Consider the following 72,089-nt stretch of genomic DNA (forward strand, 5'->3'; position numbering starts at 1 on the left):
TGACCAAAACGACCGAAATCAGTTACGCTATGGCACGACGTCTGTCGGGCGTCGCGGTGTTGGGCGAAGAGAATGGAAGCCTCGGTCACTCCAGTGATGGTCGGCGTAGGTCTCACAGCGGCGGCGGAAGACAGATCTAGGGCAGAGGAGTTTGGGGTCGTGAGGGCACCCCGGCTGAAGGGAAGGGATCGGCTGAGGGAAGGGTCATCGATTGCCCATGGAAGAAGATGCGAAGAAAACTAGGGCACAGTGAGGTCTGTCGGTGGCGCAGCAGCAACTCACGTAGAGGGAGAGGCTCGGTTTCAGGCGATCTCCACGATAAGGGGCGACAGATAGAGGAGGGAAATCGACAGAGGCGAGGCTTCCCTTGGCTACCGATTTTTATCTGCGAGGGAGAGGAAACCATCGTGTGAGGTGCCGGTTACGTAAGGGAACGGACGGCGTCGGGGACGACTCAGGTATGCGGGAGAAAGGGGAGAAAAATAAAAGAAAAAGAAAAGAAAATGAAAAGGAAAATTCAACTTTTCCTCGTTTAAATTGAGGTAGCGTAAACAGGCTTTCCCGGGGCCCAATATTTGATCCCCTTAAACTCATCATATGAGATCCAAAAAATTTCTAGAAAATTTCTAAAAATTCTGAAAAATTATCTTATGGTTATTCACTCTTTTTTGGTATTTTACATTCTCCCCCACTAATAAAAATTTTGTCCCTAAATTTCGTTATTTACCATCAGTAAGTACTAGAAATAAATAGAAAGTATAAATGCTGAACGAAAAATAACCCACATACCTCAAGTAAAAAGGTGGGGGTATCGAGCTCGAAACGTATCCTCAAGCTCCCAGGTAGCCTCCTCGTCAAAATGATGTTGTCATCCGACTTTAACCAGGACTGATAGTCTTGTTCCGCAGCTGACACTCTTTCTGGTCCAGAATCTGTACCAGAATCTCCTCGTAGGTAACGTCAGGCTGAATAGAAACTGAGATATCTATCAGCACATGTGCCAGGTCAGATATATATCTTCTCAGCATAGACACATGGAATACATCGTGAACGCCTGCTAGGGACGGTGGTAGTGCCAGCCGGTAAGCTACCGCTCCAATCCTCTCCAAGATCTGGAAAGGTCCAATGTATCGCGGAGCTAGCTTACCTCGGAGGCCGAATCTCTTCACCCCTTTCGTGGGTGAGACTCGTAAAAATACATGGTCGCCTATAGAGAACTCCAGGGGTCTCTGTCTCTGATCAGCATAACTCTTCTGGCGGTCCTACGCCTCTGACATCCTCTATCTGATAGTACGGACCAACTCTTCCTCCTGCTGAGCTCTATGAGGTCCTAGAAACTGGGCCTCCCCAACTTCCTCCCAGAGAGTGGGTGTCCGACAAGGCCTACCATACAATGCTTCAAACGGTGCCATCTGGATAGCCGAATAAAAGCTGTTGTTGTAGGTGAACTCTACCAAAGGCAAATGGTCCTCCCAACTGCCTCTGAAATCCAATATACAAGACCTCAGCAAGTCCTCTAGAGTCTGAATGGTCCGCTCTGACTGTCCATCAGTCTGCAGATGGAAGGCTGTACTGAAACAGAGCTGAGTGCCCAAGGCCTACTGTAGACTTTGCCAGAATTCGGACATGAACCGAGGGTCTCTATCTAAAATAATACTCAAAGGAACACCATGTAATATGATGATCTCCCGGTAATACAGATGTGCCAATCGATCCAGGGAATCAGTCTTCCGGATCGTTAAGAAGTGCGCCAATTTGGTTAATCGATCAACGATTACCCAAATCGCGTCATGGCCTCGTCATGTCCTAGGTAAACCTGCCAAAAAAATCCATGGTAATGTGTTCCCATTTCCACTCAGGAATAGGAATCCGCTGAAGTAATCCGGTAGGTCTCTGGTGCTCAGCCTTCACCTGCTGACAGACAAGACATCTTGCTACGAATTCCGCGATGTCTTTCTTCATGTCGTTCTACTAGTAGGAACGCCTCAAATCTCGATACATGCGGGTCCCGCCTGGGTGGATAGCAAATCGTGAGCGATGAGTCTCCTGAAGTAACTCCTCCCTGATCGGGTGAGATGGAGGTACGCATAATCGGCCTCGAAAATATATAATACCCGCGTCATCTCGGGTGAACCTTGTCTGCTGCCCAGAAGCTATCTGGGTGCCAATGAACTGATAATGATGATCACTGGCCTGGACCTCTCGGATCCTCGTCCTGATCAACGACTGAGAAATCATAGTAACTAAAACACCTCGCTCTGTCTGTCCCTGCTCCTCAAGGCCCAACTCGGAGAAACCCTAAATCAAGTCTGTGACTGAAGCTCGGTGGCAAGCAAAAGTCCCTCTGGACTTCCTGCTGAGTGCATCGGCAACCACATTAGCTTTCCCCGGGTGATAGTTAATGGTACAATCATAATCCTTTAGGAACTCCATTCATCTCCTCTGTCAGAGATTAAGTTCCTTCTGGGTAAAAATATATTTAAGACTCTTATGATCCGTGAGAATCTCAATGGTAATGTCGTACAGATGATGCCGCCAAATCTTCAAAGCAAAGATGATGGCGGCTAGCTCTAGATCATGTACAGGGAAGTTCTTCTCATGCTCCTTCAACTAACGAGAAGCATAGGAGACTACTTTGCTGTGCTCAAAACAGCGCCCAAACGCTGAAGAGATGCGTCAGTGTAAAGTACAAATCCATCCTCTCTAGTGGGCAAAACCAAAACTGGAGCCGATACTAATCTCCACTTTAGCTCCTATAAGCTGGTCTTGCAGGCCTCGGACCACATGAACTTCACGCCTTTCTTGGTCAGGCGTGTCAGTGGCATAGCTATGCGGGAGAAACCCTCGACAAAATGTCTGTAATATCCTGCCAGTCCCAAGAAACTGCGGATCTCCTGTACTGATTTCGGCTGCTCCCAGCTGGTGACAGCCTCGATCTTCTGAGGGTCTACTGAAATACCTCGTCTAGAGACCACGTGTCTCAGAAAACTAACTGAAGATAGCCAGAAGGCACACTTGCTGAACTTCGCATATAGCTGATGTCGTCGAAGAGTCTCCAAGACTATGCGAAGATGCTGTGTATGTTCCTCCTCAGAACGTGAGTAGACCAATATGTCATCGATGAAAATGATAACAAACTGATCGAGATACTCCAGGAAGATGCGGTTCATCAAATCTATAAATACCGCTGGAGCATTGGTAAGCCCAAATGACATTACCAAAAACTCATAATGGTTGTATCTGGTTCGGAATACTGTCTTCTGAATATCAGATTCTTTTACTCTCAGTTGATGATATCCGGACCACAGATCAATCTTAGAATACACTGATGTACCTCTGAGCTGATCAAATAAATCCTTGATCCGAGGTAAGGGGTACTTATTTCTGACGACCACTACATTCAGATGTCTATAGTCTATGTACGACCTTATAGTACCATCCTTTTTCTTGACAAATAATACCGGAGAACCCCACGGATAAGCACTAGGGCATATAAATCCCTTTTCTAAAAGCTCCTGGAGTTGAACCTTCAGTTTATTCAACTCTTTTGGTGCCATACGATAAGGAGCTTTTGATGTCGGTGCGGTTCTCGGAATCAACTCAATAGCGAACTCCACTTACCTTCTGGGAGGCAAACCTGCTAGCTCCTCTAGGAATACATCCGGATACTCTCGAACTACTGGAACGTCGGAGAGTTGAGATCTACTGTCATCTTCAGTATTAATCAAAGATAACAGAAAATCCTGACAGCCATGTGACAGCAACTTCTGAGCCTGAACTGTCGAAATAGTCGATATATCGTCGTCTCTGATGCCAGTGAAATCCCACGAGGGTTGGTTCGGAGGTCGGAATGTGACCACCCTCGTCTGGCAATCAACAGTGGCATGATATCCTGACAACCAATCCATGCCAAGAATAATATCAAACTCGACCATTTCCAGTACTAAAAGATCTACCATTAGTATCATGTTGTCAAAATCTAACGGGCAACCTCTGACCTCTTGGGTGACGTCCAAAGTATCACCGGACGGTAGAGAGATGGTCAGTCGCTGCGGTCTAATAGTGGGTAATCTACTAATCTCCCTCATAAAGGTACGAGATATAAAAGAATGTGAGCTACCAATATCTATCAGTATATCAGTAGATAAGGTATAAATAGAAATCGTACAATGGAAAACGGATCCGTCAACCCACTGCGCATCCTCTCTGGTGACCGCATGAATATGTCCAGTCTCTGGCGGAGGTGGAGGTGGTAGCGCTGCCAGCGGTTGCTGCATCTAGGCAGGAGCTGGCCACTGAGGTGGTGCTAGATACTGAGCCAAAGGTGGAAGAGAGGACTGTGACTGATACTGTACTGGTAGCTGAGACTGCGTCTGGTACTGAACCAGAGGCTGGGGCTGCAGATACTGGACTAGGGATTGAGGCTGCAGCTGATACTAGGGTCCCACGACAGAACTCTGTGGTAACTGAGGGGTTCTTGTCCGAGCATGCCATATGTAGCAGCTACAGGGGGAGTTATCCTCTGCTGGCGATGCGAAGTTTGGGTTGTGCCCTCCTCACTGAGTCACTATCTGACTGAGCTGAACTCCATGACCAGAAACTCCAGAAGCAATATACTGAGCCTTCAGCCAACAATCTCGGCGCATGTGCACAGGCAGTTTGCAATAATAGCAAACTGGCTGTCCCAGGGTGCAGGCTGATGTGGTGTGCTCTCTGGACTCACACCAGGCGCAGTGGATGTCACTGGCGGGTTGTTTCCGGGTCTGCTGTGGAGGCCAGAAATGTCCTGATGAAGATCACCTTGACTTTTGAGGCTGACCAGATGCCCCAGAAGTTCCCTGCCCTGTCCGACTGCGACCACTCTACTGTTGTGTAGACTGTGGCTGCTGGATCTGTTCAGATGTCCGATTCATCTATTTCTTTTTCTTGTCCGGGTATGCTCTCTGGTGAGCTTACTCTATCATCAAGGCTCTGTCCAGTATCTCTATGTAGGAAGAATTATTAAAACTGGCAATCTTTACTTGCAGATGACCATCCAGTCCCTAGATAAACTGAAGCATGCTGGATCTGTCCTCAGCAACTAATTCTGGACAAAATCTGGCCAACCGATTAAACTCCGCATTGTACTCTGTCACCGAGCGGTTATTCTGTCGCAGACTTAGAAAATCCTGGCGGCGAGTCATCTGATATGCTCGTAGGTAATACCATCTCTCAAAAGCCTCTCTGAATCTCGCCCAGGTGATGTTCTGCTTGCTTATGCTGGAATGTTGCGTATCTCACCAGATATTAGCCTCGTCTCGTAGATGGAAAGCAACCAGCTCTGCTTTCTCCCACTCGGAGCAAGCCATATAGAAGAAGGTCCACTCCATAGTCTCAATCCAGGACTGGGCACACTCAAATCATTCTCTCCGCGGAATAGTGTGAATCAAATCTTCATCGACTCTGCCAATGCTGGAATCCGGGCTCGTGCCGCGACAATATCAGTGAGGTGGGTAGGGATTGGCGCGGGAATTGGTGGAATCACTGGAGCTGGTGCTACAGGTGGTACCGCTGGATAGACTGGGGAAAGTACTCCCGGTGCTGTTGCATAAGCTGGAGAATGTACCACTGGTGGTACTGCCAGGTCGATAGGAGTGGCCGCGGCTGGAGGTACGGTAGGTGGTGGTACCGAAAATGGAGCAACCGGTATCACTGGTGCGGGTGCTAGGTACACTGTAGGCACTGGGGGCACGAGTGCTGCTGGTGTCTGGTACACGGTAGATCCAGGTAGCAGTGGTGCTGGATACGTCGCAGGCTTTGCTGGTGGAGGTATCGGGTTTGCCACGTGTGGTACAGTGTATAAGGTATGGGTGAATACCTCTAACGAACCCACCGGAGTCAGAGAGCCCGACGCACCCGCAGTATCTTGAGTCTGTCCCTGACCGACAGGCTCAACCCTAGTAGGGATCTCTGGTGAGTCTGTTGCCAGAGATTCCAAAGTCCTCTTACGTGGCCGTCCAGCACCACGTCTCGCAGATACTGCCCGTGTAGATCTCCTCATATTTGTTAAGTTATAACTCAGATATTACTACAAGTATAAAAATTATAAAATTACCTTTATACCTATTTTCCATCTAGAGATATTCCGTCGCTATCCAGTCCCCATTTTATAACCTCAGAATTTCGTACGAGAAAATTAACGGAAATCCATACAAACGGAATTCTGAAACACGAACATAACGGAAATCTGTACAAATCTGAAAATAAATACCCAGTTTGACTCGCAAACCTGGCTCTGATACCAAATAATATTGTCACACCCCAGGCAGTCCCTGCTAGAAGAAATTTCGGCAGCATCTCCCCTGTACGGATGACAATATGAAACTTGACTATATCAATCTAGATACCTCGGCCAACACGGTCGGAAACATATATATATAAATAATTAGCAAGCACTCACGTAGTTTAATAGTAAAAACTAAACCTAAGCAAAAACAATGATAAGGAAATCATCTCAAATATCCTACTCCACTACACTCATAAAACTCAAATCATATTCCTACTCAACTACACCCATAAAACTCAAATCCTAATGACGCAAATAAAATCAACTCACCTCTTCTGTCGTACAGGCAGGCATGTAGTAGAACATATCCAAATAAAACCCCATCGACAAATAAAAGACCATACAAGATCAAGTGCCAAAAAGATACAAGTCTAAAATATAATCTAGATAGTATAATAATAAAAACCAAAAGACCAAACAAACATCATTACGATCTGCAGTGGACTAGCGACTGGAGATCTCCGGACAGCCTCAACCTGAAATAGTAATATCAACAGGGTGAGTCAACTCCTCAGTGGGTAATTACTGACATGCATAGTAAGAAATAACAACTAATAATAAGTATGCGTACAGTTTCCTGGATATATATATCATATGAAAAATGTAAAACTGTAAGGAGCAGGAGTATTTGTACTAACCAGGACCTGGGTATAGGGATAACAAGGTCGTCAGACCGAGAGTATTATAAATCCTGTATGCATGTCAAACATATGCATTCACCAAATATGCAGTATATAAAGTGCAGCAAACACAAGCAATAAATGCATCAATGCGTATGATGCCAATGATATGTCCTGGTCACCCCTACTGCCAGTCATCCATCTCACACATGATGGTGAGACTGAGTGGGTAGGGTTGTGACAACCGTGCACTATGCCATCACTGCTCCTGATGAGTGACCGAGTGGATGAGATGCTATCGGAGTACACCTATCCTCCTTACCCCAAATCATAAGTGGGGGAGCTCAATGCTCTCATCTGCTCTCATCTCCCTGAGCCAGTCCAGAGGAGGGATCCTTATCCTGCTTCAACGCTGTGTCACACTACCCATGAGTGGACCAGCGGAACCCTTGACAGAGCAACCTGCTGCAACACACCTTGCCTGATAAAAACCACTAACCCATGAGTGGTTGTGTGTGCAGATCCATGTAACTGGCGATGTGTTCAACAATAATGGAGTCGACAATTGCACAGCATGCAATCATGCGAGATGATGCATGACACTAAGCATGGAAATATCTTGATCCTATCCATCTCTACCAAAATGTCTACTTAAAGATATATGGATTAAATAATATGATCTAGGTACACATATCAGGTATGGTAAAATAGATTAATGTCTTGAACATAATATGACATGGTATGTCATTACCTTAAGATCATATATAATCAAAGGAACATGAATGCAACAGCAGGAAATAAATATAGCATGCTTAAGTAATAGATAATGACATACTAATGCAAAAATGAACATAAATATTACTACTTGTTAAAGACTACTAAGCATATCAATATGACATATCAAAAATAGATAAGTCAAGGTACCCGCCTCAAATAGAAAGTCCAATCCGGTCCAAATCCGACATCGAAATGCTTGTCTCGCGTCAAAGTCCTGTGTTATATATATATATATATAGCTACAACTCAAATGAATACCTAAATAAAATCCTTAAGAATAATTTAAGGAAAAACGCTAAACCCTAAACCTCATCCTAACTAAATTAAATCCAACGGTTAACTAGGGTTAGTTACCTAATCCCCAATCAATCCATTAGATTAATAATCCAAACCTAAATCAATTATACTAATCATGAAGTCTACCTCATACCTAATTCAACACATAAACAATATTCATTTCATTACCCTACTCCTTACCTTAATATAAAGTCGTCCCTGTTGACTCACGGCCAGGAACAACTACTGAAAAATGTGACGGAAGCAAGCTGGAATTACTGATCACCAAATCAAATACCCAAAATCAAGACTTTCTTGTTGAGATCCAATAGGTTTCAAAGTGCTACCGATTGGATCTATAACCCAATCGCATATCGAAAGAGAACTACAACCAGTGATCAAATAAGAAAGAACAACAAAGATAAGATGCTCACCTCACTCACCTATGAGCGGGGGAAAGAAGAAAGAAAGATCGACGGTGGAAGCTCGAGGTTAAGCCACAAGAAGGAGAACCCTCTGTCCAGCAAGCCGATCACCACCAACTCCAGCCGAACTAGGGCACAAATCGGTAGTGGCTACTGCAGTACCGAGCCGGTGCAGAGGAAGGCGGCATGACGATCGACCAAAATGATCGAAATCAGTGACGCTGTGGCACAACGTCCGTCGAGCGTCGCGGTGTCGGGCGAAGAGAATGGAAGACTCGGTCACTTCGGTGATGGTCAGTGCAGGCCTCACAGCGGAGGTGGAAGATAGATCTAGGACAGAGGAGTTTGGGGTCGCGAGGGCACCTCGGCTGAAGGGAAGGGATCGGCTGAGGGAAGAGTCGCCAATCGCCCAGGGAAGAAGACGCGAAGAAAACTAGGGCACGGTGAGGTCCGTCGGTGGCACGGCAGTAACTCACGAAGAGGGAGAGGCTCGGTTTCAAGCGATCTCCACGACAAGGGGCGATGGGCAGAGGAGGGAAATCGGTAGAGGTGAGAGGAAGAGGCGAGGCTTCCCTTGGCCACCAATTTTTATCTGCGAGGGAGAGGAAACTGTCGCGTGCGGTGCCAGTTATGAAAGGGAACAGACAACATCAGGGACGGCTCGGGCACGCGGGGAAAATGGGAGAAAAATAAAAGAAAATGAAAAGGAAAATTCAACTTTTCCTCGTTTAAATTGGGGTAGCCTAAACAGGCTTTCCTGGGGCCCAATATTTGATCCCCCTTAAACTCGTCATACGAGCTCCAAAAAATTTCCAGAAAATTTCTAAAAATTTTGAAAAATTCTCTTATAGTTATTCGTCCTTTTTCGGTATTTTACAAAATCATTTAATATTTCATCTTTGGATTGTGATGCTTTGATTACAGAGTACCAAAGTGGTGATGCTTTGATGAAATTAATACTAAGGTGATGATATATTGATGAAATTGGCACTAAAGTGGTAACGTCAAAATAATACTAAAATGGTAATACTTTCTTTAAAATAGGACTAAGGTAGTGATATTTTAAGTTTTAATCAAAGGAGCCCCAAAATAATTTTTTATTTTTATTTTTTTAATTTTGTTTTATTTTTTATAATTACTATTAAAAATATAAAATTTTAAATTTTTTATTAAGGTTCTTTTAATTTTATAATTTTTTATAATACTCTTTTATATGTTTAAAGAATTTAAATTTTTACCAACAAGAAAAAAACTCATCACTGTTGGCTAGTAATTTATAAAGCACAAAAGCTTAATTAATCATAGAATAAGGCACTATGTTTGAGTACATATCTACGTTAAACCAAATAAATAAGAAAAACGAATAGCAAAATATCTGGTTGACGATCTCAACCAGATAGGTCATGTTGGAAAAGAAGCATAGTCCTTAATTAATGAGTTGATTTTTTAAAATAATAATTCTACCTAAATATTACTAGCATAACCTTTAGAGTTTTTTCCCTTTCTCACATAACATGTTAATTATTCACATAAGTTAAAAGCTATCCAAAAAGATCTAACATGCATTATGTTGGGACACTCCATGAGCTAAAGGAGAGAGGAGGATGAATAACTTGTCTCATTTTGTTGATGATGATATACAGTGAAAAATATGAAGCAAAGTTCCACCAATACTAACACAATGATTGACTTAGTATTTACCTCAAGAAGAGGTGACTAATCTAAGGATCCATACTCGAGCACATTTTCCACTATGTAAACACTCATTCTCGGAACAATCCAGACGTGGAGAAATCTCGTACAACTCAAGAACAAGACATACAACTTGAAACAAGGAAACAAATGTAAATACAAATCAAAAATGATTTAACAATTTGAACTTTGAATCCCTTTGAATGTCTCTTGAAGGTGGAAAATGCAACAACACTTTATCTCCCAAAACTTCCAAGAATTGGTGAGCAAACCGGAGAGGAGAGTCCTAGAGCAACTATCATGAAAAACTCTTTTCTAGGACTTCTTCGAGTGACATAATCGCTTAAGAACTTCTTAAGCAATTACCACGTCAGCAACCTACACAGTGTTAGTAATAGTCCTAAGAGCCAATTATGAGATGATTATGCTTATTGGGTTATTAAGTTAATGGTTAATCTAATATAATAATCCAATCTATTAAGAGAAAAATAAAGAGAAGTTTAATCGGAATTAGACTCATTGAGTTAGACTCAATTGGATCCAATTATTGGATTGAGTCTAATTTGAATTAGATTCATGGAGTTAATTTGATGTCCATGGAGTCAATTGGGATTGATAAGGTTCAATGAGTTAGACTCACTGGGTGAACTTGGATTCACCAAGGAAGTGGAAAGGTCAATTTTGACTTGACCAAAAGGAAAGAGGAAAGATCAATTTTAACTTGACCAAAAGACTCTTCATGAAAGATGACTAAGAGTCAATTCATGAAGAAGATCAAGAGGCAAAAGAGAGATCAAGAGTTAAATGGACTTTTGGTATTCCATGAGAGTACAAAAGGAGGAATTTTGACCATTGATTGTAAAAAAAGTTCATTGTTGTCTTCTTCTCCTTCCTCTTCTTCTTCCTCTTAGCCGATCCTTCCTCATGGCCAAATCACCTTGTGTGGCTAGCACCACAAAGTTGGTTCTTCTCCAGATCGAGAGTTCGTGAGATGAACGGAACATGTTCATATGGATATACCGTAAAGGCACAGACACTTGATTGTGCTGAGACCTGCATCCAAAGAAAGGTTGCTGTCGGAATTACGACAGACATGCATCAAAGGTATAATCCTCTCATGTAAGACTTAGTATATGACTTCCTTTCGCATGGATCTTTTTGATAAGGAACTAGATGTTTTCTGCTGCGCTTTCACGTGTTTAGCACCATAGTTCCTTATAGTAGTATCAGAGCCACTTGCAAAGAGATATACTAAGTTATTAGAATTTTATATGTGATATAAAACTACATGATAGGTTTACTATGATCTACAAATTATGAGTTTTGGTCATATTATGAGGTTCGGTCATAATTGGGAATCTTGGCCAGATTATGATCTTGTCCAAAATTATTTTATTGGGAACGAAATATAGTTGGTATTGTGACCAGCAAGGTCTCAGCCAATTGTGTCTTATTGCTACAGTGCTGCGCATCTTTCCTAGAGCTTCCCCGGTAGCAAAGCTTCATGTCGTAGCTTTCCTTTGAGCATATGAAATATGAGTATTAGAAGTATTGATGTATTGAACATAGAGTCTTCGTCTCCTTTTATAGAGTTTGCTCAGATCCTTATCTGGATTAACTCTTATTTTGATGAAGCTATATCTGGATGAAGCCTTATATCTATCCACATTATCTAGCTTATCCTCATCTTGATCCAAATCATGAAGATGATATTTTGCAACATTATCTTCTATGTTAATGTTTTTGACAACTCAACAATATAGACAGAACCCAGTCAGTCTACCCGAACCGATTTGGGTCTGGTTCGACCCGAGTCAAGTCCGGTTCACCTATTTACATTTGTCTACTCCTCTATTTTGCTTCCAGCTCCAAGTTCTTGTAAAATGGTCATACAAATACAAACAAGCAACCTAGCCTATATCTGTAAGTCTACCTGGCCTACTAGGCCTATCTTTTATTTGGAGATCCCTTCTTCAAGTTTACCACCTAAGGGTCAATTCCTTAGGATCAAGTCACACTCCTATAAGTCTATCCGACCTACTAGGCTTCATGCTTAGGCTGCATACAAGACTTTACCATTACTTAGAGTTACCTCCCCCTAGGATTTCCATTGCCTAGCTTCACTCATCAGAACTTCCACCACCAAAGGTTATCTCCCGTTAGGATTTTCATTGCCTAACTTCACTCACCAGGACTTCCACCACCTAGGGTTACCTGTCCCAAGGATTTCTACTGTCTGACTTCACTCACCAAGACTTCCACCATCTAGGGTTACATCCCTTAGGATTTCCATTGCCTAGCTTTACTCACCATGACTTCCATCACCTAGGGTTACCTCCTCCTAAGATTTTCACTGCCTAGCTTCAATCACTAAGATTTACCCTTGCCTAACTAATTTAGGACTTTTCCTTGCTAGTCTTCTAGTCTTGACTAGACTTCTCTCTTCTAGACATCAAGTCCTGTTTAGATTAACCCTTAGTCAAACTGACAAGACTTAGGTACATTGTTAAATATCAAAACCCTGAAAGTTGGTTGCACCCGCATTGTATGGGTAATATAATGCATGAATACAGATAAATTATTATCATATGCCCATAAATTAGACTTGGTAAGGTCTATGCAGTAATGCAACCCAAGGGTGATGCTCGAGAACCCAAATAACAAGTTACTGTAATAGACTTTCCCTCATAAAAAATTAATTTAATTTGTTCTATTAGATATTAAACTGTTAAGAATGGATACTACGCTTGATCTTAGCCAAAAGGCTGAGAAAGGTATTCTTTCTAACATCGTCGAACCGAAGTATTTATATAAATTTCTTCGCTCGTGATATTGCCGATCCTAAGATGTGGGATTAAAGAGAAGCATTATAGTGTATACATTTTTATTAAAAAATAATGAGAGAAAATTATTAATAAGTCTTAAAATTATTAATATAATTTATTTAAAATTTCATCAAAATTAGCTATTAAAGGTATAGTTTCTTAATTAAATAGTAATGTTGTAAGATTTCCAAATATTTAATACCGTATTTTTTTTTTATAATATATTTATTGGGTAGTTAACGGATTATATTATTAGAATGCTCAAACAATAGAAATAAGACTATTATGGATAGTATATAATTTTTTACTATAATTGTTAGTTAATTAACGTGGTAATGAAGGTAAAGAATAAATTGACAAGACTTAGATACATTCTTAAATATCAAAACCCTAAAATAAAATCTAATTGCACCCGCATTATAATAAATTATTATCATATGCCCATAAATTAGACTTGGGAAGTTCTATGTAGTAATACAACTCAAGGGTGATGCTCCGAACCCAAACAACAAGTTAGTGTAATAAATTTTTCCTCATAAAAAATTAATTTAATTTTTTCTATTAGATATTAAACTGATAAGAATAGATAATACATTTGATCTTAGCCAAAATGTCGAGAAAGGTATTCTTTCTAACGTCGTCGATCCAAAGTATTTATAGAAGTTTCTCCACTCGTGATATTACCGATCTTATGATGTGAGATTAAAGAGAACTATGACAGTATATAATTTTTTATTAATAAATAATGAGAGAAAATTATTAATAAGTCTTAAAATTATTTTTGGTGTGAAAAAAATAATAACATAATTTAATTTAAATTTCACCAAAATTAACTATTAAAGCTATAGTTTCTTAATTAAATAGTAATGTTGTAAGATTTCCAAATATTTAATACCGTATTTTTTTTTATAATATATTTATTGGGTAGTTAAGGAATTATATTATCAGAATGCTCAAACAATAGAAATAAGACTATTTTGGATAATAAATAATTTTTTACTATAATTGTTAGTTAATTAACGTGGTAATGAAGGTAAAAAATAAATAAATAAGTCAATAAATAAAATAGAATTAATAACCAATCCTTCCCGTGATATTTATTGGTTAATTACTCTTCTCATCGCTACCTCCGGCGATAAAACTGTGAGAAGGCGGCAGAGACAGCCTGATCCCGACGCCTTTGCTCGCCTGATGACGGACCAGACTAACAAGCGCCGGCGTGAACAGGGAGGCAGGCTGGATGACCGCCTCACTTCCCTCCACGACGACCTCCTTATCTTCATCCTCTCCTTCCTCTCCATCAAGCAACGTGTCGCCCTCTCCGCTGTCTGCGCCCGCTTCCGCCTCCTCCTCCCCTCCATCCCCCGACTCGACGCCTTACGCCTCGAAGTCCGGCTTCCCTCCGACGGCGTCTACGTCCACAAAGATCTCACCATCCCCCGTGCTCTGATTCGCCAATGCCACCTCGTCTTCCACTTCGTCGTCGATTTACTCATACCCCACGAAAATCAGCTCGTCGACTCCCTCGTCGACACGGGCGTGCAAAACCTCACCCTCGATGCCTCTGGCAACGGATTTTTGTATCTCAGCGACAACGAAAACTGCTGCATCTTCAACATCAAGTCGCTGAGGAGTCTCATCTTGAACAGAAGCTTCAGGGTTTCGAAATACTCAGATCGCCGTCCCCTCTCGCCCTTGGGCTGCGCCTTCCTCACCTTCCTTCAAATGAAATCCAGCGTCGTTAGCTATGATTTCCTATGCAACCTCCTCGCCTCCTGCCCTTTCCTCGAGACACTCCATCTCTTCCGTTGCTATTTGCTCCAGCATGGCATGGACAAGCTAAGCTTCCACTCCGCCTCCATCAAGCGTTTAACCCTGCTCCAGACGTGCATGCTTCCCTCTGTTAAAGTTAATGTGTTGACCATCAATATAAGGAAGTTGGATCATCACTCTTCCATCATGCATGCAATTGAATCAAAGAGTCACATTGATAAGCTAAATGGTTACTTAGCATTTAAGCTTACTTACCCTCTAAGTTTAGCATTTAAGCTTACTTACCCTCTAAGTTTAGCATCTAAGTTTACTTACCCTCTAAGTTTCTTTCAAGTCTATATAATGACTTTGTAATCAAAAGTTTAGTATATAGAAAACAAAATATCTCTTTCTCCTCAAGAGTTCTACCAAAATTCTTCAATAGTTGGTATCAGAGCCTCCAGGTTCTACCAATCCAAATCCATGGCTAGCTCGAGCTTAACAAACATCAATCATCTCATCCCAGAGTTTAATGGCGAAGACTATGATTTCTGGTACGTAAAGATGAAGACCATCTTTCGATCTCTTAACCAATGGGAGATTGTGGAGAATGGAGTGCAAGAGCCCGAGGAAACCACTGCCCTCAATGAAGCCGGTCTGAAGAAATTAGAGAAGTCTCGACAAGCTGATGCAAGTGCTCTCTCAATCCTTCAAAGAGCAGTCACTAAGGCTATATTTCCCAGAATCATGCGTGCCGACACTGCTAAAGAAGCATGGGAGATCTTGCAGAGCGAATTTCAAGGAGATGTGAAAGTGAGAGCGATTAAGCTCCAATCACTACTCAAGGAATTCGAAAATGCCAAGATGCAGGAAAAAGAAACGCTCATGGAATTCTCAACCAGAATCTTTGATTTGGTCAACATAATGAAATCTCATGGTGAAGATATTACAGATCAGAGACTGGTACGAAAGATTCTCATCTGTCTTCCTGAGAAATATGATCCCATTGTTGCCGTCATTGAAGAAACAAAGGACCTAACAACACTCACAGTTCAAGAAGTGATGGCGTCCCTAAAATCGTTCGAGCAAAGATTGTCCAGACATTCTGAAAAGCCAATAGAGGGTGCATTCCAATCAAAGCTCAAAATTGGTAACAACGAACGAGAGGGCCAATCACGAGGTGGATGGAAATCAAGAGGACGAGGTGGACGTAACTCAAAAGGAAGAGGAAAAGATAACTCATCGAATTGCAGCAACTGCAATAAGCCAAATCACTCCGAGAAGGACTGTTGGTTCAAAGGCCAATCGAGATGCAAAATATGCAATCGATTTGGTCACCTCGCCAAAGATTGCCGAAGTAGGAACTCTTATCAGGCAAATCAGGTTGGAGAAAATCAAACAGCTGAGGAGACACATGGAACATTCTATGTATGTCACACAACCACCAACAAGGAGCAAGGAAAATGGTTGCTAGACAGCGGATGTAGCAACCATATGACGCCGATCTCAGAAATTTTCTCTGAGATCGACAATAGCATCAATGCTCCTGTTCAGTTTGGAAACGGAGAGCAAACAAAGTCAAAAGGACTTGGGAGAATCGCCATCGAGACGAAGGAAGGCCCGAGCTGCATCAACAATGTCTTGTGTGTGCCGAGCTTGAGTCAAAATTTACTCAGCCTTGGACAATTGGTGGAAAATGGGTACAAGCTCTGCTTCGATAACAATGAATGTGTTATATTTGACAGGAGAGATAAGTCAAAGGTGTTCACAAAGATCAAAATGGTCAATCGAAGCTTCGCTCTCAACATCAATTATGCCGATCTAAAAGCTCATCGAGCTTCTACCTCGGACTACCTGACATCAACCTTATGGCATCGACGACTTGGTCATCTTAATTTTCAAAGCCTCAAAGAATTATCTGGCAAGAGTATGGTGCAAGGACTTCCTCAAATAGAAGGAAAGCAACATATATGCGAAGGATGCGCGTTTGGAAAGCAACATCGACTTCCTTTCCCAAAAGGAGTATCATGGAGAGCTAAAGAAAAGTTGGAACTTATCCACACCGACGTCTGCGGACCGATGGACACCCTTTCTCATGCTCAGAATAGGTATTTCATTCTTTTCATCGATGATCACACTCGCATGACTTGGGTCTATTTCATGAGACAAAAGTCCGAAGTATTTACGATATTCAAAAAGTTCAAGAGTCTCGTCGAAAAACAGAGTGGATGCTTCATCAAAACCCTACGAAGTGATAGGGGCAAGGAATACACTTCCAAGGAGTTCCACAAGTTTTGTGAAGATGAAGGAGTAGAAAGACAACTAACGGTTAGGTACACCCCTCAACAAAATGGTGTTACCGAGAGGAAAAATCAGACGATCGTTGAAATGGCAAAATCAATGATACACGAGAAAGGTTTACCCAAAACCTTCTGGGCTGAAGCAGTTTACACTGCCGTTTACCTATCCAATCGATGTCCAACCACGGCCATACCAAACAAGACTCCGTTTGAAGCATGGAGTGGTAGAAAACCATCAGTGAACCATCTCAAGGTATTCGGAAGCATATGCTACTCTCAAATTCCAAAAGTGAAACGAAGTAAACTTGACGAATCTAGCGAAAGATGTATTTTTGTCGGCTACAGCACCATGAGCAAAGGCTATAGACTGTTTAGCCTAAAAGAAAGTCAAGTTATCATCAGCCGAGATGTTCAAGTTGATGAAAATGCTTCATGGAATTGGGAAGAAAACAAAGTCGACACGAAAGACGTTCTAATCATCACTGACAAAGAAGACCACGATGAGCCTATTTCATCAGTGACAAGCCCATCAGATCCAAACTCAGCTCAACTCAATGAAGAAAGCCACAACTCAGCTGATTCGATTTCATCAAACTCCTCATCCCCGAGCTCAACTCCAAAAAGGTATAGATCGATAGACGATATATATGCTACGTGCAATTATTGTTCAGTTGAGCCCGAAAATTTTGACAAAGCAATCAAAGAAGAATCGTGGAAAAAAGCAATGGAGGAGGAAGTCCGTGTGATTGAAAAAAATCAGACATGGGAGCTTGTTGATAAACCGACAGATAAAGAAGTCATAGGTGTTAAATGGATCTACAAAGTCAAGCACAACCCAGACGGATCTATTCAAAAACACAAAGCAAGACTAGTTGCCAAAGGTTATTCTCAACAGCCTGGAATTGACTACGGGGAGACGTTTGCCCCAGTAGCTCGGCTTGACACAATCCGAGCTATAATTGCATTCGCCGCCAGCAAAGGGTGGAAACTTTATCAGCTTGATGTCAAGTCAGCGTTTCTCAATGGTGAATTGAAGGAAGAAGTGTATGTAGATCAACCTCAGGGTTTCATCCTAAAAGGAAAAGAAGGAAAAGTCTACAAACTTAAGAAAGCGCTATATGGACTTAAACAATCTCCTCGTGCTTGGTACAGTGAGATCGACAATTATTTCAACCAAACAAAATTCGAGAAGAGCAAGAGTGAACCAACTTTGTATGTCAAGCAGCAAGGTAATGATGTTCTTATAGTCACTCTTTATGTTGATGATCTAATTTTCACTGGAAGCAACAAGAAGATGATCGAAGAGTTCAAAAATGACATGACTCAAAAGTATGAAATGAGCGATATGGGTCTACTTCGACATTTCTTGGGCATGGAGATCTACCAAGAAGAAGAGATAGTATTTATCTGCCAAAAGATATATGCAGAAAAGATTCTGAAGAAATTCAACATGCTGGGATGCAATCCTGTCTCTACACCACTCATTATGGGGGAGAAATTGAAAAAGGAAGATGGAGGAAAAGCAGCGGATGTCACTCATTACCGTAGCCTCATTGGTAATTTGTTATACCTCACAGCAACTAGACCTGATCTCATGTATGCTGCAAGTCTACTCTCAAGATTTATGCAGAGTCCGAGCCATTTTCATCTCGGTGCAGCAAAGCGCGTCTTACGATATGTTCAAGGGACAACCGACCTCGGTCTAAGCTTTCAAAAGAATCACGCACTTAACCTTGTCGGTTATTGTGACAGTGATCTTGGTGGATCCTTAGACGACATGAAAAGCACCTCAGGGTACTATTTCTCTTTTGGTTCAGCAACATTCTCATGGTTGTCCAAGAAACAACAAAGTGTTGCACAATCGTCTGCGGAAGCCGAGTACATCTCAGCATCAGTAGCCACTTCACAAGCAATTTGGCTTCGAAGAATCTTAGGTGATCTCGGTCATTATCAGATTGAAGGAACCGTGCTATACTGCGACAACAAATCTGCAATCGCTATGGCTAAGAACCCAGTTCACCACAGCCGAACTCGACATATAGCACTCAAGCATCATTTCATTCGACAGGCAATTGAAGATAAAGAAATTCAACTTGAGTTCTGTCGATCTGAGGAGCAATTGTCTGACATCTTCACAAAAGCACTTCCGAGAGAAAGATTTGAACAGCTCCGAGCCAAACTTGGAATCCGACAACACATTAAGGGGGAGTGTTAAAGTTAATGTGTTGACCATCAATATAAGGAAGTTGGATCATCACTCTTCCATCATGCATGCAATTGAATCAAAGAGTCACCTTGATAAGCTAAATGATTACTTAGCATTTAAGCTTACTTACCCTCTAAGTTTAGCATTTAAGCTTACTTACCCTCTAAGTTTAGCATCTAAGTTTACTTACCCTCTAAGTTTCTTTCAAGTCTATATAATGGCTTTGTAATCAAAAGTTTAGTATATAGAAAACAAAATATCTCTTTCTCCTCAAGAGTTCTACCAAAATTCTTCAATACCCTCCATCATCACCATCGACGTCCGCGCCCCACAGCTCGAGTTTCTCATCATGGACGTCGTCACCACGATTCGCATAGAAGCCCCCAAGGTCTCGAACGCGTCGCTCCTCCTATATTCGCTAGCAGATCCTCTAGATGCATTGATGAACCTTTTTGAAGCTTCTTTTCCGAGTCGAACCGCTGCGCTCTTGCTGAATTATAGGAAAATCCCAAACGTGAGAGAAGATCGATCATTCGATCGATCAAGCTGGCCAGCCTTCTTAATTTTCATGTGTACTATACTCTGTTTGATTTATATATATATACATCTATACTTGACAAAATTTGTTTTAATTGACAGATCCTATTAGCAGCAAGAAATGGAAATCCAGTTAAATCGGCCTTTAAGCTCGACTTCAATTTGGAAGATCAGTCGTCGACTACGATATTCACCGAGTTGCTGAAGAAGTGCAATGACTGCAATACCAAGTTTGATATACATGTAAATCCTACGCGTATAGAGAGCAGCACTGAAGCAACAAAGGACGACCAACACTTGTTCTATGGCTCGACAGGATTAGAACTGATTAACTTACAAATAAAGATGCCAAAGAGTATATTTGAAGGGTTTCTTTCAAATCAAAAGAAGATGGAGAAATTCAAGGATATCGGATTGGAAATGTTGAGAAGGCGCACTAACAAAGAGCAATTTATGGATATATTAGCATCCCAGGAATCTCTATTCAAAGTATCTAATAACTGTTTTGAAATGAAAATTTAGTGTTTTTTAATTAATTTTTAGTTTTTGGAATAAATTTATTTAGTTTTATTAGAATATTTTATTAGGAAAAATAAAATGTATAAAAGGGGATTAGCAATGTATATATTTTTCAAGGCCGTATTAGAGTCAAATTCTTCCTAAAACCTAAATTTTATTTTTTTCCCCTAAATCATAGATTTAGACTATCAATACCTTAAAAAAAATACAACCGCGCATTGATGCGCAACTATGGGATAATTAGTCATATCTTAATTAATTAGTTGTGTTAGAATTTTTTTTTTATTTACTTATCAAAGTTATTCAAACTTTTTTTTAAAAAAAATCTTATCAAGTTAAAATGAACTATCTATCTTACTACACATAAGAGGGTGAAAGAACCTATTGAATAAAATTGAAATTGATTAATCTAGATTCAAATTGATGACTTAAAATATTTTTTAAAATTTAAAATTTTAGCATGCACGAGATGAAGAGAGTATAAAGAAAGTTAATAATATCGTCTTATAATAAATTAAAGGTATTTTAGTTTAGATTATGATGCAAAAGAAAATTATTTTTTTTAAATAATCTTTAAATTGATAGAGTTTATGAATCAAGAGTTTTTTAATATCCTGAGAATTAGTTGAGTCAAAGAAATATATTAAACTAAATCACTTAATATTTCATCTTTGGATGATTAAAGTAGTGATGCTTTGATTAAAATATATCAAAGTGGTGATGCTAATTAATAGTAAGGTGATGATGAATTGATGAAATTAGCACTAAAGTTGTGATGTCAAAACCATACTAAAATAGCAATGCCTTGTTTGGTGGTATTTTAAGTTTTAATGCGCGAAAATAATTTTTAATTTTCTTTTTTTTTATATATAATTACTATGAAAATATAAAATTTTAAATTTTGTTACTTTTATTAAGGTTCTTTTAATTTTATAATTTTTTATAATATTCTTTTATATATTTTTTAAAAATTTAATTTTTTGTCAACAATAAAGAAGCCCATCAATTAATGTTGGCTATTAATTTATAAACAACAAAAACTTAATTAGTCATATAATAAGACACTAAGTTTGAGTACATATCTACGTTATACTAAACCAAACGAATAAAAAATCGAATAGCAAAATATCTGGTTGATGATCTCAACCAGATAGGTCACGCTGAAAAGAAGCATAGTCCTTAAATAATGAGTTGATTTTTTTAAAATAATAATTTTACCAGATGCGGTGATAAAGGAGCCCATCAAATACAGATAAAAGGAGGAAGATAGCAGTCGATGTGGAGGTCACAGTTAAGGGGGTCAATGCCAGAGGACCAACATGGCCCAAATGTAGCCGAGTGGAACCCTACATTAAGGACCGACCGGGCATGAGCCACCCGACCGACAATGGGATGAGCCAAGCGAAGGTGCGAGTAGATGACTGAATCGCTATTCCAATCATGCAAGAACATACTATCTAAACTCGTCGTCGCAGGGAAGAGTAGCCGAGCAGAGGAATACTCTGCCGAGAAGAGGAATACTCGGCCGAGCAGAGGAGTACTCTATCGACCAGCTATCCCGCTCGGACGACCGATAGGAACGCTGACGAGTATTTGGATATACTTTTGGAAGATGGTGCTACCGGCACGACATGGTCTACAGGCGGATCATACGACAATAAATAAGAGAACGTGTCCACAATAAATTGGAGAACGTGTCTGTGACCACGTGTCTATGACCAATTGGAGAACGTATCCATGACCAATATTTAAGAACGTGCCCATGTCTAGAAAAGCGTGCACTCACCCATCAGGACATTATATAAAGAGGGGGCCGTACATTGGCGCGGGTACGCATTATTCATTATTTTACGTTTATGCTACTGTTGTTCCACCTTCTTTTTCGTGCTAGTGACTGACTTGAGCGTCGAAGGGCCAATGTTAGGGACCCCTTGCTTGGGTTGGCATTGATGTTTCTTGTGCTTACAAATCGGAGCATGGTCTACATCCAGTTAATGCAGTAGCCACATCCCTAGCTTTCTATCTCCACTATTTTTGGACAGGATCATATTGACACCATCTATGGAAATGTAGCCTGAATCCGAAATGTGAAGATGGAGGACGTTGGATGACTCGCCATAGTTACTTTTTTTTTAAAAAAATCTTATCAAGTTAAAATGATCTATCTTACCACACATAAGAGGGTGAAAGAACCTATTGAATAAAATTGAAATTGATTAATCTAGATACAAATTGATGACTTAAAATATTTTTAAAAATTTAAAATTTTACCATGCACGAGATGAAGTGAGTATAAAGAAAGTTATTAATATCGTCTTATAATAAATTAAAGGTATTTTAGTTAAGATTATGATACAAAAGAAAATGAATTTTTTAAAATAATCTTTAAATTTATAGAGTTTATGAATCAAGAGTTTTTTAATATCCTGAGAATTAGTTGAGTCAGAGAAATATGTTAGACTAAATCACTTAATATTTCATCGTTGGATGATTAAAGTGGTGATGCTTTGATTAAAATATATCAAAGTGGTGATGCTAATTAATAGTAAGATGAATTGATGAAATTAGCACTAAAATTGTGATGTCAAAACGATACTAAAATAGCAATGCCTTGTTTGGTGGTATTTTAAGTTTTACTGCACCAAAATAATTTTTAATTTTCTTTTTTTTATATATATAATTACTATGAAAATATAAAATTTTAAATTTTGTTACTTTTATTAAGGTTCTTTTAATTTTATAATTTTTTATTATATTCTTTTATATATTTTTTAAAAATTTATTTTTTTTTGTCAACAATAAAGAAGCCCATCAATGTTGGCTATTAATGTTGGATCGAGACTCGCTAGGGGGGGGGGGGGTGAATAACACTCGTGACTTTCACTTGTTCGATTTTAAGACTTATCGAGAATAAACTCGCAGCAGAAATAAGATAAAGACAAACACAAAGAACAAAGACACCAAGTTTTTTACTTGGTTCGGAGCCTTGGGAGACTCCTACTCCAAAGCCCGAGATCGTTGATCGCTTTCGGTGGGCAATCACTATCAATCTGTAAATCTCTTACAACTTAAAATTACAAGTGTTGAATAGAGAATTACAATACTAACAATACAATAGATAAGGAAAGTTAGTCGTTAGTTGTCGGAGCAGCGGAGCGTCGTTTGAGCATTCGGAGCTGCGTACAAGTGCACAGGATGTTCTTGTTCAAGTTCATCTCGAAGCTGCTTCCCGACGCTCCTTTTATAGGCTCCACAGGACTGATCCAGATCCTCAAAGCTCGGGATTAGGTTTGACCCGAGGCAGATCGGTCGACCGATCCCCACGTTCGATCGACCGATCAGATGATCTCCTCCTTATCCGATCCGCTCGATCCACTTTGATCTGGTCAACTCCTATCTCTGGTTCGGTCGACCAATAACTAGGTTCGGTCGACCGATCCCTTGGTCGAGCCCGGTCCACTCGCTGGAAAATTGTCTTGCTGCTTGGGGGTTCGGTCGACCGATCCCGGTCAGTTCTACCCCTGCACAAAATGTTAGTCTCCTTCAAAACAGAGTTAGAACATAACAGATAATATATTAGAAAAATAAGTTTGACAGTCTTCGGACTATCTGGTTCTGACTTCGGATTTTCGACCGAAAACCTTAGGTCGAATCGATGCCTACTGTTCCTCTTCCGGGGAACGCGTCCTCACCTACTCTACTCAGGAGGAGTTATCTTTTGCTAGTTCAGTTCTTCAGACCAATTGGACTTTTGCTCAGCGTCCAATGCTTCTGGTCTTCATGTTGGACGTCCGGTCCACGACCCGTCCAAACTTCCACCCGGTTCGCGACACCAGGATTTCAACCTAGGGTTACCGCCCCCTAGGATTTTTACCCGAAGCTCTGACCCGCCAAAACTTTCCACCTAGGGTTACCACCCCCTAGGACCTAGGGTTATCGCCCCCTAGGGTTTTTCACTTGCCTAAACGCAGCTAGGATTTTTGCCTAAGAAACCTTAGGTCTTTCTGTTAGAGTGTATACTAAAAGTCTAGCTTTTTGCAAACGTTTATTTTGAAATAAAGAATCACATTGGTCAAATGTCTACATTTATATAATAAGTGTAGTTGTTCAATTAATTTATATTGTAGATAACATGGTGTGTGGTGTCACACACAGAAGAATTTGTTATCAGTTCCTTATAAATTATAAAAAGTAGCTCACGACTAAGATGGATAGGAACAAACCATTGAATAGTCGTAGTGTAATTTGGTATTAGTTTATCTTAACTATAAAATTACACTAGTACATTTTGAGTGTATTGAGCAGGATCATTTAAGGTAGTTTCTTTTTATACTGACTGCATAAAAGAACAAGACCTTTGTTATTATGGAAGTGTGTACTCTTAATCATGATATAATAACAAGCACATATACTTAATATTCATTTCTTTAATTTATCAAAGGGTACGATTTAGTTCGATAAATCAATAGGCTCGATAAGTTGAGAAATGGTATTATGATGTGTTGTTGATTATAGAATGAAACTGTGTCCTAGTAATCTAGGTTGATAATGTCCCCAAGAGGAGCTCATAAGGATTGTCATGTAAACCCTGCAGGTGGACTTAGTCCGACATGAGAATTAGGTTGAGTGGTACTACTCTTGGAGCTAGATATTAATTAAGTGAGTTGTCAGTAACTCATTTAATTAGTGGACATTTGATATCTTAAATACAGGGAGACTAACACACTCATGATAAGAAGGATCCCATATAGTAATATGGGATTGGTGCGGTAGTTCAATAATAACTCTTTAGTGGTATGAGTTATTACTGATGAACTCGAGTTGGGTGTTCGGGGCGAACACGGGAAGCTCAAGTTCATCGGGAGACCAAAATCAATTCCTCCTCTCGGTCCCTGTCGTAGCCTCTTATTTATAAAGTCTTATACCTACCTAAACCCACCTTCTTACCCATCCTTAGGTGGCCGGCCAAGCCAAGCTTGGAGCCCAAGCAAGGGCTGGCCAAACCAAGCCATGGATGAGGTGCAAGTGGTGGCCGGCCCTAGCTTGGAGCCCAAGTAAGTGGCCGGCCACAATATAATAGAAGGGATTTTATTTTTTAAAATCTTTCCTTATGTTGAAGCCATGATTTAAAAGAGAGTTTTAAAATTAAATCTTTCCTTTTATAGTTTCTACAAAGGATTAAGAGCAAGGTTTGATATCTTTCATTATTTGTAGTTAAAAGGAAGATTTTAATTTTGAAGAAAACATTCCTTTTTGTAATCATCCACATGTTTTAATAGAGAGATTTTAATTTATAAAAGTTTCCTTTTATAACCAACCATGAAGGGATTTTTTAAAAGAAAAATTTTTATTTTAAAAATTTCTGGAAATAAATTAGGAAGTTTTAATTTTGTGTTTAAAACTTTCCTTGTTTGGAGGACTTGTAGGGGCCGACCATTAAAAGGTTTATAAGGAAATTTTTAATTAAATTTTCCTTCTTAGACATTGGCAAGGAATACAAGGAAGTTTTAATTATAAAACTTTCCTTATTTACCAAGACCAAGTAATATAAAAGAGAGGGTAGAGGTGCCTCACCTAACAACAACATATCATCTATTATTCCTCTCTTCTCTTCCTTGGTGGTGACCGGTCCTCATCCTTTCTCCTTCTCCTATCCTTCTTCCTTGGTGGCTGGCGGCATCTCATCTCAAGGAGCTTGGTGGTGGCTGGATCTTGTTAGAGGAAGAAGGAGAGATAGGAGGCATTGTTTCTTAGCATCCCTTGGAGCTTGGTTGGTGATCGAAAGTTCTTCATCTCTTGGAGATTGTTAGTGGCCGAAACTTGCTTGGAGAAGAAGGAGGCTTGGGTGGATTCTTGTCTCGGTAGATCGTCGCCACACGACGTCCGAGATAAGAAGAGGAATACGATAGAAGATCGTGAGGTCTATAAGCTACAAAAGGTATAACTAGTTATTAGTTTCCGCATCATAACTAGTTCATCCTTTTGTTTAGATCTTGAAATACCAAATACAAGAGGCTAATGATTCTAGGCTATCGAATTAATGTTTTCGATTTTGTGTTTCTTTTATTTTTTGATCTTGTGATTCGATTGCTCTTTTTGGTTAAACCTAGGGTTATTATAAGGAGATTGAATATTGAATTTTGTTGAAAGGCTTTGTCTAGGAAGTGGTGGATGATCCCATACCCAAGAAGGCCTAGTGCCTCGCCATGTTTAACCTGGAAGCCAATCTTTAAAATAAATATTTAATCGAATTTGTAATATGGGTGTATTTGGATCAATAATGTTAAGCATCGTTTGCGATCCAAGTCTAAACCTCTAAGAACAGATAAGTTGAATTTGGAATCAATAATGTTAAGTTCTGTTTGCAATTCCAAATTTAATTTCTAAAGAACACAATTGGTTGTTAGGAAAGGTTCAGGACTTGTACAAAATTTTTATACAGGGGAACCAGTACGATATTCCGAGTAGCAATCAAAAATTGGTATTAGAGCTAGGGTTTGCCTCTGTGTGTTTGGTTTTCAGTTTAATTATGCACATGTCATACATATTTTAGGCAGGATAATAGTATGATATGCTAACTCTGTGGTTGCAAGCTCCAACTATTATGTCTTATTGTGATTGTGTGTGATTGGACCCTTGGACATGTCAAGGGCATTTTATGTGTGTGCATGATTGTATTTATTAATTACAACAGGAGTTGTATTAGCCTTAGGATTTTATTTTTTTGTTCGATCTAGATTTCATGTACATTCCCTTGTGGAATATAGGATTGATATATGTAAAATTCTATTTTTGTCACGGATCATATCCTTGCGAGGCGTGGTACTATTGGAGGACCAGAGGCGCAGCAGAAAAGAAAGCTCGATGAACCCGACGATATGAACCCTAGGGCTGGCAGCACACGGATGATAGTGATGGAAGAAGCCATAATAGTTGGAAAATTAATTTCCATATTTATTTCTTTTATTTACTGTGATGTGTGTGTGCATGTGATGTGTGCTTGCATAGTTAAAATTCCTCACCTTAAATAACTAAGTGGGAGAGGGATTAGTAAATAAATTCCATGGTCTCCATTATTAGTTTGTAAGTTATGCAAATAAACTTGCATGTTGGCTCTGAGTGCCTCCCTCCACAACGGATGAGTTTGTTTGCGGATCACTAGATCAAACTTCCTTTATGGATGGTTATAGGAAATTATTTATGAGCGTGTGTCTTCTCCAACTGAAGGGGCACAATCCTATTTAATGGACTAAGTATCAAGTAATGGTATACACTTAGACATATTTAATAGTATCCTCCCCAACGGAGTCACTGTTATTATTTGTGTGTCCAAAGGAAAACCAACTATTAATTTGTCATAAAGCTAGGTGAAACCCCCTCTTACAAATGTTTGAATTTGTATACGTCCATACTTACGTGGCATACATAATTCATGGTGTTTGAGGTAATTTTATTTGTCATAAAGTTAGGTTGACAAGATAATAAAATTAATGGGTAAAACCTTCTCTTACAAATATTTGAATTTGTATACATCCACGCTAACGTGACATAAAAAATTCATAGTGTTTGAGGTAATTTAAGGTTGACAAGATAATTAATGGGTAAGACCCTCCTCTTATAAATGTTTGAATTTGTATACGTCCACACTAATGTGGTATACAAAATTCACGGTGTTTGAGGTGTTGGTGAATTTAAATAATATTGTTTTGAGGAATCAATATTATTTTAAATTCTAAAGTTTTGATCAAATATTTGATCAAAGATAGATCAACTATTACTTTTATTTGTCATAAAGATAGGTTGATAAGACAATAAAATTAATGGACAAAATCTCCTTTTACAAATGTTTGAATTTGTATACGTCCACACTAACGTGACATACAAAATTCATGGGGATTTTGAGGTGTTGGTCTTGACCAAATATTTTTGTGATTCTTAGACTTTCAAATGTTTTACAATCCCCTAGATATTAGAGAATACACTTACTAGTCCAAAATATAATGATTGGAAACAAAACTTGGACACTAAGGTGGACTGTCCTCTCAGAAATGAGAACAATAAAGATATATTTTATTCATTAGTTGTTGAAACATGTTTAGTGGTGTTATCTATCAGTACCTGGTGTGTAGATACGGGAGCCACTGATCATGTCTACAATTCATTGCAGGGGTTCCAGGAAACCCGAAAACTATATGAAAGGGAAAATACCATCTACATAGGCACTGTTGTAAAAATAGCAGCTGTTGCAGCGGGAGATGTTTATCCTTTGATAGGAATAAAATATTGATTGTCTTTACGTACCATGTTTTTGAAAGAACTTGATTTTAGTTTCTAAAACTATTTAAGGATGGATATTTTGTCTATTTTGATGATAAAGTTTTTATCAAGGAAAATAGGGAAGTTATCTATTCTAGTACGTAATACTACCACAATGCAACAAATGGAAATTAATAACACATCTTCTAATTTTAATAAGAGAAAGCAACATTCGGAAATGAACCAAACATATCTTTGGCATCTAAGGCTAGATCATATTAGCTTGAGTAGGATTCAAAGGTTAATAGCCAATGGACTTTTGGGTTCATTGGTGATGGAAAACTTTCCAACTTACGAATCTTGCTTAGAAGATAAAATGACGAAGAGACCTTTTAAGGCCAAGGGGTATAGGGCCAAAGATGTGTTAGAACTGGTTCATTCCGATTTGTGTGATCCTATGTCTATCCATGTAAGAGGTGGTTTTGAATATTTTGTCTCTTTTATAGATGACTATTCGAGATATGGGTACATTTACTTGATGCGCCACAAGTCTGAATGCTTTGATAAGATCAAAGAGTACAAGGCTGATGTGGAGAAACATCATGGTAAAAGTATCAAGACACTATAGTTTGATCGTGGTGGCGAATACATCTTTGGAGAGTTTAGGAATTACTTATCAGAAGCTGGGATTCAATCCTAATTATCTGTACCTGGTACACCCCAACAAAATGGTGTGACAGAACGAACGAATAAGACTCTTATGGAAATGGTTAGATCGATGACGAGTTATTCAGAATTACCAAATTCATTTTGGGGATATGCTCTGGAAATAGCAGTATACATTCTGAATATGGTACTTTCTAAATCAGTACCCTCTACTCCCATGGAATTGTAGAATGGGTGTAAGCCTAGTCTGAGTCATATTCGAATATGGGGTAGTCCAGCACATGTGCTAAAGGGAGATACTGACAAGTTGGAATCATGTACAGAAGTTTGTCTGTTTGTGGGATATCCTAAAGGAACGAAAGGTGGTTTGTTTTATAATCCTAAAAGTTAGAAGATCATTATTAGCACCAATGCTTGATTTTTAGAGGAAGATTATGTAATAAACCATAAGCCCATGAGCGAAATTGTTCTAGAAGAAATAAGAGAGGACATGTTTAGTCTAGTACCAATAGTACAAGATGAAATATCACAAGAAACTATAACACGTATCACAAATGATATACAACCACAAATAGTGCCTCGTCGTAGTGGGAGGGTTGTGAGGCAACCTAAGAGATTCATGTTTTTGGGAGAGTCTTCGGACTTGATCCCTGGTGAACATGAACCTGATCTCCGGACATATGATGAAACACTCCAAGATAAAGATGCAGTATCTTGGCAAAGAGCAATGAATTCTGAAATAGGATCTATGTATTCTAATAAAGTCTGGGAGCTTATAGAACTACCAAATGGTGTAAAAGCCGTTGGATGTAAGTGGATCTACAAAAGAAAAAAAGGGATAGATGGGAAGGTGGAAACCTTCAAAGCAAGGCCTGTTGCGAAGGGGTATACTCAGAAAGAGGGAATCGATTATGAGGAAACTTTTTCGCCAGTAGCTATGCTTAAGTCTATCCGGATACTCTTATCTATTGCTACTCATATGGATTGATAGGTTTGGCAAATGGATGTCAAGACAGCTTTCCTTAACGGAAGTCTTAAAGAAAACATCCATATGAAGCAACCAGAGGGGTTCATTGAAAAAGGCAAAGAGCATCTAGTGTGCAAGCTAAATCGGTCTATTTATGGACTGAAGCAAGTTTTAAGGTCTTGGAACATCTGATTTAATGAAGTAATCCAATCGTATGGATTTATTCAGTGTCCGAATGAGTCTTGTGTATACAAGAAGTGTGATGGAAACGTGATGGTATTTCTTGTACTATACGTAGATGACATTTTGTTAGTTAGAAACAATATCAAAATGTTGTCGGAAGTAAAGGTATAATTGTCCAAACAATTCGATATGAAGGACTTAGGAGAATGCACACATATTCATGGAATCAAAGTAATAAGGGATCGTAAGAAAAGGATGCTGTGCTTGTCCCAAGCTTCATATATCGATATAATCCTTGCTCATTTTAGCATGCAAGACTACAAGAAAGGTTTTTTACCTTTTAGGCATGGAGTAGCTTTATCTAAAGAGATGTCTCCAAAGACATCAAAGGAGATAGAGGACATGAAGGCAGTTCCTTATGCTTCGGCTGTTGGAAGCCTAATATATGTTATGCTATGCACGAGACTGGATATCTGTTTTACCGTGGGCATGGTTAGTAGATATAAAAGTAACCCTGGACAAGGACATTGGACAGCTGTAAAACATATATTAAATTACCTGAGAAGGACTAGAGATTATATGCTTGTTTACCAAGCAGATGATTTGCTCCCTGTGAGTTACATAGATTCAGACTTCCAATCAGAGAGGGGCAATAGTAAGTCTACATCAGGCTATGTGTCTACTTTAGGAGTGTTAAGCAGAAATGCGTTTCAGACTCAACCATGGAAGCTGAGTATGTGGCAGTCTCTGAGGCAGCCAAAGAATGTTGGTGCAATATTTCCTAGGGTCAAGGTTGACCAGGTTGACCAGGTTGACTAAGCTTGAGTTAGCTCAAGCTCGAGTCTTGATGTTTGAGTTTCGATATTTGACAATACATGGAGACAATACATGAAGATTGCAGGTGCAATTGTTTCATGTGGGGAGATTGTGAAGAAGAGTCAAGTAGGTCAAGGTTGACTGGATACTTGACTGGAAAATCCTAGTGAGTGAAGATAGGTGAAAGTCCTAGTGAGTGAAACCAGGCAGATGGAAATCCTAGTGAGTGAAGCTAGGTGAAAGTCCTGGTGAGTGAAGACAAGCAGATGGGAAATCCTAGTGAGTGAAGCTAGGTGAAAGTCTTGGTGAGTGAAGCTAGGCAGATGGGAAATCCTAGTGAGTGAAGCTAGGTGAAAGTCCTGGTGAGTGAAGCTAGGCAGATGGGAAATCCTAGTGAGTGAAGCTAGGTGAAAGTCCTGGTGAGTGAAGCCAGGTAATTGGGAAATCCTAGTGAGTGAAGCTAGGTGAAAGTCCTGGTGAGTGAAGCTAGGTGAAAGTCCTGGTGAGTGAAGCCAGGAAGATGGGAAGTCCTAGTGAGTGAAGCTAGGCAGAAGGGAAGTCCTGGTGAGTGAAGCCATGCACGGGAAATCCAGGTGGATCAAGGTTGATCAGACATCTAGTGGAGAGAAGTCTAAGTGGGTCAAGGATGACCGGACACTTGGCAGGAGGAGAAAAGTCCAAGTGGGTCAAAGGGATTGACCGAAAACTTGGTGAGGGAGTCTTAGTAGGTCGAGGGTGACCGGATGCTAGGCATGATGTACTAACAGGTCATGGTTGACTGGATGTTGGTTTTAGGGGGCTTTGGATTTGGTTTGGGCAAAAACAAGGAGCTGGATCGATCAACCGATCGATTGGCTCATGCTCGATCGATCGGTTGATCGATTAGGTGAGTCCCCGGAGGAATTCTCACCCAATCAATCAGTGGATCGATTGGGGAGAAGTGTCGTGCGAATAGAAAGCCTCCTAATCGATCAACCGATCGATTGAGAGCCTCGAATCGATCGGGCGATCGATTGGGAGCTGCGATTTCGCACAATAAGCCCAGGATCGATCGACCGATCGATCCAGGCAATTCCCAAGAGCACAGAGGCGCTCTGAATCAATCGGCCGATCGATCCAAAGCCTCCCCAATCGATTGGGAGCAATCTAATCGATTGGGATTCGACCGTTGGCGTCGTATTTAGCTGTTAGCGAGCGTTTCTCACGACAGAACTCTCGGCTTTTATCTCCGATCTTCACAGCGATTTTACAGCCTCTCCACAGAGTTCTCACCGCCAGATCTTGAAGGTTCTTGGAGGCATTTCCTGTTAGCTAGAGCCCTAGAGCCAATCATTTGATGATTATATTTTGGACTTGTTGTATCATATTATATATAAATAAAGGCATTTGGTTTTTGGTTATTATACTTACTTATATTGGTGCCAAATAAACTAAGTATAATAATGTCCTTGAGTAGACAGTTCTCACCTATATCAATCGGTTAGTTGAACCGATAGTGAGATGATATAGGGAACACTACTCTTAATCATTCCTAGTCGAGTATTAACATTCAGGGACAATGTTAATGCAATAAGACTAGCATGTATGTCAACTCGATGACTTGATCTCACAAGTCATGGATATAAAGATATCAAGTTGACACATGAGTATGCATTGGAGAATGTATACTGAATGACCCGCCATGAGAAAGTATCATGGATCGTTATATGAGTGTCATATACTTTCTCATGTGGATATTAGTATGACTACTAGTCCTTAGACCTGAAGTCACCATGGATCCCTACATGAGGAGTTATGTACTTTGGTTTCGTCAAACGTCACCCGTAACTGGGTGGACTATAAAGGCGATTACTGGGTATGTAACGAATTATGCAGAGGGATGTGAGTGATGTAGATGAGATCTATCCCTCCTATATGACGGGAGTGACATCGATATTCTTGATAGAGTGAGACCACGAAGTGCATGGCCATGCCCAAATGAGTCAATATAGGATATTGAGCTCATTTGATTGAGTGAGTCTACTTGGAGTTCAAGATTTAGATTGATTAGAGGATGACACGGTCTATGCCTCACATTGATCAATCTAGATGTCTAGGATAGAAGGACATTTGTCATATTTTGTGAGGAGTCACAATTAGTAGTCACAAGGTGATGTTGGATCTCAACATTCTTGTAACTTGGGTAGTAATGATGTGTTGCTAGATACCGCTCATTACTTATGCTCCTAAATGGGTTTAGGGGCATTGCCAATGTTACAAGAACCTATAGGGTCACACACTAAGGGCAATTAGATTGAGATTAGGTTCATTAGATGAACCTAAATGATTACGTTCATATGATGAACCAAATTGGATTAAGAGTAATCCAAAGTAGGCTAATTGAGTTGGACTCAATTTGGTTCATGCGTTAAGTGAGTCTAATTTAGACTTAGACTCATTTAATTAATTTAATTCAATGAATAGAGATTCATTAAATAAAAAATTGACTTGAACCAATGGTTAGATTAGATCAACCAAGGGAGAGAAGTGGTCAAGTTTGACTTGACTTAAGTAGGAAGATGAAGAGTCAAGTTTTGACTTGACTTTGACTTGACCAATGCCACATCATCAAGGCTTCTTCATTTGGTCAAGTTTGACTTGACTAAATGCCACCTCATGGAGGAGATCAAGAGACTTGACTCTTGATATTCCATGGGGGTTACATGCCTTGAAGTGGCCGGCCACTTTTAGGTGGAATGAATATTGATTTTTCATTAAAGTGGTTGTAACTCCATCTTCTTCTTCCTCTTGAGTTTTTCTTCTTGCTCTCCCTCTCCTCCCTACTGATCTCTAAGGTTGCTAGCACATCCTTAGAGATTTTTCTCCATCTCTTGCTTGTGTGGATACACATAGAGAAGTGTCTACTTTGACACTCTCGAGATCCGGCGAACCGAGGACAAGCGGGATTGCGAAGGGCTTCGCATCAAGGGTATATTCTTTCTTCATGTAGATCTAGGAGTAGATCTAAGTTGTAAACTCGTATTCGTAAATTTTGTTCCATATTCTTCGCACGAGATCCGTTGGGTAGGGTGATTCGGGGTTTCCGCGACGCGAAAAAGCGGTTTTCGCGGCCCGAAAAATCCAACAGTGGTATCAGAGCCACGTGCGAAGCGAGTACAAGTTTAGATTCGTATTTTTATGAAAAATATAGATCTGTAAACTTTCTGTAAATTCATGCTTTTATAGTTTTAATGGGTATTTTTCTCGTAGAAGCGAAGCACAAGTGTTTAGACACTTGTAAGCTTCGACTACCGAGAAGAATTTTCCGAAACGGCAATGTTTCGCCCTAAAATTTTTGGGACAGCGGGCTTAGGCACTGTTAGATCGCAAAGGAACCCTCGCGATGTTTAGATCACAGGTAGGGGCGCTACCCCTAGCCCCGCAAGGGGATTCGTTCCGCGATTGCGCCCAAAAACGCTAAACGGGACTGCCGGGGAAAAATTTACTCATAAAATTGTAAAAATTATGAAAATTACAGAAAATTTTGAAAAAAAAATATAATTTAGAATTATATATTAATTTTGTGATAGTCATGGCCCAAAAAGACCCAATAAGATTGGAATTGTGTTGTAATTCTTATTATGGCCTGCGCGCCGTTATTTGTGATGCGTGTGCTATATTTATTTTTATTTTTATTTTCACGACCTGCGCGTCGTGCCTTTCTCTTATATTCTGGTTGTAAATTAGATTTAGACTCGAATGTAACTCGAGTTTCAAAATTGTAATGTAAATTTTGAAGCGGTGGAAGGTCTACACGAGACGGAGTTACGAGGAGAGCATGAGCAACACGAGGTGGTCAATGGAAGGAGCTTGAGAAGCTGTTGACCTTAGGTTGACCATCCGATCTTCTCATTGGCTTGAGAAGATCGTAGTAGGGCCATGACTAAATCACAAATTAATTTAATTAATTGCTTTTGTGTGTATGTGATGCATGCTAGTTAATTAAGTAATTAATTAGTGCCTAACGATTAGATTAGATCTAAGTCGTGCACATGATGCACCCTTCGATTAGATTAGATCTATCGAGTATATGATACGCATCATCGTTTATATTAGATCTAAATCACGTCAACTCGTAATGCCTACCATGCCGTGATACCTACCACTACCTCGATCGCATGTAGTTGTTGAATTTTCCAAAGCAGAGCAACACATACTATCTTGGTAGGGTACGGAGGGACAATCTTGGTCCCGCCTATCAACGCATGGGTGAGTACAACTCAATTAGATTGAGTATTCCTAGTTAACTCGGTTGGATCGAGTATAACTATAGGCATTCTTCCAACGGTTGGAAAGTTAGGTCAAAATCACATATATATTAACTCTCGGGCGTATTAGCCAAAGCTAACTCGAGTTTTAATATAAATGCGGATTTTGATTCTATAAACAAGAGTTGCATAGAGATGTAATTGGTAATCGTTACCTACCGATCATACTAAGTCTTGGGCGTATTAGCCAAAGCTAATTCAAGGGTTAGTATGATGTGGATCTTGTCCCACATGAATTATAGAATTCAATGGGAGCATCATTTAGTTAAAGACCTAATTAAATGATTAAGAATATGATATTTATTTCTACTTTTATTTCTGTTGTAGATTACCATGACGTCGAATACGAACACCTTCTCCCAGCGATCTGTCCTCGAGAAGGACAAGTTCAACGGAGCAAACTTCCTGGACTGGTACAGGAACCTGAGAATAGTTCTCACCCAAGAACGTAAACTGTACGTTCTGGAGCAGCCCATTCTGGAGGCTCCTCCTGCCACTGCCCCGCGAGCTGACCGAGATGCTTTCAAGAAGCATCAAGATGACGCATTAGATGTGTCTTGTCTAATGCTCGCGACCATGAACTCTGAGCTTCAGAAGCAACACGAGTTAATGGGCGCTTACGATATGGTTGAACATCTTCGTCAACTATATCAAGGTCAAGCGAGGCAAGAGAGATTTGAGATCTCAAGGGCACTGTTTTAGTGCAAGATGTCAGACGGGGCTCCAGTAGGCCCATATGTACTCAAAATGATTGGGTACATAGAGAACCTATAAAGGTTGGGGTTCCCACTTGGCCAAGAGTTGGCCACTGACCTGATCTTGCAATCCTTGCCGGATAGCTATAGTCAATTCGTTCTAAACTACAATATGAACGAGATTGACAAGCCACTGCCCGAACTGTTTAGTATGTTGCGAATTGCTGAGCTGAACCTTAAGAAGGCTAAGCCCAACACTGTTCTGATGGTTCAGAAACATAAGGGCAAGGGCAAGCCCAAAGGCAAGGGAAAGTCCCAAGCCAAGGGCAAAGGCAAAGCACTGAAGCCTAAAGGAGGGGTCACCAAGGATGCTACCTGCTTCCACTGCGGTCAGACCGGGCACTGGAAGAGGAACTGCAAGGTATACTTGGAGGATCTTAAGAAGAAGCCCAAGAGTTAATATAGATGTGATTTTGACCTATCTTTTCCAACCGTTGGAAAAATGCCTATAGTTGACTCGATCCAACCGAGTAACTAGGAATACTCAATCTAATTGAGTTTGTATTCAGCCATGCGTTGATAGGCGGGACCAAGGTTGTCCCTCCGTACCCTACCAAGATAATATGTATTGCTCTGCTTTGGCAGATTCAACAATACATGTGATCGAGGTAGTGATAGGTATCACGGCACGGTTAGGCATTTAGAGTTGGTTCGATCTAGATCTAATCTAATCGAGAAGGATGCATCTTGTGCACGACTTAGATCTAATCTAATCGCAAGGGTGCATCATGTGCACGACTTAGATCTAATCTAATCGTTAAGGCACTAATTAATTAATTAATTATTAAACATGCATCAAATACATAGCAATTAATTAATTAATCTATTTGTGATTTAGTCATGGTCCTACTACGATCTTCTCAAGCCAATGAGAAGATCGAATGGTCAACCTAGGGTCAACAGCTTCTCCAAGCTCCTCCCTTTGACCACCTTGTGTTGCTCGTGCCCGCCTCGGAACTCCGTCTCGTGTGGACCCTCCACCGCTCCAATTTGTACATTACAATTTGAAACTCGAGTTACATTCGAGTCTAAATCTAATTTACAACAAGAAAATAAGAGAAGGCATGACGCGCAGGTCGCGAATATAATACAACACTCGCAAACACATAACGACACGCAGGCTGTATTATGAATTACAACACAACCAATCATATTGGGTTTTTTTTGGGCCATGACTATCACAAAATTTATATATAATTCAAAATTATATATTTTCATAATTTTCTATAATTTTAAAATTAATTTTTAAAATTTTTACGAGTAAAATTTCCCGGCGGTCCCGTTTAGCGGTTTCGGGCGCAATCGCGGAACGGATCCCCTTGAGGGGCCCAGGGGCAGCGCCCCTACTCGCGATCTAACCATCGCGAGGGTTCCTTTTCGATCCAACAGCGCCTAAACCCGCTGTCCCAAAACGATTTGGGCCGAGACATTGCCGTTTCGGAAAAAAATCTTCCCGGCGGGTTCGTTTTTAGCGATTTCGGGTGCAATCGCGGAGCAAATCCCCTTGCGGGGTTAGGGGCAGTACCCCTACCCGCGATCTAACCATCGCGAGTTGCTCCTAAGCGATCTAATGGCACCCGACCCCGCTGTCCCAAACGGATTTGGGGCAAAACGAAGCCGTTTAAAGGAAAACTTTCCGGTAGCCGAAGCCTACAAGTGCCGAGACACTTGTGCTTCGCTTCTTCGGAAAAATTACTCATAAAAACTCTAAAAACTCAATTTTTACAGAAAATTACAGAAGGTATATTTTTCATAAAAATACAAACGAACTCGTACAAGTATTTGCACGTGGCTCTGATACCACTGTTGGGTTCTTCGGGCCGCGCAAACCCCGAGTCACCCAAAGCCGTAGATCCGTGCAAAGATTCGTAAACAAAACTTTTCGAAAAACATTTTCTTGTACGAGTTTGTAAAACCTTTAGATCTACACTAGATAAGGGTTATACCTTCGAAGCGTGCCTTTCGCTTATCCCGCTCGTCCAAGGAGTTGCCGGATCTCTAGACCGTCAAGCGCCGGTCCTCTAGAAGTATCCACACGGATACGTAGGTGGAGAAAACCTCACACAAAGGTGTGCTAGCACCTTTGGTGAGATTCGGCCAAGCAAGGAGGAGAGGGAGAGGGAGAGCTTGAGAGGAAGAAGGAAGAAGATGCACACAAGTGAATGAAAAATGAATTCACATCAATTCACAAAGTGGCCGGCCACTTTCTTCTAGTGTAACTCCCCATTAAATGCAATTAATGTGAAGTTAATAAGAAAATGGCTTTGTAACTTCCATGAGGTGGCATCCATGATGATGTGGAATATCATCATTGGTCCACCTAATGCCAACTCACCAATGAGGTGGCAAAAAGGTCAAGTCAAAATTGACCTTTGGTCTTCCTTTTCTAGTCAAGTCAAACTTGACTCAATCTCTACCATGGTTGATCTAATCCAACCATTTGATTCGAGCCAATTTAATATAATGAATCTAATTCATTAAATTAAATTGATTTAATAAGTCATAATCTAAATTAGACTTATTAAATACATGAATCAACTTGAGTCAAACTCAAGTTAGCCCAATTAGGATTACTCTTAATCCAATTTGATTTATCAAATAAATCTAATCCTCTTGGTTCATCATATGAACCTAATCTCCATCTATTTGTCCTAAGTGTGTGACCCTATAGGTTCTTGTAACGTTGGCAATGCCCTAAACCCATTTAGGAGCATAAGTAATGAGCGGTATCTAGCAACACATCATTACTACCCAAGTTACAAGAATGTCGAGATCCAACATCACCTTGTGACTACTAATTGTGACTCCTCACAAAATAATGACAAGTGTCCTTCTATCCTAGACATCTAGATTGATCAATATGAGACATAGACCGTGTCATCCTCTAATCAATCTAAATCTTGAACTCCAAGTAGACTCACTCGATCAAATGAGCTCAACATCTAATGTTGACTCATTTGGGCATGGCCATGCACTTAGTGGTCTCACTCTATCAAGAATACCGATGTCGCTCCCGTCATATGGGAGGGATAGATTCCATCTACATCACTCACATCCCTCCGCATAATTTGTTACATACCCAGTAATCGCCTTTATAGTCCACCCAGTTACGGGTGACGTTTGACGAAACTAAAGTACATAACTCCTTATGTAGGGATCCATGGTGACTTCAGGTCTAAGGACTAATAGTCATACTAATAGCCACATGAGAAAGTATATGACACTCATATAACGATCCATGATACTTTCTCATGGCGGGTCATTTAGTATACATTCTCTAATGCATACCCATGTGTCAGCTTGATATCTCTATATCCATGACTTGTGAGATCAAGTCATCGAGCTGACCTACATGCTAGTCTTATTGTATTAACATTGTCCCTGAATGCTAATACTCGACTAGGAATGATTTAGAGTAGTGTTCCCTATATCATCTCACTATCGATTCAACTAATCGATTGATATAGGTATGAACCTTCTACTCAATGACGCTATTATACTTAGTCTATTTGGCACTAATATAAATAAGTATAATAACCAAACAAATGCCTTTATTAATATACAAGAATATGATATACACGAGTCCATACAATCATCAAATGATTGGCTCTAGGGCTCTAGCTAACATGCTAGCACCTTGATAGGTCACGGCAAGAGAGGAGAAGAGGGAGAGGGAGAGCTTGAGAGGAAGAAGATGGAGTGAATGAGTCTTGAATGAAAATTCATTCCCATTCATCCTCTTGTGTGGCCGGCCACTTGAGTAACTCCCACTCATTTAATGTGGCCGGCCACATTAATGGGAAAGGAGGCTTGTAACCTCCATGAGGTGGCACACCATGATGATGTGGAGCATCATCATTGGTCCACATCTTGCCATCTCACTAATGATGTGGCAATTAGTCAAGTCAAACTTGACTCTTCCTCTTCCTCTCAAGTCAAGTCAAACTTGACCAAATCTCTTCCATGGTTGATCTAATCTAACCATTTGATTCAAGCCAACTTAATATAATGAATCTAATTCATTAAATTAAGTTGATTTAATGAGTCATAATCTAAATTAGACTCATTGAATACATGAATCAACTTGAGTCCAACTCAATTAGCCCAATTTGGATTACTCTTAATCCAATTTGATTCATCAAATGAATCTAATCCTCTTGGTTCATCATATGAACCTAATCTCCATCTAATTGTCCTTAGTGTGTGACCCTATAGGTTCTTGTAACGTTGGCAATGCCCTAAATCCATTTAGGAGCATAAGTAATAAGCGGTATCTAGCAACACATCATTACTACCCAAGTTACAAGAATGTTGAGATCCAACATCACCTTGTGACTACTAATTATGACTCCTCACAATATATGACAAGTGTCCTTCTATCCTAGACATCTAGATTGATCAATGTGAGGCATAGACCGTGTCATCCTCTGACCAATCTAAATCTTGAACTCCAAGTTGACTCAATCAATCAAATGAGCTCAATATCTCATATTGACTCATTTGGGCATGACCATGCACTTCGTGGTCTCACTCTATCAAGAATATCGATGTCACTCCCGTCATATAGGAGGGATAGATCCCATCTACATCACTCACATCCCTCTGCATAATTCGTTACATACCCAGTAATCGCCTTTATAGTCCACCCAGTTACGGGTGACGTTTGACGAAACCAAAGTACATAACTCCTTATGTAGGGATCCATGGTGACTTCAGGTCTAAGGACTAGTAGTCATACTAATAGCCACATGAGAAAGTATATGACACTCATATAACGATACATGATACTTTCTCATGGCGGGTCATTCAGTATACATTCTCTAATGTATACCCATGTGTCAACTTAATATCTCTATATCCATGACTTGTGAGATCAAGTCATCGAGTTGACCTACATGCTAGTCTTATTGCATTAACATTGTCCCTGAATGTTAATACTCGACTAGGAATGATTAAGAGTAGTGTTCCCTATATCATCTCACTATCGATTCAACCAATCGATTGATATAGGTAAGAACCTTCTACTCAAGGACGTTATTATACTTAGTTTATTTGGCACCAATACAAGTAAGTATAATAACCAAAAAACTAAATGCCTTTATTTATATAGAATGTGATACAACAAGTCCAAAATATAATCATCAAATGATTGGTTCTAGGGCTCTAGCTAACATGATTTTGCAAATTTGCATAATAAATAATTAACTAAATTATTTAACCGAGGAATACTTACAGAAGGATCGGACCCTTCGGAAATGGATACAAATTTGTGGCTTTTGTCCAAGTCTGCTTCCGATTCGCTCTCACTCTCAGACATGTTGATTTGGTCCCGGGCCATTAGTGCTAGGAGGCTTGTTTGTTCAAGCTCGTCGTCGGTATCTTCTTCTTCTGAGGATTCTTCAAAGGTTTCTTTCAGCACCTTCTTCTTCCTCTGCTTCTTTGCATCCTTCTGATTTGGACAGTTGGCCTTGATGTGCCCCTTCTGGTTGCACCCGTAGCAGATCACCTCGAACTTGACTTTTAAACTAGGTTGAGCCTCCTTGGATTGTACGACATTCTTTAGGTCTCTCTTGTTGAAACCCTTGTTCTTCTTGTAGAGCTTCTTCACAAGGTTCACGAGTTTGGTTGTCAGTTCATTGTCTTCATCGTCTGAGTCGAGTTCTTCTTCCGATTCTGGTTCGGTTCTTCGTCGTGATCTCGGTTCGCGAGTTCTATTGGTACCTGCAAGCAAAGCTACATCTTTCTCGTTTGGTTGCGCATTAGTCTGCTCATGTAATTCAAACTCAGAAAATAATTCATCTAATTTTATACAAGATAAATCCTTTGAAACTTTGTAGGCATCTATCATTGATGCCCACAATTTGTTCCTCAGAAAAGAGTTGAGTGCGTACCTTATGACGTCCCGATTCTTGACTTTCTGCCCGATTGCATGGAAGGAGTTGAGAATATCTTGTATGCGTGCATGTAATTGATTTGCTGTCTCTCCTTCCTACATTTTGAGATTGTATAGTTTATTAAATAGTAAATCTCTTTTACTCACCTTGGTGTCGGAGGTGCCCTCGTGGAGTTCGATCAGTTTCTCCCATAGCTCTTTTGCACTGGAGAATGGTCCAACTCTATTGAGCTCCTCCTTGGTCAGTCCACACTGGAGGGTGCAGGTCGCTCGGGCATTGGCTTCCACCTTCTTGATTAGAGCTGGTTCCCAGTTCTCGCAGGGTGTAGGCTTGCCGTCTCCGTCAGTTGGTAGTTGAAATCCAGTTTGGACGATCATCCACATCTCAAACTGGATTTTTAGAAAGATCTCTATTCATTCTTTCCAGTACTCGAAATCTTCTCCGGTGAAGAGCGGGGGACGAACGATGCTGTAACCCTCTTGTTGGGCCATTGATACCTTGCATGACAAAAACAATAAAATCTATTCCAAGACTTGGTCTTGGATTAGTAGTGCGGGAATAATATTAAAAAAAATGAACTCGAGTGGTGTTGCACCAGCTTCGAGTAAAACTGATTCGATCGAGTAAAACTTGATCAGAAAATAGAAATTATGCTAATTCCAATCGACTCCGTGAAATAGAAAACACCACGAAAGAAATGCGTAATTGGTGGTTGCACTAGATCAACGCTACCCTGCTCTGATACCAATTGTTGGATAGAGAAGCGCTAGAGGGGGGGTGAATAGCGCTCGTGGATATTTCTTTCGATTTAAAACGTGTCGAGTGAAAATGCAATGGAAATAAATAAAGGCAAAACCAGAAGAACACAGGTCGTTTACTTGGTTCGGAGCCTGTGACGACTCCTACTCCAAGGACCACGCTCATTGAGTGTTTACGTTGGGCAACAACTATAATCATGAGAATTATTACAATCTAAGTACAAAGAAAAATAGTAATTAAATTAATACCGACAACAAAGAAATGAAAACTGAAGCTCCGGGTCGTCGGGATGATGTTGCAGCACTTCGGGATCATCTCGTTAGCAGCTTGTAGCGTAAGGATTACTCGGTAGGTGTTGTCTTGAATTGCTGGTCGAGACTCTCTTTTATAGGGTGTTCAAGGTGCCTCCATCAAGCTCCAAGGCGCCTCCAACAAGATGAGTCAGCCGCATGGATTAGATCGAGCCAGGTCGCACCTCATCCACTTGAAGGCGCCTCCAACGCCCTCCAAGGCGCCTTCAGTCAGCGGTCCGAGGTGGCTCCAGCTCCTCTTGAGGCTCCTCCAGCTTCTCTTCGTAGCTGGCTTCGGCTTTGCACCCGAGGTGCCTCCAATCCCCATGGAGGTGCCTCGGACACTGTTCATCCGAGGTCAAGTGTGCTATTTTATCCCTGCACAATGTGTTAGTCCACAAAATACACATATACCCTACAAGACAAGGTTAGCACACATAAATATGATAAGAAAGGTGTTTGACAGCCTCTGGATTGTCCGGGTCTGACTTCAGATTTCCAACTGGAAACCCTAGGTCGACCCGACGCCTACTGTTCCCTCTGCGGGGAACACGTCCTCACCTACTCCTCTCAGGAGAGTAACTTGTTGCTAGTGTGATCCTCCAGATCGACTGGACTTTTGCTCGGCGCTCGATGCTTCCGGACTTTCTGCTGGACGCCCGCTTCCCGCCCGTCCAGTCTTCCATCTGGTTCGCGACATCAGGACTTTCCACCTAGGGTTACCACCTCCTAGGACTTTTTCCTGAAGCTCTTGACCTGCCAAGACTTTCCTCATAGGGTTACCACCCCCTATGACCTAGGGTTACCGCCCCCTAGGGTTTTCCACCTGCCTAACCTCAGTTAGGACTTTTGTCTAAGTACACTTAGGACTTTCTTGCAAGCTCATTCAAACTGTTAGATCACAACTTAAACTTAACTTTGAATCCTTTGTCATTATCAAAACACTGGTTCGATCGTCAGATGCTTCCCGCACCAACAGGAGATTGTTAGAGTGTATACTAAAAGCCTAGCTTTTTGTAAACATTTATTTTTAAATAAAGAATCACATTGGTCAAATGTCTACATTTATATGCTAAGTGTAGTTGTTCAATTATTTATATTATAGATAACATGGTGTGTGGTGTCACACACAGAAAATCATATTATCAGTTTCTTATAAATTATAAAAAGTAGCTCACGACTAAGATGGATAGGAATAAACTATTGGAATAGTCGTAGTGTAATTTGGTATTAATTTATCTTGACTATAAAATTACACTAGTACATTCTGAGTGGAGCATGACTATTTAAGGTAGTTTATTTTTATACTGACTGCATAAAAGAACAAGACCTTTTTTATTATGGAAGTGTGTGCTCTTAATCATGATATAATAACAAGCATGTATACTTAATATTCATTTCTTTAATTTATCAAAGGGTGCAATTTAGTTCGATAAATTAATAGGCCCGATAAGTTGGGAAATGGTATTATGGTATGTTGTTGATTATAGAATGAAACTACGTCCTAGTATTCTAAGTTGATAATGTCCCCAAGAGGAGCTCATAAGGATTGTCATGTAAACCCTGTAGGTGGACTTAGTCCGACATGATAATAAGGTTTAGTGGTACTACTCTTGGAGCTAGATATTAATTAAGTGAGTTGTCAGTAACTCATTTAATTAGTGGACATTCAATATCTTAAACACAAGGAGACTAACACACTCATGATAAGAAGGGATTGGTGCAGTAGTTCAATAATAACTCTTTAGTGGTATGAGTTATTATTGATGAACTCGAGTTGGGTGTTCGGGGCGAATATGAGAAGCTCAAGTTCATCGGGAGACCAAAACCAATTCCTCCTCTCGGTCCCTGTCGTAGTCTCTTATTTATAATTTTATAAATAACGAATTTGAACTATTGAAATAATTATTATTTAATATATTGAATATCATTCGATATTTTGAAATATAATTTAAAATTTTTTAAAAGGATTTTAAAATAATTTTTAAAAGATTTTTGGAAGGATTTAAAATAATTTTAAAATAATTTTTTAAATGTTTTTTAAAATAATTTTTAAATAATTTTTAAAAAGGTTTTTAAAAGGTTTTTAAATAATTTTTAAAGTAATTTTTAAATAATTTTTTAAAATGTTTTTTAAATAATTTTTACTTAGTTATCCTAGATCCATCTCACCCAATTCTAAGTTATCAATTAGGGAATCTTATGTAATTTGTGAGATGATTATCTTTAATTAAGATTATTTCTAAGGATTAATTTACATTTGAGTTAGACTTAGGTTTTCAATTAGTCCATTAAATACATATTTCAAAGATTGGTTCCCAGGCTGTGGCGAGACACTAGGCCTTCTTGGGTATGAGATCATCCACTACTTCTAGAGAGAGCCTTTCAATGAAATTATATATTTAATTTTCTTTTTGAAACCCCTAGGTTTAACTAAGCAAGTGTAAATTACGCCTGGGTCCTTACTCTATCCTAATCTAAGCATGCATAATATAAAGAGAAAAGAAAAACAATCATCAAATAATTCTAGAGATAGTTTTTCTATTGACTCCCCCTGGATTATAGTCTCGATATGGTCTATCAAGGTAATGGACTTGATCCTTGGGGACCCAATAGTGTCCAAGTCCAACTTGATTAGTCAGGTTTGACTTGAGGACTCATGCTTGAACTACTTTTCTATTTCTATTAACTAGGGATAAATATGACTTGTATTTTATTTTAGTTTTAAATCTAAGTCCGGATTTGTTATACACGTCTTGTTGTTTTCCAAGAATCAGATCAAGATTCTTAAAACCCAGGGTGAACCGTTCCAACATTTCCTTGAGTTCTCTAACTTGAGTTTTCAATTTTCTTCCTCAAGTTGTTGGACTTGAGTTGAACTTCTAATATGAACTGGCTCAGTCAAAGAGCTCGAGTTAGTCGCTTCCTTAAGGGTTGTTACCTCTTTTTAGAGTGACTTGACCCAGACGTTGGATTTAACCAATTTCTTTTACTAATAAGGAACTTATTTTTGTAAATTGTCTAATTGAGTCTCAACAAGTAGAGAACTTACAGTGGGGTTAGGTCCTTCGGAAATGCATACGGATCCATGGCTTCGCTCAGACTCGATTTCTGATTCGCTCTCAGATTCTGAATCAGACTCGGTTTTAGCAACATATGCTTGCACTGGTAAAGCGAGGAAGCTCCTCGGTCCTTCGTCGGTCTCAGATTCATCTAATGACTCGGACCAAGTTTCCGTTAACGCCTTCTTTCTTCGTTGCTTCTGATTTTGACAATCCGGCTTGTAGTGCCCCTTCTGGTTACAGCCATAGCAGGTGACTCTAGTCTTAACTTTCGTGATTGTTTGAGTCACCTTTTTCTTTCTGCATATCTTTCGTACAAGCCTTACTAGTTCAGAAATCACCTCGTCGTCATCTTCTGATTCCGATTTGTCTTTGGATTCGGGTTTGGTTTTGTGCCTTGTTTTAGCTTCCCGAGTTTTGCTTGTACCTGCAATCAAGGAAATACCCTTCTCGGTTGGACGTGCATTAGTCTGTTCATGCAATTCGAATTTGGAAAAAAGTTCATCTAGTTTAATTAAAGATAAATCCTTGGAAACTTTGTAAGCATCAACCATGGATGCCCATAAAGTGTTCCTCAGGAAAGTGTTAAGCGCGTACCTTATTACGTCACGGTTTTCTATTCTCTGGCCAATTGCGTGAAGATTGTTCAGTAGGTCTTGGATGCACGCGTGAAGTTGGCTCGCTGTCTCTCCTTCCTGCATTTTTATGTTATATAATTTATTTAGAATTAAATCATGCTTGCTTACCTTAGTGTCGGAGGTGCCCTTGTGCAGCTCGATCAATTTTTTCTACAACTCTTTAGCAGATATTAAGTTAATTGAGGGGGGGCATGACTCTCCCAATCCTTCTTCCTCTCGATCTTGCGGCGTTGCTCATTCGTCTGATGACGTTAGAGTTAATCGGTCGCCTGTCCAAGACAAGTATGGAGCAACGCCGAGCCCTAGATCCTTCCAGTCGATCGCCTCCTCTTCTCCGGATCTTGGATCATGTAGGTCCATTGCTACCTCCTATTCACCCGTCATCTCCTTACTGTGTTTCTGATCTCACCTCCTCATCGCCGGCATAGATCAACACCGAGTCATGCCTTCATCACTGATCTCCTTCATCCTGAGCCTTAGCTTCGACCATTAATTTTGGCAGCAGCTACTTTACCGACACCTTGGAGGTAATCAACTAACCTAGTAGATGATTTGAGAGTTTGAACTAAGATCAGTGCTAATTTAGAGCTATTTGTTTGGAGAGCAACGACTCCATTCTACTTCGGCCACTATTTTCGACAGCAACCTCCTTCGGCAGCGGGCGGCAGGTTAAGTGGCAGCGCTACGGATTTTGGTGAGTTTTGATTGATGCTTGAATTTAAATCTAGATTGATTGGTGACATGATTGGAGTAGTTAATCTAATTTGATTATGGATTTAATTAGTGATTTGTGGAGTTAGAAGAATTTATGATGGAGATTTGATTTCATGATATGTTGTGGTTTGGTTAACTAGTGGCTGGTTTTCAAAATCATTATCAGATTTGAGTTAATTGGAATTGAGGTGGTGTTTTGAGGAGATGAATAGTTATTCCTTTTGCTAATCTAGTTAGGATGGAGGTTATTTTGATTAAGTATCAATCAATGGGTAGATTATGACAACTTGGGATCAAAGTTGTTAAAAAAGTTGATTGTATTAAGGCTAAGCGATGATCGTGTTTCGATTAGGGCTATCCTAATTGGTTTAGAGATTGGTTTAGTTATTTGATTCATGTGAGAATAGCTAAATAATATCTATTGACGCAGGACTCTTATTTAGGGCAAGCAACACAATGAGGATTTTATTCTGATATGATCGACAAGTAAAGGCGGGTACTTCTTACCTTGATTATGTAGTTCTTTGAACTTGGTGCATGAGCTATCTTTGGATAGAAACTATTTTTACCTTGACTCTACTCTTATTTTCCTACGCTTGATACTTCCACTAAAAACCTTCGAGATATTCATTTTTATATCCATACAGTCTCTTGTTGCTATCAATGATATTTAGCAGATACTAGCCAACCTTGTATGCTTTGTTTGTTGTTTACTTATGTACCGTATTGAGCATGCTGGCTTCATGTAGCATACCTTACACCTGATTTTTGCTTATGTTTATATGATGATTGTTGCTTTTGGCGCATCATATCATTGCATGCATGTCAACGACAAATTCTCTCTTGCGATCGAGAGAGTTGTTGACCAGGGCCGTATCCTCGGCCACTCGAGAGAGTGGTAGCTGGAGTAGATGCCGCTTGTCCTGTTGTGCTTACACTCGGTCACTCATAGGTCGTGATAGCTAGAGTTGCGAGCAGCAGGAACCCCCGTCGCAAACATAGCTAGTTAGCTACTATGCAACTGTCCCCTCGGCCACTTGAGAGAGTGGTAGTTGGAGTGGTGTACAGTCTGTTACTAACCCGGCCTCTCGACCATACTGGGGTCATGGTGCAGAGAGGTGGGCGGGAGTGACCATCCGTACATACGTTGTTATTATTATACCTGCTGTTATTGTTGCTTATTTATGCTGCTGTTATTAGCTTATGCTGTTGTTGCTAGTTTATGCTACTGTTGTTTCTAATGCTGATATGCTTACTTATGTTGAGTTATGCACTCGTTGTTGGTGTTTAGACACTGGTTTATTTATTAGTAAAATGGATACATCTTACATATTACCTTGTAGTTATGAGCAGTACTGTAGCAGATTAGTATTACTTCTGACCTTCTATTACTAGCCTAGGATATGGTTTCAGGTATGAGCATTTATTATGGTTTTGTTTTTGTATCTGCTATTCCCCTTTATGAGATTGTATAATGTTGACATTCTCTACTTGCATATTATGTTCATGCACTATCTTTCCTTTACACACTGAGTTCCAATACTCACCACCCCATAAAATGCTTTTTCTTTCGCCAGGTAACAGGTAGATGATTGAGAAGTTGCTTGGAGAGTCCCGGTTGCCAGCCCCACGTCACACTCTAAGATAGTTTTCTTTTGGTTTTTGTTACTGTTTGAGTGGTATATTGATTTTGCATATTTTGCGTTTCAATAAGTCGATGTGGATTTTGGAGTCTAGTATGGTGGTTACAGGTATTTTAGTTAGTGATTGTGTTGGTCGAACATTCATATTATTATTTTGTGATTTTTCGCTGCGTTTACTTTCAGCCGTGTGGGCTGTCATTATACTGCGTGGTTGTGTGTTTACTTTTAGCCGTGTGGGCTTATTATACTATGTGGTTGTACTTATATCTAGCCGTGTGGGCTGTCATTATACGTGAGTGTTGTTTTGTTCCAGCCGAGTAGGCTATGTTATATAAACTGCGTGGTTATGTGTGTTCCAGTCGTGTGGGTTAATGAATTTATATGTTATATGTTGTGTGTATGTATTTATTGCTTCATATTGTCACCGGTACAGGGGAGATGCTGCCGGATTTTTGTTTGGCAGGGACTCCTCTGGGGCGTGACAGCAGCATAGCGTCATTTGAGCGTTCGAAGCAGCGTACAAGTGCACACGATGTTCTTGTTCGAGTTAATTTCGAAGCTGCTTCTCGAGGCTCCTTTTATAGGCTCCGTAGGACTGATCCAGATCCTCAAAGCTCAGGATCAACTTTGATGATGTGCGCAAATATTATGATCATTTACGCATGTTTTAGGACACATTCACGTACTTTATGCATGTATATTCGTTGCATGATTGCCTCTTTCATCTCGTATTCATTATATATACTCTTTTGTTCAGATATCTGCTCTTTGTTTGGTTTTATGTTGACAGGGACAACGTTCAGAGCTTGAACTGGGATATTCGATGCACCGGAACAAGCCAGACAACATGGTCGTGCAACCCTGCACAGCCGTGTGGCCAAACAGGAGAAGAACATTGCATGGTCGTGCGACCCCGCATGGTCGTGTTGTCAAGGCAGAGGCAATTCAGCACACGGCTGTGCAACCCTACACGGTCGTGCCACCCCAGCAAAGACAAAGCTTTGCACAGCCGTGCAACCCTGCTCGGCCGTGCCCCAGGAGACAGAGCCCAGAGACCACACGGCCGTGCAACCTTGCACGGCCGTGCAGCGCAGTCAGAGTCAAAGAAGGGCACGGCCATGCCATCCCAACACAGTCTTGCCGCCGCGGCCGAACCCTTAGCTATATAAGGGTTTTTAACCCTCTTTCCAAAGGGGGAGGACGGGTAGGAGTCGACGGGAGAGAGCCGTCATTGGAAGCATCATCTTGGTGATATTCTACACCGTCTGGGATCTCGGTGGAGCGACTTTGGATCACCACATCTACTCCGGAGGCAGAAGATCAAACTCGAAGGTCACTCATCGTCATTGATAAGCATACTTCCTCTTTCCTTTTGGTATTTGAGAATTGTATGCTTTTATACGTTGTGTCTTCTGATTTCTCTCTAGCATCCATGGAGTAGATTCATTGTTCTAGGATCAGGGAGTAGTTGCGTGTTGGTTTGATGTAAACTCGTCTTTATATTTATGCTCTTTGGATGATTTCGCTGCTTTGTTTCAATTGCTTATTAATTGATTGTGTGGGAATATGCTAACCTCGTAGAGTAAATATCTCTAGATCGTACTCCCGAGGGGCCCTAGTGACAGGGGTAACCCGTTCACGGACATCTAGGATACTTCCTTGAAAGGAGAGGCAACTTCTCCTCAAGGAAGCGAGAGACCAAACTTAAGTCCTTTATCACTATTCTCTAGTACACCAATTAGGGTTGGAATCTTATGATTTGCCGAGGTGCCCTAGTGACAGGGGTAAATCGTAATAGGACTTAGAAACTTTCTCCATTTGATACTTAAGAATAGTTGTTTTAGCATCCGGCGAATGCACGTCGAAGGACGAGGAGTGTGAGATAAAGCGATACTCATCAATACCACCGCAACGAATCAAAGTCCTAGAACTTCTCATAACCAAGGTCTCTTTTCAATAACTCTCATTTCCCCTTCCTAAATCTCTCTTCTTAGATTAACCACGAATATTGGTAACCTAGCTAACCCTAAGTGAAGCATTGCTGGTGCTTATAACCAGTCCCTGTGGGATTGATATTTTTATTACTGACGACGAATCCGTGCACTTGTGGATACGTAACATTTGACCCGAGGTTGATCGGTCGACCGATCCCCATGTTCGGTTGACTGATCAAATGATCTCTGTTGGTGCGGGAAGCATCCGACGATCGACCGTTGTTTTGATAATGGCAAAGGAATTCAAAGTTAAGTCGTTTTGTGATCTAATGCACTTGATTGAGTGTTTCAGGAAAGTCCTAGCTGCGGTTAGGCAGGTGGAAAACCCTAGGGGGTGGTATCCCTAGGTCATAGGGGGTGGTAACCCTATGCGGGAAGTCTTGGCGGGTCGAGAGCTTCAGGCAAAAGTCCTAGGGGGGTAACCCTAGGTGGAAAGTCCTGGTGTCGCGAACTAGGTGAAAGACTGGACCAGCCGGGAAGCGGAAGTCCAGCAGAAAGTCCGGAAGCTTCGAACGCTGAGCAAAAGTCCAGTCGATCTAGAGGATCGCACTGGCTACAGGTAAATCTCCTGAGTGGAGTAGGTGAGAGCGCATTTCCCGTAGAGGGAACAGTAGGCGTCGGGTCGACCTAGGGTTTCCGGTTGGAAATCCAAAGTCAGACTCGGACAGTCCGACGACTGTCAAGTTTATCTATAATATTATTTCTGTGCTAACTTTGTTTTGCAGGGTTTGTGTTTGGGACTAACACAATTTGCAGGAACAAAGGAGCAACTCAAACCTCGGATGAATAGTGTCCGAGACGCCTCCATGGGGCTTGGAGGCGCATCGGGTGCTAACCGAAGCCAGCTGTCCAGAGGAGCTGGAGGCGCCTTGGACCAGGCGTTGGAGGCACCTTGGAGCAGCTTGGAGGCGCCTTCAAAGGGATGAGGTGCGACCAGGTTTGCATTGATCCACCCGTGCGACTCGGCGACCTGGAGGCGCCTCAGACGGGCGTGGAGGCGCCTCCAGCACTGTTTAAAAGGGGACTTCAACCAACAGCTTGAGATAACTTCTTCCAAGCGATCTTTGTGTTACAAGTTGCGTACGAGACGATCCCGAAGTGCTGCTACGAGATCCCGACGACCCGGAGCTTCAGCTTTCAGTATTTCGTTGTCGGTATAAAGTTGTTTATTGCTTTTACATTGTACTTAGTTTGTAATATCAACTTTCGAGCTTATAGTTGTTGCCCACCGGAAGCGATCAACGATCGCGGACCTTAGAGTAGGAGTCGCCACAAGCTCCGAACCAAGTAACTCCTCGTGTCCTTCTGTGTTTCTCTACTTTCTTTTCATTATTCCGCTGCATTTAATTACTCGAACGATTTACGATTTCGAAACGTACGAAATAGCAATGAGCGCTATTCACCCCCCGTCTAGTGCTTTCGATCCAACAATCTCCTCCTCATCCGATCCACCCGATCTGCTTTGATCTTGTCAACTCCTATCTCTGGTTCGGTCGACCGATAACCAAGTTTGGTCGACCGATCCCCTGGTCGAGCCCGGTCCACTCGCTGGAAAACTGTCCTGCTGCTTGGGGGTTCGGTCGACCAATCCAAACGTTCGGTCAACCGATCCCAGTCAGTTCTACCCTTGTACAAAATGTTAGTCTCCTGCAAAATAGAGTTAGAACATAACAGCTAATATATTATAAAAATAAGTTTGACAGTCTTCGAACTATCCGGTACTGATTTCAAATTTTCGACCAGAAACCCTAGGTCGAACCGACGCCTACTGTTCTCTCTTCCGAGGAATGCGTCCTCACATACTCGACTTAGGAGAAGTTACCTTTTGCCAGTTCGGTCCTCCAGACTGACTGGAATTTTGCTCAGCATCCAATGCTTCCGGTCTTCAGGCTAGACGTCTGATCCACGACCCGTCCAGACTTCCACCTCGTTCGCGACACCAGGATTTCAACCTAGGGTTACTGCCCCCTAGGATTTTTGCTCGAAGCTCCGACCCGCTAATACTTTTCACCAAAGGTTACCACCCCCTAGGACCTAGGGTTACCGCCCCCTAGGATTTTTCACTTGCCAAACCGCAACTAAGACTTTTGCCTAAGAAACCTTAGGTCTTGCTTGCAAAGCTCATTCAACATATCAGATAACAAAACACCTTAACTTTGAACCCTTTGATATAATCAAAACATAGGTTCGATCGTCGGATGCTTCCTGCACCAACAATTAATTTATGTACAATAAAAACGTAATTAGTCATAGAATAAGGCACTAAGTTTGAGTACATATCTACGTTATACCAAACGAATAAGAAAAATGAATAGCAAAATATTTGGTTGATGATCTCAACCATATATAGGTCACGCTGAAAAGAAGCATCGTCCTTAAATAATGAGTTGATTTTTTTAAAAATAATAATTCTACCGGATGATGTGATAAAGGGGCCCATCAAATGCGGATAAAAGGAGGAAGATAACAGCCGACGTGGAGGTCAAAGTTAAGGGGGTCAACGCTAGAGGACCAACATGGCCCACTAAAAGGTAGTCGAGCGAGCTCTACATTAAGGACCAACCGAGCATGAGTCACCCGACCATAAATGGGATGAGCCAAGCGAAGGTGTGTGTAGATGACCGAATCACTATTTCGGTCGTGCAAGAACATACTATCTAGACTTATCATCGCAGGGAAGAGTAGCCGAGCTGAGGAATACTCTACCAAGAAGAGGAATACTCGGTCGAGCAGAGGAGTACTCTGCTGACTAGCTATCCCGCTCAGACGATCGGCAGGAACACTGATGTGTATTTGGATATACTTTTAGAAGATGGTGCTACCGACACGTGGCATGGTCTATAGCCGAATCATACGACGGACAAATCGAAGAACGTGTCCACGATAAATTGGAGAACGTGTTTGTGACCACGTGTCTATGAACAATTGGAGAACGTATCCATGACCAATATTTAAGAATCTGCCCATACCTAGAAAAGTGTGCACTCACCCATCAGGGCATTATATAAAGAGGGGTTCGTAAATTAGCGCGGGTATGCATTATTCATTATTTTACGCTTATGCTACTATTGTTCCACCTTCTTCTTCGTGCGAGTGATTGACTTGAGCGTCGAAGGGCCAAAGCTAGGGACCCCTTCCCTGGGTTGGCACTGACATTTCTTGTGCTTGGAAATCAGAGCGTGGTCTACATCTAGTCAATGTAGTAGCCACATCCCTAGCTTTTCGTCTCCACTATGTTTGGACAGGATCATATTGACACCGTCTTTGGGAATGTAGCCTGAATCCGAAATGCGAAGATGGAGGACGTTGAATGACTCGCCACGGTTACTTTAACAAAGGAGGAGCTTGATGCGTTGATACAAGCCTGAGCGGCAAAAATAGTGGAGCAACAATAGCAATAGGCGCTGGCTATTCGCCAGTTACAGGAGCCTGTGGCCTTAGCAGCGGGTCATGTAGCCGGATGTGGAAACTAAGCGGATCATGTATCTATTTGGGGACATAGTAAGAAGTCGACCAAAACATACAGAGACACTCCCCACGCGCCGATCCCTTTCTATCGAGCATTGTTCCACAATCTAGCAGAGGAGAAGGGTCGAGTGGATAAGGAACGAGGATCCTCCTCGGATGACATGCTCGTTCGGGATGTATGTAAAGGGAAAACACCAAGGAATGATGATTCGCCCGAGTGGATCAATCAACAGTTTTCTCAAAGAATCTTAGACGACCCTCTACCAAAGTACTACACCCCCCAAGCTTTTGCTGAGTGGACTAGGACCTCAGCTCAGGAGGAGGAGAACTGAAACAACATCGCTCAGGGAGAGATTGGAATGATCACAGGTGGGTTGACTTGCTGTGACTCAAACCGAGCGAGAAAGTCGCATGCCCGACGCCTAGAGATACATGCTGTTGGATGTAGCAAGGAAAAAGCCGAGGGGCTTGAGATCAGTTTCGACCCCTGAGACCTAGAGGGAACGAAGATGTAACACCCGTAAATTTTCCTTCTTCCAAAAAAGAGCAAAAAGGAATAAAATAAGAAAAAAGAAAAAAATATATTCATAAATGGCACGGGCTAGGATTTGAACCCGAGACCTCTTAGTTGAGATTTGTTTAAGAAGCCATTAGGTGGTGGTAAAGCATCACATGAGCAATATGAAACAATTCATTATATGTAGAATATGTGTGAAGAGATGCTTCAACTTTCACTTAGTATAAAAGGGGATGGATGAGATTAAAAACCTAATTTTCACTTCCTCTTCTCCTCTAGCCGAAACTTCTTCTCCCTCCTTTCAAGTTTCGGCCAAGAAACCTAGGACTCCAATTCTTAAAGCTTTCCAAGGAGGGAATCTATGGGGAGGGTTTCTCCCAAGGAGGTAGTACGCGAGGGAAGGGTATCTTGGAGATTAAAGTGTGCAAGAGAGGATTGTCTTCCCTACACCTTATCGTAGTAAGATCTAGCGAGAGGAGGTAAGTACTACTCACCTGAAGTATAAGTTGTTTGACGATGCATCTTGTGTTATTGTTTTTATGCATGAAAAGAAGATATCATATTTTTTATGCATGTAAAGAAGACATTATGTTTATGCATGCTAAAGAAGATGCACGTTATGATATGTATGATGCCTTCTAAAGTTTTGGGACTAAGAGCATGTTTAGTATGTCTTGAATTGTTTCCCATTTAGTTTGGGGCTAAGAAGCGTATTCAAGTGACCTAAAGTGCTTCCCTATAATTGTGAGGGGATTAAGCGCACATAAGGTGTTTGGTTAAATGCCAAGCAAGTGCAAGTACGAGAAATTAATAGTTAAAAGAAAGTATTTTACTTTAGAAAGACATGTACTGGACACAAGGTCCATGGGTGGGCTCCTAGATCACCGCTAGGCTCCTAGACCGCCTAGTACTACCTTGATAGGTTCGGGATTAGCTACCTCGGATCTTATTAAGGATGCGCGCAAAGTGGTACAATGCCGGGCCCAAGCAAGTGATTATTATTTTCACTAGTTATGTAATATAAAGATTTCAAAATTCATTGGTTGTCTTAGTGGAAGCCACCTAAGCTTGAGAACTCGAGCTATAAAATGTAGCAATGATGAACTCTATAATATGACAAGATTTCTGTTTTCATTATACTACTAGCATGATTTGGGTTGATTTTATTGGTGCAATATTCCCTAGGTCAAGGTTGACCTGGTTGACTAAGCTTGAATTGGGTCAAGCTCGAGTCTTGATGTTTGAGTTTCAATGTTTGACAATACATGAAGACAAGACTTGGAGATTGCAGGTGAAATTATTCATGTGGAGAGATTATGAAGGAGAGTCAAGTAGGTCAAGGTTGACTGGATACTTGACTAGAAAATCCTGGTGAGTGAAGCCAGGTGAAAGTCCTAACTGGGAGGTTAGGCAGAAGGAAAATCCTAGTGAGTGAAACTAGGTGAAAGTCCCGGTGAGTGAAGCCAGGCAGAAGGAAAGACCTAGTGAGTGAAGCTAGGCAGAAGAAAAATCCTGGTGAGTGAAGCCAGGTGAAAGACCTAGTGAGTGAAGCTAGGCAGTATGAAAAGTCCTGGTGAGTGAAGCCAGGCAAATGAGAAGTCCTAGTGAGTGAAGCTAGGCAGAAGGAAAATCCTAGTGAGTGAAGCTAGGTGAAAGTCCTGGTGAGTGAAGCCAGGCAAATAAGAAGTCCTAGTGAGTGAAGCTAGGCAGAAGGAAAATCCTAGTGAGTGAAGCTAGGTGAAAGTCCTGGTGAGTGAAGCCAGACACAGGAAATCCAGATGGATCAAGTTTGATCAAACATCTGGTGTTGGGAAGTCTAAGTAGGTCAAAGGAATTGACCGGATACTTGGCACGGGAAATCCAGGTGGATCAAGGTTGATCGGACACCTGGTGGAGATGAGTCCAAGTGGGTCAAGGATGACCGGACACTTGACACGGGGAGAAAAGTCAAGTGGGTCAAAGAGAGTGACCGGACACTTGGTAAGGGAGTCTTAACAGGTCAAGGGTGACTGGATGCTAGGCATGATGGACCAACAAGTCATGGATGACCGAATGTTGGTCTAGGGGGCTTTGGACTTGATTTTAGGCGAAATCATGAGCTGGATCGATCAGCCGATCGATTGGCTCAGGCCCAATCGATCAGCCGATCGATTAGGCGAGTCCCCGCGATAAGCCTTCTCCCAATCGATCAGTGGATTGATTGGGGAGAAGTGTCGTGCGAACAGAAAGCCTCCCAATCGATCAGCCGATCGATTGGGAGCCTCCAATCGATCGGGCGATCGATTGGGAGGTGCGATTTCGCACGATAAGCCTTGGATTGATCGGCTAATCGATCCAGGCAATTCCCGAGAGCACAGAGGCGCTCTAGATTGATCGGTCGATCGATGCAAAGCCTCCCCGATCGATTGGGAGCAATCCAGTCGATCGGGATCCGACCGTTGGCGTTGGATAAAGCCATTGGCGTGTGATTCCTTCGCAATTGCTCACACTGTTCACTCCCGATCTACACAGCGATCTTCGAGGGTTTTTCTCCAGAGCTCACCGCCAGTTCTTGAAGCTTCTTGGAGCAGCGTTTCCAAGGTCAAGAGGCATCCCAAGCAAGAGGAAGAAGCTAGCTAGGGTTTATTGTACACAATCTTGTAAGATTTACTTGTATTCGCTTCTTCTTCTCTTCTTGTTTGTTGTGTGAGTTTTGTAAAGGCTTATCCGCCTTTGGTAGTTATCGTAAAGGAGTGGTTTCATAGTGGAGAGTGCTCGTGTGTGTGGATCCTTGGATTAGTCACCTCATCTTGAGGTGGATACCAAGTAAATCCTTTATGTTAGCGTTGTATGTTTTGTTTCTTGTATTTCCGTTGCATATCATTGAAGAAACAAGCAACGAAGAGCACGAGGAGCGCGACGAGCTATTCACGCCCCCCCTCTAGCTACATATTTGGTCCCAACAAGTGGTATCAGAGCAAGGTTGCTCTTAACCGAAATCATCGCCGGAAAGGGAAAAGAGCTAGAGGGTGAAGAAGTTGGAGCAAAATTCTTCAAGTCAAAGATTTTATCAATCTCAACTTCAATGGAATTCCAAGACGGACTTGGATTCGATACAAGGGTGCCTCCATCATTTATTTCAACAAGCTTCGATCTTTGGAAATCAAGGATCGAGAATTTCTTGATGATGGAGATAGAGCAATGGTTTGCTCTAATGGAAGGATTTGAAGCTTCAACAAATTCCAAGGGCAAAGTACTCAAGAGGAGCAAGTGGAGCCAAGGACAAATCCAAAGATGTGAGGCCAATGACAAAGTGACCAAGCTTTTGGTCAATTTATTGCCAAGCAACATCTTGGAGCAAATTGGAGATTTTGAAAATGCCAAAGAGCTATGGAGCAAATTGGCAAAGATTCATGAGATCCCCTCCACTGTACCAAACCAAGAAGAATCCAAAGAGGGTGACTCATTGGAGCAAGACCAAGAGGAGGAGAATTCCGAAGGTGAGAGATGCTCATCTTCTGAAGAAAAAGTCCAAGAAGCTTCATCTTCAAAGGAATGCAATGAAGAGGGCAAGGAGAGGGCATACTTCTTGTTCCATGTACAAGATGAAGATGAAGTAGCCTCCACCTCTAGGATTGAGGGGGATCAACCTTTGGTGACGCCGGATCAAGAAGAATGATAAGCTTCTACATCCGGGTAAAATGGAGAAGAAGACGATGTATCCTCCAAAAATCAAGAAACATCAAATGGAGGATCATGTGCCATCCCTACACATGAAGGTATAACTAATTCAATTAAAAATAAAAATCACATTGCATGTTTTGAGTGTAGGGAACATGGGAATTACAAGAGCAAGTGCCCCAAGTTGGCCAAGAAGAAGGGCCAAGTTGTACTAAAGGGCAAGGAGAAGCCCAAGGAGGCCGTCCCCACAACAAAGAAGAGCAAGGAGTACATTGTGTGCTTCTCTTGCAATCAAAAGGGACATTATAGGAGCCAATGTCCCAAGGGGAAGAAAGTGGTCAAGGCTCATGGAGGAAGCACAACTCAAGGGGGAGCCTCCAAGGTAAAAAGAAATGTATCATTTATTGAGCCTACTCCCTTGAATAATGGTAAAAAGTATGCTAGTTCTAATTTTTATCATTTTAATGATATTTACCATAAGAATAGAAAGCATGAGAGCTTTAAAGAAAAAACATGTGGCTCTACATGCTAAAACTACCACACCTAGGTTTAGGAAGGTAGATAAAAATCTAGACAAGGAAACTAAGAATTTTAGTTATAGGTCTAGAAATAAAAATTCTCATGAATTCATTGAAAAACCTAAAGCTAAGGACTTAAGGATGGAAAATCAAGTCTTGAGGTCAAGACTTGATAAGTTAGAAAAGACCCTAAAAAGGATGGAAAATATCCAAAAAGGGCAAAATGAGCAAAACCTAGGTTTAGGAGCACAAAGGTCATCCAATGGCCATAGAGGTTTGGGATACAAACCCAAGGCTAAGAAGGATGTAATTTCTTACCATAGGGTTCCATATAGCTATGGAACCGAGTCTAGGTCTAAGAGTCAAGTCAAAAATACTAGGGAGGTTATCCCTAAGAGTATTGTTGCAACAAATGTGACTAAGACTTCTAAGAAGTCTAAGAAAGTCACAAAGAAGGTCACAAGGGAAGTTATTCCTAGGGTTGATCTAGAAAAGGTGATCAAGGCTTCTAAGAAGCCTAACAAGGTCACTAGGAAGGTATCTAGGGAAGTTATCCCTAGTGAATACCTAGAGCATCTAAGGAGCACCAATAGGTTTTGAGTTCCTAGGAGCATTTTCTCTACCCCATAAATGGGTTAGAGAGTGTCAACTCCAATTAGAAGGGTAGTTAACCCAACTTTGATGAAGTTGACACTCGGAGAGCAATTTCAAGGTTATTATTAACCTTTGAAAATGATAAGGGGTATATGTTTACTCTTGGGAAGAGTAAAATGTGTCACATTTTGATAAATTGGATGATATTCTAAGTGACACAAATAGGAAAAATCAAAAGAACTACCAAATTGAGATTTTGGTATGTTCTTAGGAAATTAAAGGTAATTTATGCCTTAACTTAAATTGGTTACTCTTTGAGAGAGTAATTTGTGTCAAATTTTAAGGAATATGCTTAAATTAAATTGGCATAATGCAGGAAAAGGCAAAGAAAATGTCAAAATTAGGTTTGGCATTTTCTTGATGAAATTGGGCAATCTAGAATTTAGCTAAGGTTTTAGAATACTTAGATAGGTAATCTAGGTATATTTCATTAATGCTAAAACTTGTCATGCTTTGTTTGCCCATCATATGTCATGACATTATGTTTATTTTTGCATTCATGTTTTATTATGAAAAATACAAAAATATCATGTCATGTCATACATACATCATGTAGTTATAGAAAATTTTCTTTTGAAACTTATTTCTTTTTGATGTGTGCCATAACATATCATGCACCATTTTAATTCCTTGCAATTTAAGGACAAATGACATTTATTAAAAAATAACATCCTTGGTGGATGTTCATAACCTCAAAATACCTTGGTAGATATGCATGATCCCTAGATTAGGGCAAAACCAAAAGTTTACATCTCACTAAGAACTATAAGGTGACTTGTATGTGGTTTCATACACATTAAATACAAGTGAGATGTTAGGATGATGAACAAAACTCAAGATGTTGAGTTAGTGCATTCTTGTGAGTTTTAAGTTCATCAAAACACATAGTTATGTGTTTTCCAATCATTGGGAAAGCTAATGTACAAGTCATGTGTATTGAGCCCAAAGAACATGGTTGGAAATTGGTTTTGAAAATGGTTTTAAAAAAACTTATGGAAAACCTTGATGAAGACTATCTTTTGATAGTACTCATCATTGAAAAGTTAGACACAAACTGGAAAAAAACACTAAAGTTTTTACAAATTTTCTAGTTTGTGTCAATCTTGAAAAATATGAAGTATTTTCTTAGAAAACTATTTTTCCTTGATAGTATATGCCCTAAGGAATGTCTACATGAATTTTCATAATTTTTAGAATTTTGTAAAATTTTTGGGGAGTTTCTGAAATTGACTGAAATTGAATTTCAGCTTTTTCAGAGCTTCAATCGATCAACCGATCGATTGAAGTGCCTCAATCGATCGGGCAATCGATTGAGAAGGCATTTCTCGTGAGCATAAGCTCACTGGATCGATCAGCCGATCGATCCAACGTAATCTGAATCGATCAGTGGATCGATTCAGCAGGGTTCAATCGATTGGGACCCAACTCCAATCGATTGGGAATGCTGATTTTGGCTGGGAAAGCCTGATTTCAGCATTTTGAACCCCCTTTAGTCTAGATAAACACTCCTAACCCCTCAAAACACATTTGTATACATTTAGGGGGAGTTTTCATTGTGAAAATAAGGATGGATCGATTAAGGAAGACTAAGTAAAGGTTTAGGTTGAGGTTTGATTTCAATATTGAATTTTTTAACCTCAAAACTTCTAAATTTGGGTTTCCTAAAGGTTTAGGGATTCCAAGTCATTGTTGGTGCAATGACAGAAGTTACGTGCATGTCTTTAGGGGGAGTTCCTCTTTAAGGACATGAAAATTTATTTTTCATACACCTTGGAAGGTGGTTAACCTTCTTTAGTGAAAATGCTCAAGGTTGGGCATTTGAATGTAATGAAGAGTGGATATCTTCATTATTAATGTGGTGTTTGCTCACAGATGAGCATTTGATGACAATGAAGGGTATGAGATCTTCATTTGAATCGTGTGTGAGTATACCAAGTGGTATATGCTCAAGGATGAGCGTTTAGAATAATGAAGGGTATGGGACCTTCGTTATTGTGTTTTGAACAACGAGTGAAGTTGTCAACAACGTTGGGTAACTCTTTAGGGGGAGAGTTTTTGATGTGTACCAATAGGGGGAGAATGTGTGGTTAAGTTAGACTTTTATTACCTAAGAGGGAGTTTGCCCTATAGGTGTCCTCTAGGAAAGGAGAAGAACGAAGGAAACCATCATTCTCATATTGGCATGAAGGAAGTTGAGGTTATGGGATTAGCCTAACTTACAAGTGGTATTGTCAAACATCAAAAAGGGGGAGATTGTTGGTGTAATATTCCCTAGGTCAAGGTTGACCTGGCTGATTGAGCTTGAATTGGGTCAAGCTTGAGTCTTGATGTTTGAGTTTCAATGTTTGACAATACATGAAGACAAGACATGGAGATTACAGGTGCAATTGTTCATATAGTGAGATTGTGAAGGAGAGTCAAGTAGGTCAAGGTTGTTAGGACCAAAAGTAGCTAGAGGGGGGGGGGGGGTGAATAGCTCGTCGCGTTCGCTCGTTGCTCGACGTTGCTTGTTTCTTCAAAGATGTGCAGCGGAAATACAAGGAAACAATCACACAACGCTAACACGGTTGGTTTACTTGGTATCCACCTCACAAGAGGTGACTAGTCTAAGGATCCACACCACGCACGCACCCTCCACTATGAAAACACTCCTTTTCGGTAACTACCGAGGGCGGAGAAGCCCTACAAGACTCTCAGTACAAGAAGAAAGGAAAGGGAAACAAAATACAAGCGCAAAGCTTACAATGAGTACAGAAAACCCTAACCCTAGCTTCTCTTCTTGCCTTTGATCCGCCTCTTGACTTGGAAAGCTTCCAAGATCCTTCAAGAACTGGCGATCTGATCTTTGAGAGCGCTGTGGAGGAGTTGGCGAGAGATCTGAGATGAATCGGAGAAGACAACGTTCGCCTGCGGCCTATATAGACGCAACGGTCGGATCCCGATCGATTCGAATGTTCCCAATCGATCGGGGAGGCTTTGGATCGATCCACGGATCGATCCAGAGCGCCTCTGTGCTCTGGAAAAATGCCTGGATCGATCCATGGATCGATCCAACGCTTATCGCGTGAAGCAGTCGCGTCCCAATCGATCCACTGATCGATTGGGACATCTGGATCGATCCACGGATCGATCCAGAGGCTCTCTGTTCGCTTAGGAAAGGCCTGGATCGATCCACTGATCGATCCATCTCCTGGATCGATCCACTGATCGATCCAGCACTTGGTTTTTGCCCAAAACCAAGTCCCAAGCCTCTCAAACCAACATCTGGTCAACCTTGACCTGTTGGTACATCATGCCTAGCATCTGGTCACTCCTTTGACTTACTAGGACTTCCCACCAAGTGTCTGGTCAATCCCTTTGACTCACTTGGACTTTTCTATTCATGCCAAGTATCTGGTCACTCCCTTGACCTACTTGGACTTCCATCAGATGTCTGGTCAATCCCTTTGACCTATCTATATTTCCTCATGCCAAGTATCCAGTCAATCCTTTGACCTACTTGGACTTCCCAACACCAGATGTCCGATCATCCTTGATCCATCTGGATTTTCCCTTGCCTGGCTTCACTCACCAGGACTTTCACCTAGCTTCACTCACTAGGGTTTTCCATCTGCCTAGCTTCACTCACTAGGGCTTTCACCTGCCTAGCTTCACTCACTAGGGCTTTCACCTGGCTTCACTCACCAGGACTTTCACCTAGCTTCACTCACTAGGGTTTTCCATCTGCCTAGCTTCACTCACTAGGGCTTTCACCTGGCTTCACTCACTAGGGCTTTCACCTGCCTAGCTTCACTCACTAGGGCTTTCACCTGGCTTCACTCACCAGGACTTTCACCTAGCTTCACTCACTAGGGTTTTCCATCTGCCTAGCTTCACTCACTAGGGCTTTCACCTAGCTTCACTCACCAGGACTTTCCATCTGCCTAGCTTCACTCACTAGGGCTTTCACCTGGCTTCACTCACCAGGACTTTCCTTCTGCCTGGCTTCACTCACCAGGACTTCCATTCTACCTAACATCCCAGTTAGGACTTCCCAGTCAAGTATCCGGTCAACCTTGACCTACTTGACTCATCTTCAATCAATTTCTTATTGTCAAACATCTAAAATCAAACCAAGACTCAGCTTGGTCAACCAGGTCAACCTTGACCTGAGGGATGTTGCACCAACAATCTCCCCCTTTTTGATGTTTGACAATACCACAATAACACTTACAATACCACATGTAAGTTAGGCTAATCCTATAGCCTCAATCTTCATGCCACTAGGTAATGAACACATAAATTAAGCTCTTCATTCTCCCCCTAAGAGGGCACACTCCCTCTAGGTAATGAAAGCCTAACTTACACCCATTCACAGGTCCTTTCATTCTCCCTCTATTGGCACACATCAACCCATCTTCGGGCATACATCAACTCATGCCCCAATTTTGGATACACATCAACAAATCCATTTGTTGACGACTCTCCCCCTGAAGAGTTGCTCATCGTTGTTCACAACATCACTCGTTGTGATCAACACGATAAAGAAGGTCCCATACCCTTCATTTATCCTTAACTTCTCCCTCATTGTAGACAAATACTCAACCTTGAGCATTTTCTAACCACGTGAGTTCCCACTTGAAATAATGAGGATATCCACTCCCCATTTCAAGTTCAAAAGCTCATACATGAGCATTTTCCTTAAAAGAAGGTTAACCATCTTCCAAGGTTCATGAAAAATAATTTTTCATGTCTTTAAAGAGTCCCTCCCCCTAAAGACATGGTGGTAACTTCTGTCATTGCACCAACAATGACTTGGAATCCCTAAACCTTTAGGAAACCCAAATTTAGAAGTTTTGAGGTTCAAATACTCAAAATTTGAAACAAACCTCAACCTAAACTTCAATGAAGCCTTCCTTAACCAATCCATCCTTGTTTTCACATGAAAACACCCTTTGTATGTATACAAATGTATTTTAGGGGTTTGGAATGGTTACCTAGACTCACAGAGGTTCAGAGTGCTGAAATTAGACCTTCCCAGCCAAAATCAGCGTCCTGGATCGATTGGAGTTGGGTTCCAATCGATTCAACCTATTTGAATCGATCCACTGATCGATTCAGGATGTGTGGATCGATCGGCTGATCGATCCAGCGAGCTTCTGCTCGCAAGAGTTGCCTTCTGAATCGATCCACGGATCGATTCAGGCACTCCAATCGATCCACGGATCGATCGGAGCCTCTGATAGTTGCTGAATTTCAAATTCAGCCAACTTCAGAAACCCCTAGAAAATTCTACAAAAATCCAAAAATTATGAAATTTCGTGTAGACATTATTTAGGGCATACTTAATCATGGAAAAATAGTTTTCTATAAAAATACTTCATATTTTCAAAGATTGACACAAACTTGAAAACTTGCAAAAACTTTAGCGTTTTCTTCAAGTTTGTGTCTAACTATTCAATGGTGATTACTATCAAAAGATAGTCTTCACCAAGGTTTTCCAAAAACATTTTAAAAACATTTTCAAAACCAATATCCCATCATGTTCCTTGGGCATAATGCACATGACTTGTACATTAGCTTTCCCAATGATGGGAAAATACATAACTATGTGTTTTGATGAACCTAAAACTCAAAACAATGCACTAAATCAACATCTTGAGTTTTGTTCATCATCATAACATCTCACTTGTATCTAATGTGTACTAAAAACACATACAAGTCATCTTATAGGTCTTTGTGAGATGTAGATTTTGGTTTTGCCCTAATCTAGGGATCATGCATATCTATCTAGGCATTTTGGAGATATTAGACACCCACCTAGGATGTCACTTGTTAATAAGTGTTGTTAAATGCCTTTTGTCCTTAATTACAAGGAATTAAACTTAATGCATGATAATGTTATGGCATACATCCAAAAGAAATAATTTTCAAAAGAAAATATCCTATAATTACATGATGTATGAATGTCATGACATGGTATTTTTTGGATTTTTCATAATAAAACATGAATGTAAAAATAGACATGATGTCATGGCATATGATGGGCAAACAATCATGGCAAGATTTAGCATAAATAAAGTATACCTAGATTAACTATCTAAGTATCCTTAAAATCTTAGCTAAACTTACAACTTAAACCTAGATTGCCCTAAAGTGCTTCAAGAAAATGCTAAAGCCTAAATTGGCGTTTCTAATTCCCTTGATTAATGTATGCCAATTGAAAGTAAGCATATCCTCAAATGTTGGCATATTTCATTTTTCCACAAGAGTAGCACCTTTAAATTAAGGCCCGGATTGCCTTAAATTTCCTAAAAACATACCAAAATCCCAACTTGGTAGTTCTTATGAATTTCCCAATATGTGCCATTTAAGATTAAAATCAATTCTTCAACCATTAAGCACATTTTACTCTTTCAAGGAGTAAATAATAATTCCATTTCATTTTCAAAGATTAACAAAACCTTGAAAATGCTCCTTGAGTGTCAATTTCCTCAAAGTTGGGTTAACTACCCTTCTAATTGGAGTTGACACTCTCTAACCCATTTATGGGGTAGAGAAAATGCTCCTAGGAACCCAACACCTATTGGTGCTCCTTGGATGCTCTAGGTACTCACTAGGGATAACTTCCCTAGATACCTTCCTAGTGACCTTGTTGGGCTTCTTAGAAGTCTTGGTCACATTTTCTAGGTCAACTCTAGGGATAGCCTCCCTTGTGACCTTGTTTGTGACTTTCTTAGACTTCTTAGAAGCCTTAGTCACATTTATTGCAAAAACACTCTTAGGGATGACCTCCTTAGTATTTTTGACTTGCCCACTAGACCTAGGGTTTGTTCCATAACTATATGGAACCCTATGATAACTAGGCACATCCTTCTTAGCCTTTGGTTTGTATCCCAAACCTCTATTGCTATTGGATGGCTTTGATTTTCCTAACCCTAAGTTATGCTCATTTTGCCCTAATAGGATATTTTTCATCCTTTTTAGGGTCTTTTCCATTTTATCAAGCCTTGACCTCAAGACTTGATTTTCTATCATTAAGTCCTTAGTCTTTGGTTTTCCATTAAATTTATGAGCATTTTTATTTTTAGGCTCGTAGATAAAATCCTTAGAGTTTTTGCCTAGACTTTTACCTACATTCCTAGCCCTAGATGTGGTGGTTTTAGCATGAAAAGCTATATGTTTTTCCTTAACACTATCATGCTTCCTATTTTCATGGTAAATAGCATTAAAATGATATAAGTTAGAACTATCATGCTTTTTACCATAATTTAACGGGGTAGGCTCAATAAAAGTTACCTTCCTTTTTACCTTAGAGGCTCCCCCTTGACTTGAGCTTCCTCCTTGAGCCTTGACCATCTTCTTCCCCTTAGGGCATTGACTCCGATAATGCCCCTTTTGATTGCAAGAGAAACACACAATGTGTTCCTTGCTCTTCTTTGTTCCGGGGATGGTCTCCTTGGGCTTCACCTTACCTTTTTGTGCCACTTGGCCCTTCTTCTTGGCCAATTTAGGGCACTTGCTCTTGTAGTGCCCATGTTCCCTACACTCAAAGCATATAATATGATTTTTATTATTAATTGAAATATTTATACCTTTGCTTGTAGGGGTGGCATCTTTTCCTTTGGATCCGGAGGTAGAAGCTTCCTCTTGATCGGACCTTGATTCTCCTCCATTTGATTTTTCTTGACTTGTGGAGGTAGAATCTTCTTCCTCCTCTTCGTCTCTTGACCCGGATGTAGAAGCTTCTCCTTCTTCTTGATCCGGCGTCACCAAGGATTGCTCCCCCTCAATCCTAGAGGTGGAGGCTTCATCATCTTGAATATGAAACAAGGAGTATGCTCCCTCCTTGTTCCCTTCGTTGCATTCCCTTGAGGATGAAGCTTCTAGGATTTCCTCTTCTTCGAAGGTTGAGCATCTCTCAACCTCGGAGTCCTCCTCTTGGTCTTGCTCCAAAGAGTCACCCTCTCTGGATTCTTCATGATCTTGTACAGTGGAGGGGATCTCTTCATGAAGCTTGTCCAATTTGCTCCATAATTCCTTTGCATCTTCAAATTCTCCAATTTTGCAAAGGATGGTGCTTGGCAATAAATTGACCAAAAGCTTGGTCACTTTGTCATTGGCCTCGCACCTTTGAACTTGCTCTTGGCTCCACTTGCTCCTCTTGAGAACTTTACCCTTTGAATTTCTTGGAGCCTTGAAGCCTTCCATTAGAGCAAACCATTGCTCTATCTCCATCATAAGAAAATTTTCGATTCTTGATTTCCAAGAATCGAAGCTTGTGGATGTGTAAAGTGGAGCCACCCTTGTGTCAAATCCAAGTCCATCTTGGAATTGCATCTTGAAGTTGAGCTTGATAAAGTCTTGAACTTGAAGAATTTGCTCCAACTTCTTCACCCTCTAGCTTTTCTTGTTATGCTTGACCCTTCCGGCGATGATTCTGGTGAAGAGCGGCCTCGCTCTGATACCACTTGTTAGGACCAAAAGTAGCTAGAGGGGGGGGGGGGGGTGAATAGCTCGTCGCGTTCGCTCGTTGCTCGATGTTGCTTGTTTCTTCAAAGATGTGCAGCGGAAATACAAGGAAACAATCACACAACGCTAACACGGTTGGTTTACTTGGTATCCACCTCACAAGAGGTGACTAGTCCAAGGATCCACACCACGCACGCACCCTCCACTATGAAAACACTCCTTTTCGGTAACTACCGAGGGCGGAGAAGCCCTACAAGACTCTCAGTACAAGAAGAAAGGAAAGGGAAACAAAATACAAGTGCAAAGCTTACAATGAGTACAGAAAACCCTAACCCTAGCTTCTCTTCTTGCCTTTGATCCGCCTCTTGACTTGGAAAGCTTCCAAGATCCTTCAAGAACTGGCGATCTGATCTTTGAGAGCGCTGTGGAGGAGTTGGCGAGAGATCTGAAGTGAATCTGCGAAGAGATGCTGAAGACAACGTTCGCCTGCGGCTATAAACCCGACGCAACGGTCGGATCCCGATCGATTCGAATGTTCCCAATCGATCGGGGAGGCTTTGGATCGATCCACGGATCGATCCAGAGCGCCTCTGTGCTCTGGAAAAATGCCTGGATCGATCCATGGATCGATCCAGCGCTTATCGCGCGAAGCAGTCGCGTCCCAATCGATCCACTGATCGATTGGGACATCTGGATCGATCCACGGATCGATCCAGAGGCTCTCTGTTCACTTAGGAAAGGCCTGGATCGATCCACTGATCGATCCATCTCCTGGATCGATCCACTGATCGATCCAGCACTTGGTTTTTGCCCAAAACCAAGTCCCAAGCCTCTCAAACCAACATCCGGTCAACCTTGACCTGTTGGTACATCATGCCTAGCATCTGGTCACTCCTTTGACTTACTAGGACTTCCCACCAAGTGTCTGGTCAATCCCTTTGACCCACTTGGACTTTTCTATTCATGCCAAGTATCTGGTCACTCCCTTGACCTACTTGGACTTCCATCAGATGTCTGGTCAATCCCTTTGACCTATCTGTATTTCCTCGTGCCAAGTATCCAGTCAATCCTTTGACCTACTTGGACTTCCCAACACCAGATGTCCGATCATCCTTGATCCATCTGGATTTTCCCTTGCCTGGCTTCACTCACGGGACTTTCACCTAGCTTCACTCACTAGGGTTTTCCATCCGCCAGCTTCACTCACTAGGGCTTTCACCGCCCAGCTTCACTCACTAGGGCTTTCACCGCCTCACTCACCGTGACTTTCACCTAGCTTCACTCACTAGGGTTTTCCATCGCCTAGCTTCACTCACTACCACGGCTTCACTCACTAGGGCTTTCACCTGCCTAGCTTCACTCACTAGGGCTTTCACTTGGCTTCACTCACCAGGACTTTCACCTAGCTTCACTCACTAGGGTTTTCCATCTGCCTAGCTTCACTCACTAGGGCTTTCACCTGGCTTCACTCACCAGGACTTTCCATCTGCCTAGCTTCACTCACTAGGGCTTTCACCTGGCTTCACTCACCAGGACTTTCCTTCTGCCTGGCTTCACTCACCAGGACTTCCATTCTACCTAACATCCCAGTTAGGACTTCCCAGTCAAGTATCCGGTCAACCTTGACCTACTTGACTCATCTTCAATCAATTTCTTATTGTCAAACATCTAAACTCAAACCAAGACTCAGCTTGGTCAACCAGGTCAACCTTGACCTGAGGGATGTTGCACCAACAAAGGTTGATTGGATACTTGACTGGAAAATCCTGGTGAGTGAAGCCAGGTGAAAGTCCTAACTAGGAGGTTTGGCAGAAGGAAAATCCTAGTGAGTGAAACTAGGTGAAAGTCCCGGTGAGTGAAGCCAGGCAGAAGGAAAGACCTAGTGAGTGAAGCTAGGCAGAAGGAAAATCCTGGTGAGTGAAGCCAGGTTAAAGACCTAGTGAGTGAAGCTAGGCAGTATGGAAAGTCCTGGTGAGTGAAGCAAGGCAAATGAGAAGTTCTAGTGAGTGAAGCTAGGCAGAAGGAAAATCCTAGTGAGTGAAGTTAGGTGAAAGTCCTGGTGAGTGAAGCCAGGAAAATAAGAAGTCCTAGTGAGTGAAGCTAGGCAGAAGGAAAAACCTAGTGAGTGAAGCTAGGTGAAAGTCCTGGTGAGTGAAGCCAGACACAGGAAATCCAGATGGATCAAGTTTGATCAGACATCTGGTGTTGGGAAGTCTAAGTAGGTCAAAGGAATTGACCGGATACTTGGCACGGGAAATCCAGGTGGATCAAGGTTGATCGGACACCTGGTGGAGATGAGTCCAAGTGGGTCAAGGATGACCGGACACTTGACACGGGGAGAAAAGTCAAGTGGGTCAAAGAGAGTGACCGGACACTTGGTAAGGGAGTCTTAACAGGTCAAGGGTGACTGGATGCTAGGCATGATGGACCAACAAGTCATGGATGACCGAATGTTGGTCTAGGGGGCTTTGGACTTGATTTTAGGCGAAATCATGAGCTGGATCGATCAGCCGATCGATTGGCTCAGGCCCAATCGATCAGCCGATCGATTAGGCGAGTCCCCGCGATAAGCCTTCTCCCAATCGATCAGTGGATTGATTGGGGAGAAGTGTCGTGCGAACAGAAAGCCTCCCAATCGATCAGCCGATCGATTGGGAGCCTCCAATCGATCGGGCGATCGATTGGGAGGTGCGATTTCGCACGATAAGCCTTGGATTGATCGGCTAATCGATCCAGGCAATTCCCGAGAGCACAGAGGCGCTCTAGATTGATCGGTCGATCGATGCAAAGCCTCCCCGATCGATTGGGAGCAATCCAATCGATCGGGATCCGACCGTTGGCGCTGGATAAAGCCATTGGCGTGCGATTCCTTCGCAATTGCTCGCACTGTTCACTCCCGATCTACACAGCGATCTTCGAGGGGTTTTCTCCAGAGCTCACCGCCAGTTCTTGAAGCTTCTTGGAGCAGCATTTCCAGAGTCAAGAGGCATCCCAAGCAAGAGGAAGAAGCTAGCTAGGGTTTATTGTACACAATCTTGTAAGATTTACTTGTATTCGCTTCTTCTTCTCTTCTTGTTTGTTGTGTGAGTTTTGTAAAGGCTTCTCCGCCTTCGGTAGTTACCGTAAAGGAGTATTTTCATAGTGGAGAGTGCTCGTGTATATGGATCCTTGGATTAGTCACCTCATCTTGGGGTAGATACCAAGTAAATCCTTTATGTTAGTGTTGTATGTTTTGTTTCTTGTATTTCTGCTGCATATCATTGAAGAAACAAGTAACGAAGAGCACGAGGAGCGCGACGAGCTATTCACCCCCCCCCCCCCTCTAGCTACATATTTGGTTCCAACAAATGTTTTGCATGATCAACCAATTTAAAAATGCATGCCGTGTACATCTCTCTCTCGGCCAAGGGGACACGGCCGTGTGGATTCACACGGTCGTGCAGCTTTGCTTGACTCCAGGTTATGTCCTATCAGTCGAATAAGTTAGAGTAGACCTATGGGTTGAGCAGTACATAATGTGTAAGAATGCCAAAAAAATTAAGATGTACAGATAAGGGTAACGTCCGTCCTATAAGTTATAAGGTAAGGAGAAGGGTGGGCGTTACAGAAGATCCCACACGACG

The 72,089-nt window shown here is 41.1% G+C and overlaps 1 protein-coding gene and 2 pseudogenes across 1 annotated transcript; 1 reads left to right on the forward strand and 2 right to left on the reverse strand.

Moving 5' to 3' along the window:
• Positions 1 to 12,715: 12,715 nt before the first annotated feature.
• On the reverse strand, positions 12,716 to 12,893 carry LOC122054256 (annotated as a pseudogene).
• A 496-nt stretch (positions 12,894 to 13,389) lies between these two features.
• Positions 13,390 to 13,566, reverse strand: LOC122054272 (annotated as a pseudogene).
• A 5,882-nt stretch (positions 13,567 to 19,448) lies between these two features.
• On the forward strand, positions 19,449 to 20,257 carry LOC122050392. The gene is made up of 2 exons (XM_042611298.1): positions 19,449 to 19,712; positions 19,838 to 20,257. Exons 1-2 carry the CDS (start codon positions 19,548 to 19,550, stop codon positions 20,255 to 20,257), a joined length of 585 nt encoding a protein of 194 aa, XP_042467232.1. The 5' UTR covers positions 19,449 to 19,547.
• The last annotated feature ends 51,832 nt before the right edge of the window (positions 20,258 to 72,089 follow it).

Source organism: Zingiber officinale, chromosome 3A (assembly GCF_018446385.1).
Source record: "Zingiber officinale cultivar Zhangliang chromosome 3A, Zo_v1.1, whole genome shotgun sequence".
NCBI classification, from domain to species: Eukaryota; Viridiplantae; Streptophyta; class Magnoliopsida; order Zingiberales; family Zingiberaceae; genus Zingiber; species Zingiber officinale.

What these genes read in the sequence shown, in the direction of transcription:
- LOC122050392 (XM_042611298.1), top strand. Translation starts at nt 19,548, where the DNA reads ATGGACGTCGTCACCACGATTCGCATAGAAGCCCCCAAGGTCTCGAAC. An exon ending in ATTATAGGAAAATCCCAAAC is followed by an intron (nt 19,713 to 19,837) that starts GTGAGAGAAGAT and finishes TTTAATTGACAG; the next exon opens with ATCCTATTAGCAGCAAGAAA.